Source organism: Panicum hallii, chromosome 8 (assembly GCF_002211085.1).
Source record: "Panicum hallii strain FIL2 chromosome 8, PHallii_v3.1, whole genome shotgun sequence".
NCBI lineage: Eukaryota > Viridiplantae > Streptophyta > Magnoliopsida > Poales > Poaceae > Panicum > Panicum hallii.
In genome coordinates, this window is record NC_038049.1 from 1,486,422 (window position 1) to 1,553,039 (window position 66,618).

A 66,618-nucleotide genomic window follows, 5' to 3' on the forward strand; every position below is an offset into this window, starting at 1 on the left:
GTTCAACTTATTTTTATTGGACAACTGACAAATTATTACTGCAATCATTGTGGTTGTGAGCTGTAACCTTCTAGCCTGCTACTGCTTGTTTTTTACTTTTATGGCTTATTTTTATGGCTACTGCAATCATTGTGGTTGTGGTTATGATCTCATATGGCTTATTTTTTACTTTTAGTAATTAAGGACTCCTTATTTCTGAATATTAGATGTGTTATCAGCCCATTGAATCTTTGCCTACAAAGTACGCTTTGATCTGAACTGTAGTCATCTGCTCCATCACACATGGGAATATTTGTGACAGGTTTTTATGGTTCACTCCATTTTAGAATGTCGCTAGATTTTTGCATCTATGCATGTCATTATTTGTGATGATCCAAGATAGGTTCCATATAGTTCTGTTTTCTATTCACATGTGACATTATCTGCGAAAATATTCTCATGTTATAGTGTTCCTATTGCAGGCGTCCGTGACTAAGACGAGCTCACAAGGAAACTACAAGAGTGAATGCATGAGATTAGATTGCAGCAAGCTCAGCATGATATGTCCCTGACCATGAGGATAAACACTGTATCATACATTCAGCATTTTGTTTTCCTAAAAACAACTTCAGTCAACAAATACCAATGTGTACGAGGTCAGAAGCTAGCTGAAAGAACGACTACAATGGACAAGATGGGCCTTGAGACAGACATAGAATAAATTAGATTCATTGTTCAATTTGTATTCCTTGACTCACCTAGCTGCTCAGTCGATAACAAGTTTATTTGCAAAATACGTATGACGTGATTGGAAATATTGTAGCGGCACTGCTCTATGGAATATGGATTGGGAATAAAATACTTAATTTGTTGAGCGAAGTACCAGCACACAAGTAATAAATAATTTACGAAAATGCACTTCAGTTCGTAAAAAAAAATGCCTCACGAATGCAAAACTCTTTAGCTTTCAGGGAATCAGGCATACAAATCAATTTTATATTCTTGAGCGCTTGCTTTCCTCCGTCACATGTCCCTACGGAACAAAATCTGCGCAGATCGTCTGCTGGACAAAAAAGCCAGAAAACCGAAAAAACCCAAGAAAACACACAAAAGGGGAGATCGCTGAGCAACAAAAAAAAACTAGGGAAAAAAGTGAGGCCGCTGGGCAAAAACCTAGGCTGTATGACGGGCGGGTGGAGGCAAACGGGCGCGTCGGAGGTGGCTCGGGTACGGAATAACTATGCCATATCCAGGTATATATGTTGACAGACTTTTCTGAGCATTGGAGTAAAATCTATTGCATTCATCCTTTTACGCTAGAAAAAGCTTGGAACATCTTTACCCGTGGAACTTTTTTTTAGACCGGAAAATTGCAAATACGACAGCATTTTTTAGAAAAATCACCCCTGAGTTTTGTAGAACATTATTGTAGGTCCATATGTGGGATATTTTTATTCTATTCCTATAACTCTTTTAACTGAGGCTAAAAATTGAAGATGGCGTTGTTGCATGTACCCCTATAGCCCGGTGCGGGTGCCTCACCTCCTCTCTTAAATGATGGGCCAGTGCTCCTGGCATCTTCCAAAAAAAAAAATCTGTGTGTTTGGTCATGCCTCGTGTGGACGTCATACTATACCGGATATCAAATGATCGATATAGCGGAGGACGTCATCACCACAGTACATCATTGCAGATCCTAAACAACTTCTGTCACAAGAGCGTGTGATGAGGTTCCACGATGCCGAGCCACAGTTCCAGTTCGTGCGTCGCAAGAACGTGTTGGTATCCATCAACTCGCGCCAAGGAGGCAATGGCGCGTGTTTCAAAAACTATGGCTCCCTTTGGCAGGGCTCCACGAGCGGCTCCAAAACCAGCTCTAGCCGGAGCCCTGCCAAACGAGGTGTTCACCATCGGCTCCAGCTCCAGAGCCCCGGAAAAGACGCTCTCTGGAGCACTTTGGGGGAGGCGGAGCCAAAAAATGTGGCTCCGCCTGGCTCCACCTCACCCTTTGCCAACCCTGCCCCCGGGTGCCCGCGGCACAGCAGCAAGAGGAGGGCGACGGCCAGGGTGGGGCGGAGGCGGCCGGCGGCGCGGGCCGGAGCACGCGGCCAGGGCGGGGCGGAGGCGCTGGCCGAAGCGCGTGGCCGGGGCAGGGCGGAGGCGGCCGGCGGCGCGGGCCGGAGCGCGTGGCCGGGACGGGGCGGAGGATGGGTGTGGAGGGCCGCAGCGCCGGGGCGGGGTGGGGCAGTGGCCACGGCAGCTCTCTCTCTCTCTCTCTCACCAAAACCTAGCAGCGGTGGCGGCATGAATCCTCTCCGGCGGCCGGTGGCTTCGGCGCGCAGGGAGGCCACTCCGAGCGGCGAAATCGACGGATCCACTCAGGAGGAGGCTGATGCAGGCGTTGGGGGCGCGGCCGCCGGGCTGGGCGCGGCTGTGGGGCTTGGCACGGCGGCCTGGCAGGGTGCGGCGCCGGGGCTGAGCACGACGGCGGGTCAGGGCGTGGCGGCGTGGCAGGGCGCGGCGCCAGGGCTGGGCGCGGCGCCGGGGCTGAGCGTGGTGGCGGGGCTGGGCGCGGCGGCGAGGCGTGGCGCGGTGGCGGGGCTGGGAGCGCCTGCCTAGCAGGGCGAGCCAGCGGGTCTGACGTGCCGGGGCAGGGCGTGGCTGCCGGGCTTGGCGCGCCGGCCTGGCTGGACGCGGCGGCCGGCCTGGGCGCACCGGCCTAGCAAGGCGCGGCAGCTTGGCATGGCATGGCGGCGGGGCTGGGCGCGACGGAGTGGCTCGCTGGCACGACATCCACCGGGAACCAGACTACAGTAGGAGAAGAACGGGCCGAAGAAACTGTTGCAGTTCAAGGAGCTGCTGCTCGCCGATGCGGGGGACGGGGTGGCCGTGCTCCTAGGCTGCAGGCGCTGGCTCGTGTTGCCCCTGCAAGCGTGGATGTTGACCTTACCGATCCAATGTAAGAATACTTCTCTTGCTACCAAATTCCTGGATAATATTGCAGTGTCTAGCATACTTGATTTAAAATCGAATGTCTAGCATAGTTGATTTAAAATGGAATGGGTAGTATACCTGAGTTGAAATAAAACGTGTAGCTACTCGATTTTGTACTTATGGTAATGATATTGTTGGAAATAGAGAAGTTGATTGGTGTGATGAGAATACTAGAATAGCCTGTGAGCTTTTTGCAGACGAAGTGCAAAAAGTAAATTGTTCAACCACTCATTTGAATAAGAAGATTTCAGGATAGGACTGGGCTTGTGTATACTAGAAAACAATTCAAGAATAAATGGGATAAGTTGAAAAGTGATTATGGTATTTGAAAGCAACTTACTAAGAAGACTGGTTTAGGGTGGAGTGCATTAGGGAAGGATATTGTCATGACAGAGACTTGGTGGAAGGAAACGACACAGGTATGAGACTTAAAATTAGTTGTTTGTCCACTGTCATGCTTTGTTAAGTGACTCAAAATTATTTGTTGCATTACAGAAAATAAAGGGCTGCACCAGATTCAAGAACAGAGGCATCCACAATGAGGAACAATTGAAAATTATATTTGAAGACCTTCGTAACACCGGTGATGATCATTGGTGTGCTTCTAGTGGTGTAGCACATTCCCAACCTAGCCCACCACAATCTCCCATTCCTGTTGATGGCAAAGATGAACCCTTCGATGAAGAAAATGATAGTGAGCCAGATGAGGTAACACCTATAAGTGGGAAGGGGAAGAGAGGTAGAGGGGCTGACAACACCAAAGGGAAGATGCCGAAGACAAGTACTGGTCTTTGGTTTCATGAACAGATGGGCAAGATTGTGGAGAGGAATGAGAGAACAACTGCATCTTGTGAGTCTATTGCAAGGAGGGAGGATAATTCTGGTTGCTCCATAAAGGATGTCATGCTTTTGGTGAAGGAATGTGGCGCTGTTCCATCGACTAATAAGCATTTCATAGCATCTCTTATTTTTACCAAAAGAGCAGAAAGAGAGATGTTTATGACTTTGGACACTTGGAGGAGAGATTTGAATGGTTGATAAAGAAGTATGAGTGGATGACAAGAAATGATGTGCCAAAGTAGAAAGCATCCCATTTGTCTTGGCAAGATGCTTGTAGCATCACCATTGTATCCTTGCAATTGGAACATTTTTTAATATGTTGTAATAATTTTGACTTTGTGAATATTTCATGAACATGTATTGTAAGGTTGTAATAATGATATTATTTTAATGAGTGTTGTTTATCTCATTTACAGATCTGATTCTTCTTCTCTTAAGACTGATGATAGTTGTTCTGATGAGGATTGGACTATGAAAACTATGGCATTGATGAAGACTGCTCAGAATAATCTGTTTAGTAATGCTCTTGTTGCCTCTAAATATTACATGACATATTATGACAAGAATGATCCTATAATTCCACGATAGAGTGGCTTTAGTTGCACACTAGAAAGTCTTAACACTGGGTGAAGCTACAAGTTGTTCAGGATGGATTTATAACTATTTTACCAGCTACATGATCTGCTCGTGAGTACCTATGGTCTCCAATCATCTTTGCGTATGAGTGCTATAGAATCCCTTGCTATGTTTCTTTTTATGCATGAGCATGGTATGTCCAACAGTGAAATATATGGTATTTTCAATTATTCTGGTGAGACCATTAGTAGAAAATTTGAGGAAGTCTTGAATAGTGTGGTTGGTATGTGTGAGAACTATATCAGGCCAATTGATCCTAATTTTCGTGCTACACATCCAAAGATTGCTAATGATCGTAGGATGATGCTATATTTTAAAGATTGCATTGGAGCACTGGACGGTACTCACATTGCGGCTACACCACCTCCACATGACCTTATCACATTGCTGCTGTTGATTTTGACTTGCGATTCACATATGCATCTATTGGGCAACCTGGATCTATGCATAACACTAATGTGTTGTTTCATGCACTAAGGCATGATGAAGACAAGTTTCTCCACCTCTCTACAGGTATGTTCATATATCCTTGCTTTTGCAAACAAGTCTGTATATGGAAAATTTTTGCTTGTAACTCATATAAGTTTGCATGTGATTTTAGGAAGATATTATGCTGTTGATGCTGGATATCCAAATAGACCTAGATACTTAGCACCATACAAGGGTGCAAGATATCATGTGCCAGATTGGAGGAGGGTTCCTGCTCCAAGTGGTGAGCATGAACACTTTAACCATTTGCATTCAAGTATTCAAAATGCCGTAGAGCGCGCCTTTGGTGTGTTAAAAATGAAATGGAGAATACTTCTCAAAATGCCGAGTTTCCCATTGGATAAGCAAAAGATGATTGTTGCCACAACCATGTGCCTTCATAACTTCATTCGTGAGAACAATGCACAAGATAAAGATTTTTACGGATGTGATTGGGTCCTGATTATGTGCCCACTATACCGGCAAGATATACAAGATATCTTCATTATGCAGGAGATACATCAACTCCGAAATCTAACAATCGGGCCATGGATAGATTTCGGGATGATCTTGCACGGTCAATCTTTCTTGCTAGATCATCATGAGCATGTATCAATGGTTATATGGTTTATGTGAGGATTGATTTTTTTTCAGAATTACTCTATTAGGATAACAAGACAATGATTATGATTATTAGGTAACCAATATTAGGCACATAGACATGTCAACTAGCCAAGGGCATATTGGACATTTGATATATTCAATCCATTTAGAAAAACAGGGTGAAGCCGTTTTGCCAAACGTTTTCCAAAACGGCTTCAGCTCCACCAGAGAAGCCGCTCCATCAGAGAAGCCGGAACCGGAGCCGTTTTTGGAGAAGCCAGAGCCCTGCCAAACAGGCTCTATACATGCAATAATCATTCGTAAGACTTGAGAGCCAAGCAACAACATAGGGTGATGTGGAGGTATAGGCACATCTACAGTAATGTGGAAGAAGGAATTGAAGTAATTAGTATACGATGAGCATGATGCAATTGAAAAACCTAAGTCTTTGCAAGCAAGTCCAAGACCAAATCCAACAGCTGATGGAAAGGGAAAAGAAAAGGTTACACCACGAAGTGAAGTGGTCGCGGAAACGGAGGCAGACAAACTCCGAGAAAGAGTTCACCAAGCTCATTGTAGTAGCGAATATGCAAAGAGAACTCGAAGATTTGCAGAATGGGTAGGTCTCATCAAGCCCCATTGAAGAGCGACAAACTACCAAATTACAAACACACAATTTAACAAAACGTTGCAGAAAACATGGTATATGTTTGGACAATGTATATCATGGCATCATCTGGTCATTCATCCGGCCATTTGCAGACTCGTAGTATCGCAGAGTTGGACAAATGTTTTTCTCTCCAGGTTACTTGGTCTTCTTGCTATTCAACAATAATAGTAAATACAGTCGATTCAGCAACGCCGCCATCATGATAACTATTTTTTATAGAAGTGAAACCAGCCTTTGAGTAAATTAAATTACCAGCAAACGGGAGGTACTCGGTGGTGGCGAATCACTCATATCAATCTCGCTATTCCCGTACTCCTGCGGAGAGATGGGAGGGGAATGAAGACGAACAAATCACTAATAGTGATGACATGCATGATGTGTGAAATGGAATGATAAATAACAGATAATGAACCTCGTCACTATCACCAGTCGTGTCCTCGTGGCTCTCCATGTCCCTCTCCTTGACATCCTTATAGATATAACTTGCACCTAGTCTACGGACATGAGCTTGAAGAGTACGGCGATTGGGATGCAAGGCGATGGCCTTTCCAATGGAAGCCTCGACAGCCAGCACTTCGCCCAAAGTTGCACAGCGACAGTTAGTTTCGACATGGAGTTGTGCAAGGCCTGCAAGATGCTCGATGCCAAGGTTAGCACCATTACAATGTCGGGACATAACATCCCTTGCAGTCCAGGAAAGATGGAGCGATCGGAGTGCTGGCAGAGCACCCGGAGCAAATGATATCCCTGTTCCTGGGCTTAACGCAATTTCATAGTGGAGCACCTTTAGAAGCTTGAATCCGTTACTACCAATAGTGTGCTTCTTCCTGACGCCAATCCGATGGTATAACGTTAGCTCAAGATGAGTCAGGGAAGGCATACCCATAAGAAGGCGCAGATCTTCCTCATCAAATAGTCTGACTTTTATGAGTAATCTGACGATGTTATTCAGGGAGGCCATTCCCTTTGGAATCCGTTCAATAAGTGTACATATTTCAAGATCTTGGAGATGAGGAAATGCACAACAAGTGTCCCTGAACATGTTCTCTCCTACACTTCCACTAATATGAAGATATTTAAGGTTGTATTTGCCCAACTCATTTAGAGAAGACACCAAAATTTCCACAAAAGCTTCTGCGTAACCACCATTTTTGGCCTGGAGGAGAGCAACAGAACAGGGCATATAGATTTTTCTCAAGTTTGTTAGATTCCCAAGCTCTTCCGCAAATTTCATTGGGTTGTCAACATTACTGACAGCCGACACTACCTCCAAGGCATCCATTCTTCGGAACATATCTGAGTGCAACATAAGCCTCTCATGGACTAACAGGCGTACCAGCTTCCGTAGCCTAACCATAGTTGATGGTCGTACTGTGAATGAGTGTGAGTTACAATGCCGCAAATCAAGAGTCTCCAAGTAACGTAGCATTCCAACTTCTTCAGGAAGCTCAGTGAGTTTTGAACTGTCAAGCCTTAAATATCTCAGCTGAGATAAACTTCCTATATTTTTTATTTGATTCTTTTCCAACCAGAAACAGCAACTATTAGAACTATAACCTTCACGTATATCCAACACCCGTAAAGAAAGGAAGTTCACGAGTGGGGTTATCTGCTTAAATTCCCCAAACACATGCAGTGAGCGAGCATGCAACTTACTTCTTGCGGTTGCATGAATTGCCACTTTATGTTGTTGTCCATTAGAGTGCATGGAGAGCCGACGAATCTTGCTTGGCAAAGAATTGCAGACGCGCCCATTCAACACAGTGGCGAAATTCTCTTCATCTGACAGAGATATTATAAGGTCAAGCACCATATCATGAACCTGGCAATATTTTATAGAGCTGTCATAGTTAGTATCAACCAGTTGGAGCATACTTCTATTAGCAAGCTCATTAAGATAGTTCTCTGCTTCTTGATCCAGATTTCCCCATTGTTTATCAATGAATCCTTCAGCTATCCACTTCCATTTTAATTCTTCGCACTCAATAGAGTGGTCCTCTGGATATATACACAAGTACAATAAACAAGTCTTCAAGTGCTGTGGAAGATCCCAATAACTAAGTAACAATATATCTCTCATAGCTTTTAAACTGTCATTTTGTGAAGAATCAATACCAATGGAATCTTGCAGTCTCTCCCATTCATCTTTGGTTGGTGGTTTATTGGCTAGCAAACTTGCAAGTGTAATTATAGCCAATGGCAGACCACCGCATTTTTTCAATATTTTAGCTGAAATATCTTTCAGATGAGGAGGGCATGCATTGTCAGGGCCGAAAATTCTCTTCAAAAGCAATCTTTCAGAATCGACACTATTCAGATGTGCCATTTGATATAGTTGGCCACCGGAATTAGAACAACATGACTTGGCTACATTGGTAATGCGTGTAGTAGCAATTATTCTGCTACCGTTATGATTCCCAGGAAAGGAAGCCTTGATAATTTTCCAGTCTTCTTCCCGCCATACGTCATCAATAACAATTAAGTACCTGTATGCAATTTTGCACTGGTAAGTTCGTAACCGCAAATATATGATGACTCAATATTATGTTCTCAAGTACATACATAGTTTTTTAAAATAGCAATTACTAGATATGTACTTTGGGCATGCAAAGTCAGCTACAGATTAAATCATAAATGCTTTATTTTTCCCAGGAGTTACTTGGGTAATGGATAACTCTGCTTTTCAACTCAAGGCATCATTTAAACTATTGTATCGTGTACTGTAGTACACCTATTTAATATTTATAGAGAAAAATGTCACATATTTCTCGAGTTGGCTTTGAGCGGCTCAAGAGAAGTGATGCGAGTTCTTTTGGTGTAATTCCGTGAAACAAAAGTTTTAAATGTAGGTGTGGCAGTATGGAAACATGATAAGTGGAGTTTTCTAGTATATATCCGAATTATGTTACACTAGTTTATTAATCCATGCTCCTATACGGTCTATAAATTTTGAGAGACATAAGTAGAGAAGTTTATAAAAAATTAGAGTCCATAGCTAATAATCACAATTGCTTAGCCTCGCTCCTCTCCCTCCCTCCCTCCCTCTCTCCCTCTCTCTCCCCCCTCCCTCCCTCTCTAAATACTCTAACACAACACTCATATGATTATATAAATATGTATTTATGCTTATCTAGTTGTGATAAAATATAGTTAGCCAAATTACCCGATACACTTTTTATCCATATTTTCATATATTTTTCATATTGCATCACGTCTCCATATGTGGTTGACATGTTTTTAATCAAATCTTTTATTTGAGCTATGTGTTACCCTAAAAATTAAGTTGTGTGTTCAACAATAGAGCCATAGAGGTGTGTATTTTCATCGCTTCCTGCATACATGTACACGTGGTGTATATGGAGATACACATCATGCATGTATACCTAAAGTTAGTATTTTTTTATATTAACAATGATAGAAATATGTGATTTAGAATCATATATCCGGTGGGTAATTTTCTAGAAAATAAAAATAGTAGATCTAATTGCTAATATTATGAATGATTGTACCAAATTGATGGTCGGATGCTCATGATCTTTAAGAGAACTTTTAGGATCTATCTTTTTTCTAGCGCAAATTTTTGTCTATGTTGGGATATTTTTTTGACAATGATAGGTATGGGCATTTTAGATGCAGATTTAGGGGGTTATACCTTAGGTTATTTTTAATAATACGGATCTGGGTAATTTGGATATAAAATTTGTGAGGTTCCTTTGGATTAATTATAATTGCATAGATGCATAATTTAGAGGAATATTAGGGGGTTACTTTATGCTATATTTTACAATGGCGAATGTGTGTAATGTTGATGTTGATTTAAGGGTTACTTCGGACTAGTTTTATAGTGGCAGAGATGAGTAATTCTTTAGATAATATAATAGATCCAATGGCTATTACTATTGATGATTATTAGAGTCTACCAGATTGATGACCGGATGTTTTAAATTTTTGAGAATTTATAGGATTTGTCTCGTGAGGAGTAACGTGGAGCCTCCGAATATTGATGGTAAGATTTTTCCTTTTCATAAACCTAGTAGTTCTATTTCTATTTTTTAAGAAATATTTCATCATTTTGATACAATTTGTTGACACTACTGTGGCTCGGGTCCACTTTAGATTTGTTATTTTATCTCATTTTTATGAAATTTTTTGTTTTTGAACATTGAATCAAATTATCAAACCCTGAGGAGCTCTCGCTCAAATGAAAAATCAAAATTTTCGGTAGATTTTTTTTCACAATTTCGGGTTTAGGGAATACTAGGTTAAAAAAACTTATTCCACCTAGAAATTGTTTAGCTAGATCGCAGGGTGAGATTGGAGTTTATGAGTTAATGCCACTTTCATGTACGGATGAAGAAATTAAAACCACATACCTCTTTCCTGTTAAGATCTGTGAGATTGCTCGGATTATTTGTTCCTTGCCCCACCTCTCCGTTTGGCATTTGCTGAACTCATCTTTGTGGATTTGAGAGAGGACGTCCTTCAAGAGCTTCTCGAGGTGAAGGATACGCGACACCGATACGGAAGCTCGGTACTGATAGTCGCCCCCAATCTTGCGATAGACTTCCATAGCAAGGGTCGTCTTCCCCAACCCCGCACACCCCACAATTGGCACCACTTTCAGCTCCATGCTCTCCTCCGCCAACCAGGCTATAACCTGATTCACTGGGCCGTTGATCGCCACCAAATTCTTGGCCTCATCATGGAACGTAGCCAGGCGAGGGTCTATTTCGACAACGGGTTTTCTTGGATTACGATTGTCAAACTCGTACCTAGCACGCCGCTTGCTCTCCTCCATGACGCGAGCCTTGAGTTCTTGGATCTCCGTTGCGATATCATGGCGCTTCCACAGCGTCTTGAGCCGGTGCACCGTCCTCTTCACGAACCCGCGCTTGGCATCTCCATTGCCAAGGCGGTGCGTGAAGCGGTCGATGCAGTCTTCTATGTCGTAGCTGAGCTCGCGCAAGTTGTCTTTCCAGTCCTTCTCCAAGGGGTCAAGCTTGTGCATCTCAGCCAGTGTCTCGAGCAGGGCATGCATGCTGCGGAGCTCGCGCTCGAGGAACGCGATCTCCTTGCGCACGCTCTTGAGCAGCGTGTACTCGTCGCTAAGCAAGGTGGTGAGCTTGCCGAGGAGGCTGCTCATCGCCCCCGTCCCAGCGCCTACCCCAGCCATCTCTCTCGAATAATCTCCCTCCGGAGGAAGAGAAGAAGCTAGTAGTAGCTGCTAAGCAAGAGCCGTGGCGCGGCGGAGACAGGTAGACTGAGAATCATGTTCCTCTTCCCTTCCCTTTTCTTATTTATTATTCTCTACTCCCCGTCCTAAAAAGAATACATCCCTTTATCTTATCTCAAGAGCATTGTCTTTTCTCACGAACATGTCTTGGTACTACTTTTCTCTCGTGCCTCGCGTAATCTCGAGAGCAGGTCTTGGTACTACTTTTCTCACGTGCCTCGCGTCTCATCAGGCCACTTGTTATGGGATATTCCTTCCACGCATAGAAGACTGCACACAACCGTTGCAGGTCAACTTTAATACTGACGCGCTAGTTTTAGGCTAATCATAGTAGAGTTTTATGATAAGTTTTATGGTATTAATTATCATAATATATCAGTATTTTTGATGATGTGACACTGATTTAACGAGGGAAGAGAAGGAACCAGTTTCGTCCTCGTAACACTCCGCTAACTCGTTTCCAAGATGTTAAAAATGGCGTGAAACGACCACTGTAACTGCTGCCGTTGTTTCGTGCAGATCCGGTGCGCCTCCCGCGCTCGCCTCCGGCGCGCTCTCTTCCGCGGCGAAATCCCCGCGCGCGCCCTTCCCTCGCGAAATCCGCGCCCTTTCTTCCCTCCCGCCTCTCACTGTGGAGCTCCAAATCTGTCGTTCCAGGTCGCCGAGCCGCGCCGATGCTCCCTGTCTGTCGCTACTGATCCGGCCCTGTACGCCGCTGCTGGTCCGACCCTGTACGCCGGTGTCTCGTTCTCTTGGCCCGTGCGCTCCCTACCCCTGTCCGTACGCAGCCGCCGCCATTTGCGCAGGTCCCTGTCCGCCAGCCGCAGGTCGTCTCTCTCCCAGAACCATCGCGATGGAGCCAAGGAAAGAGGTGGAGACAAGCTCATGACGGCGCCGCTCCTCCGCAGCTGCGAAGCCCCGTGCTTGCTTCCCGAGGCAAATCCATGTGCGAGGCATGAGATGAGGCAAGTTGGTTGTGGACCCACTTCACCCTCAGATTCTCTCCTTTTCCAGTTTCCCACCCCCGCAGATCTTGGTTAGGCCACCCTCTCTCTCTTCACATGCTAGCCATGGCGGCTAGGTCATCTTTCTAGATCCGCCAAACACTAGAGCTCCTTCATTCTGTTAATGGCACCAAGAAGAGGACATGGTGCAGTAGGAGAAAGCTCCGTCAGTCCGTCAATGGCAACGAGAAGGGAAAATCTGGGCGTGGAAAATGGTGCTGCAGGAGGGGAGTGGACACTTAGCTCCTTCCTTCCGTCAATGGCGATGAGTAGAGAAGGTCCAGCCGCCGAAGATGATGTAGTGGGAGGGAGTTCCAACCAGTGCATCAATGGAAGAGTTGATGGAGGAGTTGAGAAGGGAGATTGGCCTATAGTCACCTACACATAGGGGTGTATCTTTTTTGGGAACTAGCACGATATAAGATCCATTCAGCAAAACTGTCACGCAGTTCATAAAAGTCCTGTGAGATAATGGGCCAGCATTTCTTCAGAAATTCTCCATTGAATCCATCAGGGCCAAGGGACTTATGGTTTGGGAGTTCACCAATTATCTTGTCAATTTCTTCTCTTGTGAAAGGATGTCTAGAGCTTCCAGTCCTTCCTCATGGCTGAGCAGAGACTGAAGATCCAAATATATGTGGGTAAATTCTGAAGTACCCAACCTTTCTTTGAAAGCATTCCATAGCAACATGGCCTTTTCCTCATGATCAAAAAATTCCTGGCTATTCTCAGAGACTAAAGAGGTAATATTGTTGTTTCTGTTCTTTATTGAGGCATTAGCATGGAGGAATTCAGTACATTCTTTCCCAAATTTCACCCATTTGATGGTTCCTCTCTATTTCCAGTAAATCCTTTGCTCAGACAAGAAAGCTTCTAGCTGCCCCCTTAGTAGCTCACTAAGAATCCATTCCTAAAATGTAAGGTCTCTTGTTTCTTCCAAGAAATCAAGAAAAAGAATAGCATTTTGCAATTCTGAATAGTTTTTGCCAGGCTAGACAGAAGGTTCTTCCAAGCCTTGAGTACTCTCCTCAGATTTTTGAATTTGCCACCCAGTCTCTTTGCTTTGTCGGCCTCAGCAGAGGGTAAATTGCAACCATATTGCAGAGTATTTTGAAACTAGTCATGCTCCAACCTGTAATTTTCAAATCTGAAGACAGAGGCTTGGGGATTGAGGTAGACACAGTAATAAGACAAGGTGTGTGATCTGAGGTGTCTGTTGAAAGTGTTGAGACTGTTGTATTCGGGCAAAGGGTTGTCCACAAATTAGAAAAGAAGAACCAATCAAGTCTCTCAAGAAGGGGATTCTGCCATTTGTTTGTCCAAGTAAAAGTAAACTTACAGCTCTTGAGAGGTATTTCTGTCAAACTTAACCTGCTGATGGCCTCATTGAAGGCCAGCATCTCCTGAACACCTCCCCCCGGCTTGTTCCTATTGCCCGGGTTTCTGAGCAGATTGAAATCCCCTACTATAAGCCAAGGAAAATCATCTAGCATAGAGATGTTCCTAAACCATTCCAAAATAAAGCAACTTCTCTTCAGGTGTGCAGGTAGCATAGATGTTAGTTAAAATCCAACTAGCTCCGGTAACAGTGCAATGAAATTCCACGTTTTGGGCAAAATCATTCTGAAAAATTGCTTGCCCTGAAAACTTTCTGCCTTCCCAGATACTAATCAAAACAATCAAGTCTTGGGGGGCAGAATTTTCTAGTATACTGAGCATCAAAAGCGTTTTCGTCTTCCGCAAGCCGACCACGTCATAATTTGACTCCATGATTTTGCTCCTAATAGCGTCCCATTTCTCTTGAGAATTAATTCCTCTGATGCTCCAGCTGTGGATATTCCGGTTTCTTTTGGGGATAGAATTACTCATGGAGAATATAAAATAAAATAAAATAAAAAAGAGTAACTAGTTACATGCACAACATGCAACCACAATGACCAACATTGTTTTAGAAAGAAAACCAACAGTCAGATGGAACGCAGAACGACACAGGTATACCCCCTCGTTCCAGGTTTTCGAAGATCAGCGTACCACGTTCCTCGTCCCTGTCCCTCGTTTCCATCGTCCCGGGAACTTGGTGACTTAGGTGCGGCCTCTGCCGGCGCCGCGCCGTCCTGCGCATCGGCGCCCCGTTCGCCTCCGTGTCGTCCGCTTCCTCCAGCTCAACTGGGATCAGCTCGCCGCCGATATGAAGTCCGGCGAGCTCAACCCCTGCGTCACCGAACCGAGGCGGCGGCCGGCATCCTCCAGCCGGACTCCGAGCTCGCCGAGTTCATCCGCGCCGAGTGCTCCAAGGTGACTGGGTCGGCGTCGTCACGCGCATCTGGCCCAACACCAGGTACCTGGAAACCATCGTCACAGGCGCCATGGCACGAGTACGTCCCGACTCTAGATTACTTCAGCGGCGGCTTGCCGGTGGCCTCTTTCCTATACGCGTCCTCGGAGTGCTACTTCGGCCTCAACCTCCGGCCGATGTGCGACCCGTCGGACGTGTCCTACACCCTCATGCCCAACATGGCCTACTTCGAGTTCCTCCCCACGGACACGGACGGCGGCGATGGCGCCGACGCGAGCCAGCTCGTGGAGCTCGCCGGCGTGGAGGCCGGGCGCGAGTACAGTACGAGCTCGTGATCACCACCTACTCCGGGCTGAACCGGTACGGCGTGGGCGACGTCCTCCTCGCGACGGGGTTCCACAACGCCGCGCCGCGGTTCCGGTTCGTGCGCCGCAGGAGCGTGCTGCTGTCCGTCGACTCGGACAAGACCGACGAGGCGGAGCTGCAGCGCGCGTCGGCGGCGCTCGGGCCGCACGGCGCCGCCGTGCTGGACTACACCAGCCAGGCAAACACCAGGAGCATCCCGGGGCACTACGTCGTCTTCTGGGAGCTGGTGGCCACCAAGGGGGAGAAGCCACGGTGAACAAGGAGACGCTCGACGGGTGCTGCCTGGAGATGGAGGCGGCCCGTGTACAGGCAGTGCCGGGTCGCCGACGGCTCGATCGGGCCGCTTGAGATCCGGGTGGTCGAGCTCATGGACGACGCCGTCTCTCGCGGCTCGTCCGTTGGCCAGTCCATGGTCGAGCTGCTCGACTCGCGCGTCGCCTCGAACCATGTCAGCCCCAAGCTGCCGCATTGGTGTCTGGGTGAGCGGTTCCAGTTGGATCTGACCACCAGCAAGGAATCTTCACCTTCGACTTCGACTCATGCTGTTGCATAAATAAACAATCTACCGACGTATTGTAATAAGTCTGTTCGTCGTGAGCAGTGAGTGGATTGTTAGGACTAATAAACAAAAAGATCCAGGAATAAACTAAACGAACTAAACATGATGTGTGCCCACTTTCTGAAATCTCACTCGCATCGGCTGTAGCAAAAACCACATTACCATAACCAAAAGCCCCTATCAAGAGGTTTAACGAGCGTTCACATCACCATCGTTATAAATATGAAAAGAATCGACAAACACTTCATCCATAGATTCGAATTGTATAGGCAGTACAGACAACGATCAAGGTGACAGTACGAGCTAGCAGTACACTGATAAAGGAGAGGAGGCCACAGATAACCTGCCAAAATTTTCACTTAGGCAAAGACAAACCTACAATCCACTCTAAGACCGCAGAGCTCCCTTCTCTAAGCCTTCCTGGTCGCAATCTGAGACTCCGCCTGAAGAACAAACAGATCGGCCAAATTAGCACAACAGTATCAGATGTGTTGGATAGTTGGGCGCAAACAGTGTACAGAGCCACAAACCTCTTTCTTCACTGGCTCTTCCTTCTCCGACAAGATCAGCTCAATGTGGCACGGGGAGGACATGTAAGCTGCAACAGGTGGTTAAACAGGTTGTTAAGCTGCAACATGTGAAACATTCACGCAGTAGCAGAACACGATGAACGGAACAAACTTCAACTTCAGATAAACTTACGGTTGATGCGTCCGTGAGCACGGTAGGTCCTGCGCCGCTGCTTCTGAGCCTGGTTTACTTGAATGTGCGACACATACAGGGTATCGACATCAAGACCTTTGACCTGCAGCAGGGAAATTCACAATTAGCTAATTACATTAGTAACCAAAGATAGATATGACAGGGCAGGTATAATTGCAGACCTCAGCATTGCTCTCAGCATTCTTTAGAAGATCAAGAATGAATCTAGCAGACTTGGCGGGCCAGCGTCCCTGTCCATTTGAGTGGCGCGACTTAGCCTGAGCAGTACGCCCAACACCGCCACAGTACCTGCGGAAGGGGATGGCCTGCTTGTGGGCAATCACATCCTCAAGGTACCTTTTGGCCTTTGTGAGTGGCAACTTCCTGAGGGCAAAAGCTGTCTCACGGGTGTTCTGCAAGTATGACAGACAGCGTTAATAAACACTAAAATGTGTATTATTGTATTTACCTTCAAAGTATATAAGACATCAGAAACTGAACAATATTGTGCCTTCATATGGATGGGCACAACTAACGATGACTCGCACCGTATCTAACAATTTGGAAAAAGGAAATGTGCCATCATTTACTGAACCAATTGACATGGAATTGTCCAACACATGGACAGGACCAACAGTTCACCCAATAACGATGAACACAATGTTCCTAAAGTTTACGGGGATACTGCTATCAAATAACACAGCATCCTGCTTTTTTCTTTAGGGTACTAATTAAAGAAACTACAACTTTACATTATAAAGTCACAGATAACTGCAAAGCACTGCAGAACTGCCCTTATTGGAGTTACTAGAAATGGTGGACCTTGAAGAATTTTAATCCCTGAAACTTATCTAATTTTCCTCTAGCACACAGAAAATACCCATCTACTTCAACATCAGGTGTATCCATATGACACATTCATATAGACCACAGAACAGGGGAAATGCATGTCATACAAAAACTACACAGCAAATTGCAGGGCACCAACAGAGAATTCAAGGAATAAACAGCAGGATCAAATGGCAAATTTACTGAACCATCTGGCATCAGGCTGCAATCACGCTTAACCCAATAACAATGAAGTTGGCATTTTAAAGTTTAGAAAAACAAATTGTGTCTATTCTCTTTTAGTGCCTGCTAAATAAATCAAAGAAGCTGCAACAATTACAGCATGACCCACTAAAAGAAGAAACTCAAGTAGTTGAGAATTCCATGACGCTAAGACAACAACTCATTAGCAATGATAATTTGTCATACAGCCACCCATGATCCAAAAATCATCTACAGAGTTGTATCATACAAGGAAAGAAGCCAACTAGAAATGGTCTCCACAGATTCTATTCAGAACACGGAAAGGATCATGAACAAAACACAAGATATGAATGGTGACGCCACTGTGATCAACATGAACAGGCTACATGAAAACCAAAGGAGTAACGCTAATATGCACTATAAATAGGTTACAGCCGAACACCGCAAAACAATAACGCAAACAAATCATGAGATCTCTAGAAACGGGAGAGAGGAAGGGAGCTCTCACCTTGAAGTGAACACGGAGGTCCCGGCCCATGGCCTTGGCGGCTGCAACGCGTCACAGAGAATCACAATCGAATCAGATAAAGCCGCGGATGTACAAATCGAGGAGAAAATCAAGCGCGGCAGAGCTTACACTTGGTGGGGTTGGTCGGCTCCCTCGAGTACTTCACCTGGAACCAAAAGCAGGCGCCGCCGCATGGCAGGAGTCAGTAAGGGCGAAGCCAAATCCATGGCTGCAACCAGGATGCAACACGCGCGAGGAGAAGATGGGGGAGGGGGATCTCACCATGGCTGCAACCGGCGAGCGGGGGGCCTCGCGGCGGATGGGATGCGTCTGCGGCGGCGGCGAGAGGGGTGGAGAAGGAAGCGGCGGCGGCAGGAGCGAGAGAGGTTATGTAGGTGGCACGGAACTAGGGGCAAAAACCCTAATGGGCTCGTTACGGACCGAGCCGCCCGCGCGGCCTTTGTAGCTCAGGCCCATTTCGTGATTTTTCACGAGTATCAAGAGACTTTTTGTGGGCTGGATTCGTGCTGGCTCGCAATCTGCTAGCTGTGCCGTGGGCCGGGCCCGTTTCTCCTTAAAAAAGATTGTGCTGAAGCCCTCTCAAGCAAAGACTTTGCTGAAACTTTCCATCTGCACCCTCATAATTACACTTCCAAGTCAATTTCGCACTTTCCTAATCATGTGACAAACAATCACATACTATAGTAAGGTGTACAATACCGAAATTGGAAGACAAAACTGTTGTCGCTCTTGGAACTCTCATTATTATGGGCTAAAATTCGATCAGTGTCAGCTGAAAATTAAATAAGATGTCCCATATCTACCAAAAAAATGGGAAGGAAAACCAGCCGCGCACGTGCTTGCACGGTCCACCGCCACAAATGAGATTTTCGGTCATCATGGAGTCGAATTGTCAATCGTCCTTGTTTCACTTGAGAAATGTAGATCGTTTTGATAAATTTAGATATATATAGCTTTTGCTATGTACCTGCATAAATAATGTGCTTAGTAAAAATTATGCATCTAGAATTGTTAAAATGACCTACAGTTTGAAACGAAGGAGTACATTCTTTTTTTTAAACTGCAGTGGATACATTCTTGCAAACCGGGTCTCACGACTCTAAAGCCCAACACCACCAATGGCGCATCAGAAGCACCGAGACTGACATAGGAGTTCTGACTCAACCTCTCAAGAGATTTTCTCTAAAAATCTGCCAGGAGATGACCTCTCATCATCTTCAGTTCAACTGAATGATGAAGTCTTCTCCAGCGACCCGTTATCAATCCTACTGCAGGGCAAACGGGTTCGGATTAGAAGGTTCTAATGGAGTTGTATTTCCGAGGCAGACCCGTTAAGACGGGGTCGTGGAGAGGAGGAAGTAGGTTGGGCCTGTCGTGTGGCTGCTCACCCAACCAACTGAAAAGTCGTCCTTCACAAAAACAAAAAAAAAAACCAACTGAAAAGTACCCGCCGGCCGCCTACCGTTGCCACTTCCCCACGCGGCCCGCCGCGCCACCACTCACTGCACCGGGGCTCATAACTCCCCGCCCGCCGGCACCGTGGGCCCTCAGGGCGCTCGAGGCGTGGACCAGAACGGAGGGAGGGAGGGGGGAGCTGCAGGTGCAGGACCGAAGGAAGCAGCTGCGGCCTCTCCGTCTCCGTCTCCGTCCACCACCGCCCCCCGAGACCGACCCAACCCAACTCCACCAAACAAGCCAGTTTGGCCGCGGGTTGCGTCAAACACCGGCCAAGCGCCCCTGTTTCCTCTGCCGATTTAGCTCTGGTTCTCTGACTACTGACTTGCCTTGCGCGCGTCGGCCGGATTGAGCGAGCTTCGTGTTCATCAATTCATCGAGGTACGTCGTAGCCGTTCGTTGCTTGCTTGTGTGTTTGTTCTTTCTGCTTATCCTTCCCCTTTCAGTTGTTTGATTTTGTTGCCTTGAAAGAAAAATTGTTTGATTTTGTTTGGGAGTCGTGCGCGAGGATTTGGACCTCTTGACCGTCTGCAACTGATTATCGAAATGAAACCCAATTGACTTAGATGATCTGCTAGCGTACGAGCAACTTCCTCAATTGGAGGATGGGAGATGCAGAGACTCCATTTTAAATTCTCAGTCATGTCCTCGGTGCATAGATATTTCCATTTTCAAACTGAGTAGATCTTCGTGCAACACTCCTATCTATTGCTGGAATTGTTGGATAGCACTTCAATGCCTTTGAGAAAATCATTTGTGCAAAACTGTTGGACATTCAGCATTTGACAAAGGAAACATCCGATTTCTGGCATTGGTCCTTACGATTTTGTAGCACAATAACCTCAGTTACCTTCTAAACATAAAATTTGTTACTGGCGAAATAATCTCCGTCCAATTCGGGAACGATTGGTAGCTTTTGCTCCATAGTTGGTTGTTCATTAATTGCCAGATCTTAAATCCAGTCTGTGGTGCAAACGGCAGAACTAACAATTGTGATTTCTGTTTCTAGGATGTCAAGCCTTGAGGAGCCACTTGGTCTTGGAGACCTGCCAAAGTTGAGTATTAATAGACTTGGAAGGTTCTTGTCACCAAGCGCTCGCAGGGCACCAGCTGATGACCACAATACTGGCAGGTAAATCTTTTTTCTCGAACACGCAAGAGAGTTGCGTGTCGTTGTATTAATAGATAGAAAAAAGCGGTCCGAAGTACAATGCCGAATCCACGGCTGGGGTTAGTTTTTTGTTACATTCGCGCCTATTGAAAGGAAAAAACTACCACACATCCTGGCAGGTAAATCTACTATTTAGAGGCATATGACTAATGACATCCATTACTCAAGTATAAATGGATGATCAGTGTCATATTATAATTGCTTTTCTTCGAAAAAGTTCCTTCAGTGAAGGGATCACTTGAAAAATGCATATTGTTTGCTCGCTCTCAGATACAATAACTCCTGCAATGGTGGCACCCAGATGGTCTTCCATGACAATTCTTATCTGTGGCATCCGCAATGCCGTCAAGCCGATTCATCATGCGACACAGTGGAGCTTAGAGATCTTCCTCGGAAGGTAAGTTTGACTTTCATAGTTAGGACTGAACTGATAGTCAATTTTGTTCAACATCATTTGCTTTACCTAGTTATGATATTCCAATATATCATTATAGATTAAATAAAGTGTGGTTATAAATATCATAAAATTACAATTATGACAATGTTACCATCACGATGCTTTTCTTTAATCCAGCCGATTGACAATATGTCTTCAGGTTATGTGGGATCTACCAAGGTATGTGAAGATCGTTGAAGTTGGACCACGGGATGGCCTGCAAAACGAAAAAGGCAATGTACCAACATCTGTAAAGATCCAATTGATACACAAATTAGTGGCTGCAGGTTTATCAGTTGTTGAAGCTACAAGTTTTGTATCCCCAAAATGGGTGCCGCAGGTGACATACTTAAATCATATTAAGCAATTAGTGATTTTGGTGATTGCCATTTTCTCATAACAAAGCATGAATTTCTTATTTAGCTCAGTTTTTAAACTGCAGCTAGCTGATGCAAAGGATGTCCTCAAAGGGATCCAGCAGGTGCCAGGTGTGCGGTATCCAGTATTAACTCCTAACCTCAGAGTATGTTCTAGATAATATTTTTACAGAACTCTACTGCACACCACATCATTAACAATTCTATACATAATTGCCAGTACATGTTCTGATTTTTAGCAATGAATGAGTATGTACAGGGATTTGAGGCTGCTGTTGCAGCTGGTGCAAAGGAAATTGCAGTTTTTGCATCTGCCTCTGAATCCTTCTCTAAGTCGAACATTAACTGTACCATTGAGGAAAGCCTTGTTCGGTACCGTGATGTTACTGCTGCTGCCAAGAAACATGGACTCCTTATCCGTGGGTAAGTTAATGAGCTGTTTAAGCCTGAAACAAGCGTAGGTGAAGAATTGAGTTACTAGTGAAGCTGCTTGGCCTGCACTGTGGACTGAACCTTGCGCCCTCTGTTTGTGTTAGGTATATTTCCTGTGTGATTGGTTGCCCTGTTGAAGGTACAATCGATCCATCAAAGGTGGCATATATTGCTAAGGAACTTTATAACATGGGCTGCTCAGAGATTTCACTTGGCGACACGATTGGGGTTGGCACACCAGGTACTGAACTATTGTTTGCCCTTGCTAATGCTTACCCTTTGTCCTCGATTTATTTGATTGGTATGTTGAGGCTCATCCAAGCAGCAACTCATGGGAACATCCCTGCTCCTTGTTATGTTGTTTGTTTCAGGTAGTGTAGTTGCTATGCTTGAAGCTGTCATGTCCTTTGTTCCAGTGGACAAGATTGCCGTTCATTTCCATGATACATACGGCCAGGCCCTTGCCAATATCCTAGCCTCCCTTCAAGTAAGTAAACTTTCAAAAATTATTTGTTTTGTCACTAAAAGTACTTAACATTCACATGATGGTCACATTACCCTAAGATTTTCTTTGTTTCCTCAGATGGGGATCAGCATAGTGGACTCGTCAGTTTCAGGCCTTGGAGGCTGCCCATATGCAAAGGGCGCCACCGGCAATGTCGCCACTGAGGACGTCGTGTACATGCTCCATGGCCTGGGGATAGAGACCAACGTCGACCTCAACAAGCTTATGGAGGCTGGCGATTACATCTCCAAGCATCTAGGAAGGCCACTGGGCTCCAAGACTGCTGCTGCTTTGCGCAAGCTAACCACCTAAATCCCTGAAGATCGTTTCAGGCACTCCCAAAAGAATATGTATCAGCTGGTGTCATCACACGTATTTACTTATACAGGTCATATGAATGTCAGGAGGTCTCGTTTTAGTTTGCATTTTTGGGTAAAAGTCACAAAACATTGATCTACGTAAAGTTGTATTCTATCCTTAAGTGATCCTGCATAGCCAGGGCATCATGGAGAAAATTGTGCTCGCAGATATAAGTATATGTAACGGCAAATTTGAGGCACTTTACAGTTTTCCGAATGTCATTTGAAGCTCATTGTGTGCCTATAGAAAATACTACAATAATCTGATCATTGGTATTGGTACCTTACCGTGCTTCCATATCGGCTGAACACAAATGAAAAATGTGCCAGCAAAAGTTGCCTACTGCCTGACAACTACGAGAGTTTCCAACACACACATGTAACACAATGTCAAGGATAATGAAATGGGCAAATCAACAGAGGCGTGTGGGTTTTCCTACCCTCGTGACGTAAAGGGGAGGGAGAACTTGCCGTATTCTGTACTATATTGCATATAGAATGAATTTACAATCTGCACAGAATTCAGTAGGGTCATTTCGTCGGTAGTAGTTTCCTGGTATAGATTTACATGTCTCGCAGAGGTGTGTTTAATCAGTTGTCATGGTTACTCCAGGGAGAGTTTTAACGATGCCCAGGCATTCCTTCAACAATGCTTTTGCTTGTTCACTTTTTTCAGACTCGCAGAGCTCAACAAGTTCATCCTCAAACTTGGCCTCTGTTCTGTCTGTCAACGGAAAGTCTCTATACAGTTTGCTCAACTCAAGAAGGCACTCTGAAGCAGCAGTATGGACCTGCAAAGAGGAGAGGAGTCAACTTGTGAGGAATAAGGTTGTCTCTGGAGGCTAACTGCTAATCACAAACTAAACAGAATTTCCAGGAACCACCGGTTTTTAGAAATGGTAATGGGTCTATCTTAACATCTATACGGATGTAACCTGATATTATGGACTATCCCTGGCAATTCCACACAGGCATTGCACCATTCTTATATGTTAACGAATGGTACAAGTATTTGGGAAAGAAACACACAAGTTTTGTTGGCCATTTCTTACCCCCAGCAGTCACTGGGAGCTGCTCCTGGCCATGCCATGCAGGGAATAGTACCAGCACATTGCTGAAAATGTCACTTACTTAGCCTCCATGATTTGCTATGCGTCAGGTGTGTGTAATTAAGAACCATGGAAGGATATTAAAAGAAAAGCTGGGAATGTAATACAGCAGTTGTTTTTAACCTTAAAGAAACACAGTGGATCCTACGGTCACCTGAATGAATTATCTGCAACAACAATCTCGCTTTCTAAGAGGCTTCTCACATAAAGTACCTATACATTTTGCTAATTATTGGTTTCGACATGCTTTTTGACCCACGACAATCCATGACGAGTAGGACTGAACATAATATATTGAATGCCAATATTCATTAGCAGGAAGATGATATGTTATCTTCTAGTAAAAGTGCTATGAAAATATATCACAACATCAGGTAGTTAGGGCGAGATATATAGAAAATCACCTGAGCAATCTTAATTAAGCGTATTGAGTCTACTACTTTTGCCGACACCAAATGAAATAGCTGGAAAATAAATAAATAAATTAAAGGTTTGTCAGGAGTAATGGAAAAAGGACAGCAAATGCTAAAGCTGAATACAAAGCCATACAAACTATAGGAGTATTGGATATACCTCCTGAACCAAGGAAGCTGTGTCTTGAGGCCATGTGTCACTATCATCGGAACTCTGAAACTTGCGGCACAACTCTTTGACACATGAGAAGGACGACAATTTAACTGTTCATGAAAGAAATATAAGCATTAAAATGACAATTTTGAATCATCAAATATAAGTAATTTTTCGATAAACTAAAAGAAAAGTATTCAATGTTGTGTAGAATATATTACAGATCTTGCATTGAAAGTCATACCCTGCCAACTCTCCTCAGGTGAGAGAGAATTCAATATTACTTCTAAAACATTTTCCTTTTGACTGATAATATCATGTGGAAAAGCAACACTGATGCAAGCCATGGCACAATTGAGCACTTTATCTAGAGAAACGGAGGCACCTTCGCTTTCATCTTGTTCTGTAGAAAAGAAGCCATACACAAAAGCTAGAAAAGTGAAAGAAATACTTGGAGAAATAGCTGAGAATTATATAATATGATTGCATGCGTACTATAACATAAATTTAGAATAGAATTATCTAATCAAGTATTGCAGTTCTCTGTGTCTGCAACTTCCCAATTTATTAAGATAGATAGAACTATATATTTTGTAAAGTTGAGGCTTCACTTTTGATTCCGAAAGACAATTCAATCAGTGATAGTAAAGTTTACCTATTAGAGTAAAAATATTTCATAACGTGCATTTTAATAACACTGCCGTTGCCGGTCCCAAGCCCGCGATGAGAAAATGTGGAGGGTTGTGTTAGGTTTGGCGAACCAGCGTAAAAATCAGCCACTCTAATGGAAATGAAACCCATAAGAAATTCGTTGGGGCGTAACCCTCTTAGCGACGCGCTACATCGGAACCCGGGTGTGGTGTTAAATGGGCAAGGACCGGGTCGTCATCCCCTCAGGGGCGCGTCGTATCGTGATCCGGGTACGATGATAAGTGAGCAAGGGTCGGGTCGTCGCAGCCTCTGTGGCGCGCTACATCTGCGCCCGGGTGTAGTGAAAAATGAGCAAGGGTCTTCGCATTTCTCTCGACGGGTGCGAAGGGTAAGGAAGCTAGCCGAGCCAATTAGGATTTGTCTAGGTAGTTGGAACGTAGGATCTCTAACAGGTAAGTTAAGAGAACTAGTCGATGTAGCAATTAGGAGGCGTATAAATATACTATGTGTGCAGGAGACTAAATGGAAGGGCCAGAAGGCGAAGGAGGTGGAGGGTTCTGGCTTCAAGCTTTGGTACACGGGGACAACTTCGGATAGGAATGGTGTAGGCATCTTGATCGATAAGAGCCTTAAGGATGGAGTTGTAGATGTTAGGAGGCAAGGCGACCGGATTATCTTAGTGCGATTGGTCATTGGAGATTTGGTTCTGAATGTGATCAGTGCCTATGCACCTCAGGTAGGTCTTAGTGAGAGCTCCAAGAGTCAGTTCTAGGAAGATCTTGATAGCATAGTTAGTACCGTGCCTATCAGTGAGAAGCTCTTCATAGGAGGAGACCTCGATGGCCATGTGGGTGCGACTAATGTAGGATATGAGCGAGTACACGGGGGTTTCGGATATGGTAGTAGGAACGAGGGGGGAGGATGTTTTGAATTTTGCGTTGGCCTACGACCTGCTGTTAGTGAATACCCTCTTTAGAAAGAGGGAGTCCCATCTAGTGACCTTCCATAGTGGACAATACTCGAGCCAAATCGATTTTATCCTTGCTAGGAGAGAGGATAGACGTGCCTGCTTAGATTGTAAGGTGATACCTGGGGAGTGTGTTGTCCCCCAACACAAGCTTGTGGTGGCGGATTTTCGTTTTCGGGTACGTACCCACCGGGACAAACGTGCCAAGATTGCGAGAACAAAGTGGTGGAAGTTTAGAGAGGAAGAGGCACAAACGTTTAAGGAGAGGATGCTAGGCGAGGGGCCTTGGGAAGAAGGAGCAGATGTAAATGATATGTGGCTAAAGATGGCGACATATGTTCGGAAGGTGGCCTCAGAAGTGTTTGGTGTGAGTAGGGGAGGCAAGCAGGAAGTGAAAGAGACTTGGTGGTGGAATGACGGGGTGCAAAGGGCTATTAAGGAGAAGAAGGAGTGTTTCAAACGCCTTCACCTCGACAAGAGCGCAACCAACATCGAGGGCTATAAATTAGCGAAGAGGTCTAGCGAAAGGTCAGGCTTTTGATAACCTTTATCAACGGCTAGGTACGAAGGAAGGAGAGAAGGACATTTATAGGATAGCTAGGACCCGCGAGAGGAAGTCAAGGGACATAAACCAAATCAAATGCATCAAGGATGGGACAGATCGACTTCTGGTGAAGGATGAGGAGATCAAGGACAGATGGCGAGAATACTTCGACAAGTTGTTTAATGGAGAAAATGAGGGTCCTACCTTCGAGTTGGACGACTCATTTGACGATACCAACAGATGCTTTGTGAGGAGGATTCAGGAGGCAGAGATCGGGGAGGCTTTGAAGAGTTTGAAGAGGATGAAGGGAGGTAAAGCGATGGGCCCCGATGGCATCCCCATTGAGGTGTGGAGATGCCTGGGCGAGAGGGCGATAGTATGGTTAACTAAGCTTTTTAACCTAATTTTCCGGTCAAACAAGATGCAGGAGGAATGGAGGAGAAGTATATTAGTACCGATCTTCAAGAACAAGGGAGATGTTCAAAGTTGTACTAACTACCGGGGGGATTAAGCTGATGAGCCATACGATGAAGCTTTGGGAGAGGGTTATCGAGCATCGCCTAAGAAGATTGACAAGGGTGACCCAAAACCAGTTTGGGTTCATGCCTGAGAGGTCGACCATGGAGGCGATTTTCTTAGTATGACAGTTGATGGAGAGATATAGAGAGGAGAAGAAGGACTTACACATGGTCTTTATTGACCTAGAGAAGGCGTATGACAAAGTACCGAGAGACGTCATGTGGTGGGCCTTGGAAAAATAAAGTCCCAACTAAGTATATTACTCTCATCAAGGATATGTACAAGGATGCGATGACTTGTGTTCGAACATGTGATGGCGATACCAGTGACTTTCCAATTAAAATAGGGCTACATCAGGGGTCAGCATTGAGCCCTTATCTATTTGCTTTGGTGATGGATGAGGTCACAAGGGACATACAGGGTGATATCCCCTGGTGTATGCTCTTTGCTGATGATGTGGTGCTAGTTGACGAGAGTAGGGCAGGGGTTAATATGAAGTTAGAGCTGTGGAGACACACGCTAGAGTCGAGGGGGTTCAGACTGAGTAGGACCAAGACCGAGTATATGATGTGCGACTTTAGCCCGACTAGGCATGAGGATGGGGACGTTAGCCTCGAAGGTCAAGTGGTGGCCAAGAAGGATACTTTCCGGTATCTAGGATCAATGCTTCAGAAAGATGGAGACATTGATGAAGATGTTAGACATAGAATTTCAGCCGGTTGGTTGAAGTGGCGGCAGGCTTCGGGCATCCTCTGTGACAAGAAAGTGCCACAGAGGCTAAAAGGTAAGTTCTATAGGACGGCGATTCGCCCGGCGATGCTATACGGTGCTGAATGTTGGCCTACAAAACGACGACATGTCCAGCAACTGAGTGTAGCAGAGATGCGTATGCTACGTTGGTTCTGCGGGCATACAAAAAGGGATAGAGTCCGTAACAAAGAGATTCGAGATAGGGTAGGGGTGGCACCTATCGAGGAGAAGGTGATTCAACATCGGTTGAGATGGTTTGGACATGTACAACGGAGGCCTCCCGAGGCGCCGGTGCGTAGTGGAGTTTTAAAGCGGGGCGATAATGTAAAGAGAGGTAGAGGTAGACCTAGACTAACTTGGGACGAGACGGTTAAGAGAGACCTTAAGGAGTGGAATATCGCTAAGGAATTAGCTATGGATAGGAGCGCATAGCAATTAACGTACCTGAACCGTGATCTTTGTTACTTTTTGTTTAACCCCTAACTCTTCCTTTGGCTTATGCCCTTTTTGTGTTTCTTATTCTTGTTTTCTGTGGGTTTCATCTCTAGCCTACCCCAACTTGCTTGGGACAAAAGGCTAAGTTGTTGTTGTTGTTGTGAACGTGCATTTTAATCCTACGTCTCTCTTAGTAAATAAAGTCTCGCTACGTGCTACATGGAGGGTATCAATGTATTATTATGGAGGTGCCTTATCAAGCTATTCTTGAAAAGGTCCTTGGGACTCAAAATTGGTGTTGCCTACAAAACATCCATAATTGCGACAGAGCATCAGACAGAAGGGATATTCTTGCATGATTACAGGAATTTTAATTTAAGCATAGCCACTAGCTGAATGCATTAAAGGAGCTCAAAATGACAACTGACCAGCACCAGCAGATGAAGTAGTTGAAGATGAACCCTTTGCCTTACAAGTGACAGATTGGTTGCAAACCTTGTACAGCATAGGAAAAACACTATTGAAACATCCTGGATCTCTGAATGCTGTGATCACCTGAAAAGTGATGAAATAAAAGAAGCAAAACCTAAGTACATGGTACCAATTCTAAAATTCTCTTAAGAATTGCATAAAGGCCATCTAATTGCAAAACCTGTGCTTATAGAATGACACGATAAGAGAATGTCTCTTTTGGGATTCATTAGTGCATGTATATATCTACATCTACTGTCTAAAAATGTTAACAGAATGGATTAAATTCCCATATAGCATGGTTCACCAGAAGAATATATTGTGTATCTTCCTAGGATGCTTTGAGCGAAGGGTATAAAAGGATCTAATAGATGCTTCAGGGTACTTCATAATTGCTCAAAGCTTTTTCCCAGGACTCGCCTGTTGAGAATTATTGAAATACTTTCAACATTATTAAGTTACAACAACAACAACAACAACTTAACCTTTTGTCCCAAGCAAGTTGGGGTAGGCTAGAAATGAAACCCACAGAAAACAAGAATAAGAAACACAAAAAGGGCACAAGCCAAAGGAAGAGGTAGGTCAACACAAAGACTCAAAGTCATTCTATTAAAGAAAATGTTGTCTGCTAAAAACAAGAAAAGGTAGGTCAACACAAAGTAAGGGTCCAATAGTTAGATGAGAAATGAAGAAAAATACCTTCTGTAAACACAAGAAAGCTGCTTCCCGGTACAGTTTTGTTTTCTTATTGCATGCAGCACAAACAGCATCTAGTATAACACTTGGCAAGCTGGAGTCTTCTGCTATTATAGCAGCATGACAGCAGGAACACAATGAAGCCAGTGCATCCAGAATAGAATCTTTTCCCTGTTGAAAAATATAAGGAAACAAAATGAATGTAGCAAGAATCGATAAAGATTCAAAAAAATGTATAAGCAGGTCACCCAGTTATCATTCCATGAACAAATGAAGGATAGCGTGAGATACCTCCCAGAATCGACCTGGCAATTCTTTCAAAAGTGATTCGAGAATATTATGGTGGTGAGCCGAAAGGGATTCTCCAAGAACATCACATAGCTTCTTTGTAGCCTTGGCTGACTGCAAGGATAAGGCTGTACAATAAGCATATTACAAGCTACAGGACTGTTAACTGTTACTAATCTGATATGCATATGGACAGGAAATTATGAAACTTCAAGAACATCACATAGCTTCTTTGTAGCCTTGGCTGACTGCAAGGATAAGGCTGTACAATAAGCATATTACAAGCTACAGGACCGTTAACTGATACTAATCTGATATGCATATGGACAGGAAATTATGGAACAGAGACTGTACCTTTCTTTTACCAGCCCACGCTGACGATGACATGCAGTTACACAAAAGAGATACAATTTCTGGTAAATACAGTGTTAGGGTTACTCTTTCACTACTAGGAATATCCTCCCAAAGTTCTTCATATAAGGCACTGGTGTCTTTGTCATCATCAAATCTGAAAATAAGTTCTGTTAATACACACGGAAGGGCTTCCATATTTATACGATAATGAACTAAAAGCATTATAAATATCTGAAATATTAATGTCAAAATTAAAGAAAAATGTAAGGTTAATAAATGTGTCATTCACATACCTTGACACAAAAATTACAGGGACAACCACTGCATTATATCCACCAAGAATATCTGCTGCATTGCTCAAGTAGGCTTTAATAAGAATTGCACCAGATAACTGATCATTTTTCCCACCAGAATGCAGAGAGGTAGTGTCTTCAATAAGCTTTTGAGCCTGGGAGGGGCTAGCATATTTCAAAACAGTAGCACAAGAGGACGCAAAGGCCCTTTTTGCTGCTGAACTCCTTTCCTCCAGAGCAGCAGTATACAGTAACTTCAATAACAATGTTGAGTATGGTTTGATGTCAATCATGACCTTCTGTACCAACAAGGTGATGAAGCTAGCAACACCAACTCTGAAATCAGACAGAAAATGAACGAAACCATATGATTGACCTAGTGAGAAATGCAGCATTTGATGCTATCATGAATAAGATTTATGGTACAAGCAATCCTAACCTTGTATTTAAACCAACAGCTGATCTAACCATTTGGGCCAGGCGAGGAACCAATATATCAAGTGAATTCGTGTCAACAACTTTTATACATATATCAAGGGTTTCCCACATTGGAGAATCTTTAGCCACAGCTATACGCAAGCTTTCAAGCTTATCTGTTTTGATGCCAGCATTTCCTGCATGCATCTTGATCCAAATATAGGAGTGAGTAAATTATTGCATCTGTGAGATATACACATGAACATCATCACCACCAGTCCTTATAAAAGGGAAAGAAAATTAGCATACCTCGACGTAATTCAATCTTTGATCCTCCAGACTTGACAAACATTCAAGCATACAACAAACAAGTTCTGCCAGATGAGGCCGAAGGGCAGGACCAGCACCCTAAAGACATTAGAAAGTCATAAGCTAAGGATATCCCTTTAGCATATTAAATTGGTGATGGTAGCTACATAAGCATAGGATATTAACATATGAAATGAATAGAGAAAAAGTGCTATGATCTTTTGTTCACCAAGTATGTGAAGTTAAAACACAGATGTTGAGAAAACTACCAGAAAATTTAGTGACACACTAAATCTATTTCACAACATAACTCATTATGTATCTATTTCTGCCTCTTTCTTCCTCTCCTTTGTTTATTGTATTGTGGTTAGCGCTCCAGGACACTTCTGTATATATATAATTAAAATACCGTAGGGATTCTCCTACTGTATTTCATTCAAATATATATATAACTTATTAGGGCAAATATGCAGCTCAACTTGCTAAGTTTTACCATCAATATACCTTAGCAAGCTTCATCACCAAACTAATTGAGGCTTTTTGAATACTTGAAACTTTACTGAGTATGCCTTCAGAAAGCAAGTATGGCAGCGCAATGTTCATTGTCTCATTTGCATCAGAAGTAGAAGTTAGTGACACATCACAAAGCCTAATTGTCAATGAGCTCACGGCCCGGCACAAACTGTCACCAGCATTCCGCACAGTTTCCTTTATGTCATCCATTGCACGAAAGGCGGTTGTCCATATTTTTCTCAAATGCTTTGAAACCTTAAGAACAGTAAAGAAAAAGGTGAGTTATAATTTGTTCAGAAAGGAACTTTAAAGCCAGATTCATACAAACACTTTAATTAGGTTGTGTCAAACGAAATATTGAACTAACCAAAATTTCCATAACATCACGGATAAATGATAGCTTACCTGACTATATCTTCGACCTTGGATGATGTCTGCAAGTGCAAGACAGGATGCTTCACGGGAGCGCCAAAGCCTTGATCCAGATTGAACCAACAAATCCTCTACTATGACATCATAATGTTCATCTATTGCCTTTTTTGGATCTGAGACAATTAACTTCCAGATGTGTGCCATTGAATCCTAAAAAGTGCAACCGTAACTATCAGCTCAGAGGAAATGTTGTTCAAGAAAAAGCTCAGAGCCTCAGAGGAAATGCCCTATGAACTTATTAAGAAATATGTTATGGCATAATAAGATAATATATTAAAATAGTATTTATGGATATCAATGACAGCCAGAAGACTGTGTGAGAACTTAGTAGATTCTGTAAATAGTTAGTTTTTAAAAGAAAGTTAGCGGTAATTGGTTATATGTAGTTTCTTATATGAGATTACTTGGTTATATGCAGTTTCACAGAAGTATGTCACTCAACCAAGTAATTTAATTTCAGTTGAACAGATAAAGAAATAAGAAACATAGAAGATAACACATATGGTGATGGGAGTGCACACTTTGATACCTGGATGTTCTTGTCAGGATCGTATTGGTAACGGACAAGCCTAGGAATTAAGGCATTCAGATAAGGTTGAAGTGCCTCGCCAGCTTGTTTGGCTATCTTGGAAAATCCAAAAGCAGCGCCCCTCTTGGAATTGAGAGCAGCCTGATAATTAGCTAGATCCATGAACTTGTATATGAGGTCAGGTTGCCCCATCTCATTGGCAAGGCTACACAGCTCCTTGTAGGTGCTAAGTTTCCCTCCAGTAGGATTATTGCCAATTGCGCCTTCTTGAAAGACCTCAGAGTCCTCCATCAACTAAAGCGAGTACAATAAAACATAAATACCTTGGAATCAAAACATAATCACCTAGGGATAAAACATACATCGAGAAAATCATGCACCTTAATAGCTTTTTTCTTTTTGGCGGCGCCAGTCAGTGTGTTCACAAGAGCATGAACAAGCTGCTCTTTCATAGATGCATCACCAAGCTCATACAAAATGCTCATGCCTTGGGATGCCAAATCTTGTGTAAGCTCATTTGGATCACCAAGGAGATGTGAAAGAGCTTCCTGTGAAAGAAATTGCATCTACATTGGTCAACAAGGTGGAAGAACTCTGGTGGGAAGAAAGCGATCAAATGTAAGAGTATTATCACCCCTAAGCAAGAACTGTGCTAGCTGAAGAGAAGAGATACATTTCAACAGTATATGCATAAACAGTTCAGCTCACTTCAAACAAAAGATAATTTATTTTTTTGGCACCACACTACAGGGCAATTTTTATATTCAGGCACAGAGTGACATGTAAAACATAGTACGAACTTCCAATTAAATCAAAAGCTAGTGTAGGTTTTAAGTGGGCTGGCAGGTACATGCCCAATGTACTTACTAAAGTTAGCTTCCATGTCTACGACACTGTAGATTACTATCACTAACATATCATACAGGTCAATTGGTATGATATGGCGAACTACAGATTATGCATTGTGTTAGTTTAGATAAAAGTAAAAAATGTATAAGGAGCTTTGTAATAATCTATGTATCTTAATCTGATTGGCAGACCTGGATTTGCGGAAGTAGTTCTAGGATCTTTGGATGTCGACCGCAGTACATTGTTAGAGAGACCAACCAGACAGTACCAGCACAGCGTTCTTCTTTTCTACTACTAAAAATTAGTGTCTCAAACAACTTTTTGATAATTTCTTCTCGAGCCATTGCGTGTGCTTCTTCACAATCACTTCTTTCATAGGAGTTACTCGAGACTAGAGGCGCATCACTAGTAAGGTAGTTTGTTGCCTGGGAAAGGGAAACAAAGTTTGTCTCCAGTATCACATCTGCTGTCACAGGAACTTCTCCCCATATGAAAGATAGAGCCTCCCCGGCAGCAAAAAGCACATCTTCTACCTGAACAAGCATAATTTTAATATATTTCAAAGAATAGTATTATGTTAGCTGCAAAGTTCTATGTTTCATGACACAACCTTAGAACGCGAAAGACTGAAAATCAAGTCCAATGCATTATTAAGGTGCGGAAAGGACATCTCATTCCAAGATATGTGCCCCAATGATACCAGAATTTTCTGTATAGCCTTAGTATCATTTTCAGAAAGCAGCTTAGTCAGCTTCTCATGCAGAATGGTTAATAGAGCACCTGCAGGCGAACATAATTCAAATAAATAACGTTATAGATCGTGAACAGCATAGCTCATACTCCCTCCGTCCCATGAAAAGGGCAATTCTAGTTTTTTTCAGACAAATTAGTAGTGGCGTGAAAAGACTACTATGCCCCCATTTGTTTGCCATAAGCGGTTAGTTTTGGCATGCAAATCAAATCTGACCACTTAATTAGGCAGGTAGTTGAGATCCAATCTGTAGAATTGCACTCCTTGTGGGATTTTTTCCAAACGCAGGATTGCACTTTTCATGGGACGGAGGGAGTATCCAGTAGAGATTAGAATAGCAAGTTTAACCTGTAGAAGAGTTTTGGTTGATGGAAGGCAGCGTACAACGCAGACCAATATGACCAAGAGATGCCATTGCAACGGATGCTAATGCCGAACCTTCAGAGTCGACAACTTTTACAAGAATATCAACTGCATTTTTTACCATTTCTTCAGGTATCTGCACATGCACTCATCAGTACAACAAATCAAACTTAAACTGAAAATACAGAAAATTAGGTGTTCATAAAATGATGTGCTCAAACAAAGTGTCCACTCAAACTTGTGAAGTGCCCACAATTAACTCAAAAAACTTAGAAATTGGATATCTATGTCCACAAACTTGTACAAGTGGTTCAGACAGGTCCAATCTAGTTTGGCTCACTGAAAGTTGGGACTAGGGACTTGTGGGGCAATCGTGCAAATATTTCTGCTACAATTGTCCAGCTCCTGCTGCTGCGTGCGACACTGCTGGGCCACCTTTTTTACGTCACAAGCTGGTCAATAAAGTGATGATGACTTGAAAATGTGTTAGGTGTCCTAATAGTTAGCAAAGCTGTCCATTGACTTGCACGACCAAGAATAGATGCCTTATTTCAACAAAGTGTGAATGGAGAAAAAACTAAAATAGAGGGAAAACTAACTTACCTAGGAAAGAAAAACAACCGAAACAAAATAAGAAATGTGTTTCTCTGTTTTTTCTCAAACACGCAGGAGAGGTGCATGTCATTTGAAAAGAGAGAGAAAAAACTTGACCAGAGGGAGAGACATCCATCTGATTTCGTCTTAGAGAAGAGTGCCTCAGCTTGGAACCCTGACCAGAGGGAGAGACGTCCATCTGATTTTGTCTTAGAGAAGAGTACCTCGGCTTTGAACCCAGGCCAGCTACAGGGATTTCATTGACCCCTGAGTTCATCGCTCTACAGTTGTGCGCAAGAAGCTTTGGTAGCTGCGCGTCATTTGGAAGGTGAAGAAATGTATTTTTTTTCTTCAGACTTCCTTTTAGTCTCCCAATATAAAGTAAATTAATTTATGGTAAGGAAAGCGTTACTCTCTTCCTTCCCCGTATTATATTCTCCGTTCATATTTTCATTACATGGCAAATAAGATAACCATACATTCTTTTGTATGTTATTCGATTTCTCTCCTACTACCAGTACAGGTTTTCATGGACCATAGTTCTACAGTATCACTATCAAGTCAAGTCACTGTGGAAAAGGATCAGTATATTCAAGATGATGTTTCAAGGCAGAGCACCTTAAGAAACTGTGCTAAATTTCATATAAGGCAACAGCAAAGAAAAAAATCATTGCCAACAAGCTACAAGGTTAGGAGGATGAAAGCAATATGAACATACATAAGATTGCTTCAAACAGCCAGCAGTTAGATATCCGATCGCACATAACACTCCATGATAATTTTCAAATCTGGCACAATTCATCAAATAGCCACATGAATTAGAAGTTACATGGCAATACGAAGGACATGTCACCAGTGTTGAAATTTTCATTTTCATACCTTGTTGGGCGGTTTTGATTAAGTGTTGAAGTGAACTCAGACAGAAGAGTTAGTGCGGCAGAGCTTGAAAGAGCTGAAGAAGCAATACCAAGCAGACGCGCGGCAGCTTCACGAGCATCAGAATCAACATGAGCCAATAGACCTCTTAGCCATTGTATGCGGTCTGCATACCGCAATGACACCAACTGCAAGTTATGAAATAATAAATTTAGAAGTCTGAGGAAAACATGAAGTTTCTTTTAATAGATAACATCGGACAGAAACCTCTGGTTCACGAGAGGAAAGATCAACCAATGACTTCAAGGCCAATGCATGCAGTTCACTAGACCCTTCATATGACATGGCATTTTCTAAGATGATACACATTTTTGCTACCGGAGAATGAGATGGATCTTCTTTCACAAGATTAGGGCTATCACTAGACTCAAAGCACTTCATCAGAAACTTGATCATTGAAAGAAATGTTTTTGAAGGAAAAAGCAATTTTCCATTTCTCTGGTCATCAGAACATAACAACTGGGGTCTCTGGTGGCAGATATAATTTAGCATCTCTGTAACATCAGGATATTTGAAATCAACAGATCCCGCAGATGATTGCCTCAAATCATTTAGAAGATTCAGACCAGCTAGAGCCATTTCCCTGGTACAACAGAACCAAATAAGTGAAGGATATATAAATGGTTAAACATAAATAACTTATAAAATGCATGCCCCGAAGTGATGTGCTAATGTGTCAGAATCATAATCGAGAGTATGGTACCAAATGCCAAAGCAAGATCACCAACTGTTCTCAATTCATTTGACAAGGTCAGAACTGAAGGAAGTCGCTACTTTTATGCATCTAGAGGACATGAGAAGCACTTCTTGAGACCAGCAAAAGGAATTTTACAACATTGAGTCAGGTGAACAGTTATTGATCTAGCAGGTTTCACACTGAATTCAATCTAATGGTTTTACTGACTGACAAGTATGATAACAAGTCTACGATAATCTATAGCATCACCTCATACAATGAAAATAAACTCTTATTGCTGAATTTGCTATTGCAAGATTTTCTAAACAACAAATGCTAATTGCATGCATAGTTTAGGAAGAGAGATGAATGCCACCATGACCTGCCAGGATATAGAGTTGGGCATGCAATGCAAGCAACGGTCGGACACTAAAAAGTCAGAGCAGATACTAAAAGCACCAACCACATTATCACAATTGATGTTAGGAAATTTAAAAAGGGTGTACCTAGTGCTGAAAGCTCATACACCAAATGGGGTCTTGGGAAAGGAATTTACACTTGAAGTTAGGAAAGTTGTGAAAAAAATATATTTACAAAGTGATGTGGACTACAAATATTAAAATGGGTGACCCTAGTAGTATAATAGTGGAGAAAAGTAAATGTCAAAATAAATCTTCTGTAACCAACCTTATGTCCAGTTTCACATCTGAAGCCCCAATCATGCAAATGTACCGGCTTGGGCAGTGTTGTGTATCATATAATGTCGTTGCCCATCTTATAGCAGAAAACCGAACCTCACTTTGCTCCTTCAAGAAAAAGTCATAACAAGAATGTAAGATCAGACAACTACATAAAGTTCAAATTAAGAGCATAGCATCCCTTGGATTTATGCCTTTAGAGGTAAAAGATATTGCAATTTGGGAATGATTAGTCTATATATAATTAAAAAATGTGATGCTGGAGGCCCATGTTCCATAGGAGTTCCAACTATCACAAAAACCACAAGAATAAATAGCCACCCCGTGAAAACTCCCTCATAATATATACAGAGTATGACCAAAGGAGCAATCAGTGAAAGGTTCTCAGGCTTGACATGCTAAGAACACATCATTTGAAGAAAAATGTGGAGAAGAATTCAGATCTTTTGGCTACTCCAATGATGAGATCTAAATTGGGGTTTCAAGTCATGTTTGAAGGTTTAATATGTGACTTCTTGCAGAGGTGACGACAAGCACATCCTGAAAAGACAGATAGATATGAAACTAGTGGGGTCAACATGCTTGATTGCTTGTAGTATGGTGGTAAGTCCTCCAGTTGTGAGGCTACCAACATAAGCCCCCTCACTGTGTTTTCCCCCAAATGTATGGGTTGAGTCCCAGCCTGTGAATTTGTTCAAAAAAAAAGGAAGACCCAGCCTATGCCAGCAGTGTCCCCGTACAGGTAAGAGCCGGCTTTCGGGTACCATTTCTCCACCTTTCAGGCAATGCACTCATGATGTCTCTCCCCTTGGGTCGAGCTTTTGAACAAAAAACAAGAATCCAAAAACTTACCATCGACTGTTAAAGAGATGGTCAGAAATTTTTTGAGAGCGGTTCTTTGAATTTCTAACATGTTACATCAATTTTAATAGTAGTAGTTGCAGAATAAATATAAATCCAACTGTAAAATTCAGAAAATCAATCTGATTGGTGGAGCTGAGGTGCTTCTATATTTGTATGAACTTGGTTGTTTGGCATATCACTTGCATCCATTATATTATGTAATAGCTTGACAACTTGTTTTGGTTCATGATTTTTTTTCTATTATTAAACTAAATACAGCATGTAGTTTCCTAAAGCAAGGGCTCAGATTTTGATCTTGCAACCCTCACACTGAAGGTAATATCTGCATTCACAAGCTATCACCAATAGTGACATCATCTATATAATTGTGATAATAAAGGCTTAGCATGATAGTAATTTGAGAAGCTATGATGAAAAGAACAACTTTACCACTTCACAATTTTCCAGAAGAAGCACCTCAAGATTCTTCAGTACTATCATTGAAGCACCCTGATATCAAGGCCAAGAAAAAGAGAATGAAGATAACAGATAGTTCTCCAATTAAAGCTGGGGAGACATAAGATGCATGGAAATCATGGTAGAGTCATGATGCAGTAAACAGAATAAGAAACTATGCAAGAATGTTATAAAGTGAAACCCCAATATCCACTTGGTATTGGTTCTGTTCTGGATGGTGCCAAATCTGTGTTTTAGGTTGTCTATTCCTTATATTGTGCATGCTAGACTGTCCTGCTAGATGAACCAACTGCATTATGACGTATCAAAGCTCACGTATTACTTGCAAGCAATCGTATGAAGGGTTGACAGTACACAGTATGAAATGCCATTGGATTGTTGTATAATTGTGAATCCTAAGTATTGACAAAGCAATCATATTAATTAATCAAGTAAGGTTAAATATGAACTTCACATGCAAAAAATTTCCCCTTAATTGACCTGGATGTCAAAGGAAAACAAGTCCATACAAAACCTTTTGGAGGCAAGGACCAAAGCTTAAACGATCATTGCTGCCAACCCAGCACATAGCTTGATTGTAGCAAGTTTTTTACCATGAAGCATTACAATCTGTCCATGTACTGAATTGACAATAAGCTAGAATTTACAAGCTGTATCAACCATTAAACCAAAAAAATTGGCTGTACAGAATGATCAATTAATTAAATTTCAAAATCATCCCTGAAAAAATCTTCAGTAGGTCATGAAAGCACACTTTGGAGAAAGCAACATGCCCTTAAGAATTACCTTATATGCTGCAGCAAGGGACGTAGCCGCCTCCTGAATCGTCAGACGAAGAGATTGATCCTCCAGTCTCAAAGCAGTAAAGAGTCGTATAGCCATGTTGGTTTTATCGCTGCAGTGAAATAGAGTTGCAAAAAATCATTCATTAGAACACAACTGAAACGGGAGCCACGAAAGTTTAAGAAAATATCATGCCTGAATAAATTTGGCATTCGAGAAGCCAGCAAACCGATAGCCTGGTATGCAAATATTTTGGTGTCTCTAGCTGTAGAATCTGGAGAGAAAATCAGCAAACTGTTCAATATTTCTCCTTCAATATCAGAAAATTGGCCATCAAAAAGATCCAACTCCCAAGTAATTGATGCGGGGGGTGGGGGAATCAAAGATAAACCACATTTAGATGAATAGAGAAAGCAGATAAGTAGTTCAAAACCTGTCTCTGTAGTGGAAGAACCATCAAGGGAGCGCAATATTCCACTAAGGATAACTGGACCGATTAACTTTAGCTGGTCGGTTACTGCCTAAATTATTACATCATTCATATCAGTTTAAAATATGGCAAAAATAATTAGCATAGGTGGCAAAACTAAAAGCTTGAACAAAATAAGCCACTAATGCTAAGAGTTAAGATATTCGTTGTTAGAACATGCAAAGTGCACATACATGTTTGAAAACCCACACAGTGAACTCCATTCCCAACTGCTTCAGCCTTGAAGTAGTTCCGCTTCCTACAGGCATAGAAATACAATGAAAGATAAGATGAATTAACGAACAAACATAAATTGTGAAGTTAAGTTATTGCCCTGTTGTAACAGCAAAAAGGATGGTTCTAATAATAAATTAAATATAAGATGGGGAAATATAGTAATTGGTAATAGGTTCACAGGAATACGAGTTCAACATATCAGATAAATCTGTGCTTAATCACATTAATAATGAAGACCAATTAGTAACTCAACCAGGCCAATTAAACTGCTTTACGAAACAAGATGAGCATGATACTAGGGGAGACAAGCAAACAAAACAGGGTAGAAATGTTAACAAATGCGATGCAGTTTAATGATATATAAATATTAAGTATGGAAAAGCTACAGTTGCCACCAACAGAGTTTATTAAAATGCAAAAAATGGATACCACAAGGGATAAGACCAATTAGACACAAAAAAAAAGTAAATGGTAAAGAGATACAGAAGTGGATACCATAGATGCAGCCAAAGATACATTGAAGTGTGTGTGGAAATGCATTTGCTGCAGCGATTGATCGGCAGAAAACACTCATAAGCCGCATACGCAATGAAGCATGTGCTGGGGAAACTTTCAGCTCTGCAGCTATATTTTCTGCACCCACAGTACCTGCCTCACCAGAGAACACTATCAGAGAGCAAGGCTCAAAACAAAATATTTATACACAAATTGAGAGAGAGAGAGAGAGAGAGAGAGAGCCAAAGCAAAGGGGTTGAAATTCAGACCACATCGATCAGGATCCTAAAATAGAAAATGCATACCATTGAACAGCGTGAACAGTTTCTTGATGAGGTTGGGATCTTCTAAATTCACAGTTGATGCTTTGCGCTTTAACAACTCCTCTCCTTTCTTAGAAACTGATTCTTGACTACATGGAAACAGTGGTTAGCATCATTGTCGATCCACATAAAAACTTCGATATACTTTAGACAAAATTCTGAAATGGAATACCTATCTGAAGCAGCAGATAAATAAAGAGGGTAGACAATCTCAGGTGCAAAGTTCATAGCTTCAATGACATTCAAGATTCCTAGCTGAAGAGATTGAACAAGGAATTAAACCACGAGAAGGCCAGGTGCATTGTGCAGGCAGTACACTCAACAACTAAAATGTGTATGCGCTTGAGTAGTGCAGACATGATTACACATTTTTTGTATTACCTTTCTTGATGCAAGTATGTCGCCTTTTAGTGGTAGTTTTCCAGTAACACGATCTGATTGTGCAACTGAAAGTCCTGATGGACATCCAATACTGTAGAATTTGACAGCATTCAAATGTCCAAGTCTCAAAATTTGTTCTATACATTTTACCTAATTTAGCAAGGAATACATACTAACATACCCCTGAGGCGGTGTTTGATACAATAATGTGTGAAAGCAGAAGTCAGCAAATACTAGACCATCATTGGATTCAGTTATTGCTCGATATTTTGAAGCAATAGTGTCATCCACCTTATGTATGCTACATTCACCGATAGCCTGGCCAACAATAGAAGCAAATTTATTAGAGAAAAACGTTCCAAGTGCTATAGAATGTACACATACCAGGGCAGAAAGGCAGATAAAATACTTCACAACTTGTTAAAATGTGACCACTCCAGTAGGGACATGACAAACCTTTGTCACAAGTCTCAAGATGATCCCTTGATGCTGAGCTGGAACATTTGATATATTGGTCAAAAAATCAGGCGCGATGTTTCCTTTCTCCTGTTACAAAGCGGTAAAGCGGATAAAGTTAGCTGCAGAAATGGTGAGGCAGCTCTAGAGAAAATTAGAGATTAACAAAGGAAAAGAGAGTACCTCTGTTGGGAGGCGTTCAAACGCCATCTCAATATATACGACACAGAAGTTCCGGACAATTGTTGAGGAAGCAGATTCTGTATAAATTTTCCATAAATCCAGCATTGGCAGTGAAATCTCAGGCCTGTGCTTCACCCTTTTGTTAATGTGGCTGAGAATTTCCATAACCTGACCAAATCCAAAAAAGAATTGACATCACACTTATTAACACCAATCCATGAAGCATGCGTAAAACATTAAAAAAATAGCTATGCTCCTTTACCAGAGAGCAGCCACATGTAGTAAACCACTACTGAGTAACAGGGCAGAACCTGAACGGGTTTAGCATACTATAAATCAACGTTTAGGCACTCCTCAAATGCAGGATATTAGAAAGATCAGTGTAGAACACCACCATGGGTGTTCTAACTGTGTAAATAGTAGCTGAGGATATGCAACTCTTGCGAACCATAATAGACCCAATTTTGCACTTATAAAAAACTAATGGAAGCATTTGACGCAGGTAAAATTAAGTAGCAAACCCTCAGTCCTACCGCAGAAACTGAAATTTCATCACCGCGTGAGCAATATGTGACATCACGAAGGAACAAACTAATCTAACTGAAGAGGGAGAGCGTCACCCATGCCACACACTGGAATTCAGATCGGGTAAGCGGCTGGAAGAGGAGGACGAGGCGCGCTCTGGTGTGCTTACGAGCTTTCGGACGGCAGGCGCGGGGGAGGCGAGCGAGGTGATGGCGTAGGGGAGGACGCGGGCGAGCACCGCGGCGAGGCGGGCGTCGTCGGCGAGGGCCAGCCGCGTGAGCATCCGGTCCAGGGAGTCCAACCTCTCCGCGTCCGTCTGCTCCGTGGAGGCCGCCGCGGGCGCCGGCTGCTCCGCCATTTTCCGCCCGGAGTCGCCGGCGTTCCCTTCTTCCGGCGCAAGAAGGTGAGCAGGGGAGACTGGCCGAGTCGATGCTAGTCTGGTTCGAGTCTCAATTGGCAGAAATTGACACCCAATTCATTTCAGATGTTTTCCTCCTATTTTCTTTATTTTCCTTCTTTATTCTCTTTATTTATTTCCCTTCTCCAGGACTGTACGAGGATAAGAATAGGGACAAAATCTACTTCTCACGGGGGTTGAAAATTGAAAAGAAAAAAGAAAAGAAAGGATACAAAGAAAAGAGGAGGAAAACACCTGAAATGAAAGAATTCGCGTGCGTGGTGTCAAATTTTAAAAGGCACGTGAATTAGGCGTCAATTTCTGAAAGATGTGGGTATTAGGCTGTCTCCAATGGAAGACTCTAAATCATTCTCTACCCTATATATATAGAGAAGATTCTGTTCTCTATAAGTTCCAGCAGCGTTCTCTAAATGGTCTTCTAAAATAGAGAACGCTAAAGATTTCCTCTATATATAGAGATTCTCTCTCCTCTTCTCTATTTTTTCTTTACGTTTTAAACACTGGATTAAATAAAAATAAAATATGTCCATAGCATTTGAGGTATGATAAATACGTACGTATAAAAATTTGGAACAAAATACGTTTCGGTTCTAATATAGGGTTTAATGTATAGAGAACGTAATTGGAGAGAAATGAGATATAGAGGAGAGAATCTTGTAGAGAAATCTATAAATGATGGATATAAAAAAGATACAGAGAACGACGATTGGAGATATCCTTTTAATACCCGGCTACCGACTGTTTGTAAAAACAGAACCCGTGCGAGTCGGAACTCGTGCGTACCGGACCGCACCACCCGACCTGCTGGACGGGTGTTCGTGCTCTAGGACTGTCGATGATGTCATCAACCCCCACCCCCCAACACCCCTCACGGAAAGCTTTATCAAAGAAAAGAAAACTTTATTATTCTCATGATATAATTTCAGGCTGATTTCTCCATGTTCTCAGTAGAAATCTCTATTCGTGTTATGAAGCACGTGCAGCAATTTTGTTCGCCGCGTGCCTGTATGCTTCGAGTCTTGTTCAACCTGTCATGCCTCAGTCCATGGCGTACGCGATGTCCCTGAGAACTTCGGCGTGCTTGTGCCACAGCGACACGAACACGTCCACCCCTCCCGCCTTCCCCAAGCCGGGGATCAGCACCACCACCCCGTCCAGCGGGGAATGCGCCGGCAGGATCCCGGCGAGCCGCCCGCCGCACCCGAAGTCCAGCCGGTGGAGCTCCAGGTGCAACCAGCTGTCGGCCGCCACGTCCGGCAGCAGCACGTTGTCCTCGTCCCCGACCGCGGGCTCCAGCTCCTCGCCGCCGCGCAGCGCGCCGAAGTCGACGAACGACTGGAAGTACCGCCGGTCCCGCGCGCGGACGCCCGCCCGGACCAGCGCCGCCGCGTCGGCGAGGGAGCCGCGCGCCAGGGCCCGCGCGCCCGTCCCCGCGCTCGCCGTCAGCACGGCGTTGCCGAAGAAGCCCCTGGGCAGGGAGTCCGGCCCGAGCCGCGCGCGGCCGTTCACCGTGACGTTCAGCGCCGTGCGCGCGGGGTCGTCGGCGCGGCCGCGCGCCGCGGTGATCTTCCGCCAGAGGTGGGCCGACACGGTCTCGAAGGTGGTGTACTTGTTGTGCGCGCAGGCCTTGAGGTCGGCGACGAGCTCGCCCGTGAAGTGCAGCAGCAGGTTGGCGATCTCGGAAGGGTGGACGCGGGCGGGGGGCGGCCGCCGGGCGGCGGCGTCTCGGGGCAGGAACTCGGCGCCGCGGTGCTCGAACTCGCAGCGCGGCGGGCGGCGCGGGACGACGGCGCCAGGCCCGTACGGCACGGGCGGGCGGTCGACGACCGGCGGCGCGCCGCTGGCGCCGGCGCGGACGGCGTCGGCCCAGGCGTGGAAGAAGGTGGACATGGAGTAGCCGTCGGCGGCCTGGTGGTGCGCGGACGAGGCGACGAGGAGACCGCCGCACGCGAAGCGGTTGATCTGGAGCACCAGCACGTGCGGCGTGTCCCCGTCGACGGGCACGTGCAGGCGCTCGAGGTCCCGGGACGGCGCGAGCGGGAGGTGGTCCGCTAGCGGCGAGGAGACCGCGGCCTCCACGACGAGGGCGCCCGCGCCGCCCTTGCCCGTCAGGAAGAACGGGCGACGGTGGTCTGGCTGGCTCGGGCGGCGGGCGGTGAGGAGCGGGAAGCGCGGGAGCGTGGCGGTGAGCGCGTGGAGGAGCGCGGCGTTGGTGGGGTTGGGCGGGGCGTAGGCGAAGAGGACGGTGACGTGGTAGGCCGGCGCGACGAGGTCGAAGACGGTGAGCGGCACCTCCGCCGACGGCTCCGACGGCGGCGGCGGTATGACGAGCGTCCGCTGCACCTGCACGTCCATGGCGCTTTTACGCAGAGCTGATCGTGCACGTGACTCACTGCGAGCGTATGGATTGTGACTCCTCGTTAGCTAGTGCAGATGGAGGTGCCGATGGATGCTGGTGGTCTCTCTCTATATAGCCCGCGGTGTTGAAACTTGAAACCTTTTCCCCTTCCCGTGTACGAACATGCCTACACTTGCAACCGGTTTCGAGTGGCGTCGTGTCAAGGTCGCCGTGCGTCGATCTGCGGATCCTCGTAAATGCGCGTCTGGGCAGGGAGGTGCACTGCATGCAATGGTTGACAGGTAGCCGGATTGAATGAGAGGATGAGCATGGAAGCGTCACCTGAGGATGCGCAGCTGGGCAAAGCAGTCTCATCTGCACGGGGGGACAAAGGCAGGCACCAACCAACCGCGGCATGGCTACGCTCAGAGGTTGAGCAGCGTCAGACTTGCGTGCGACATGGCGTCGTCCGACGACGACCACAGCAGACCTGAGCTGGGACTGGGACGAAATGCTCAACAACTACCTGGAGGCAGGCAGCCTGAACTGCTGACTTGACTGACTCACTCTTCTCCGCCCATCGTGGGCCGCGTACTGCGTGCATGCTCTATTGGGCTGCAGCAAACTATCATCTCCTCCACCGTTGGTCGAATCGGGGCCCAACAGAAGGGCGCACCTCCATCTTGTTTTAGCCTCCTTCAGAAAAAAAAACTCTTGTTTTAGCCGAGAGAACGTCATCAACCATTTGGCGATCTTTTTTTTTTTTGCGAAAGGCATTTGGAGATCTTTTGATGAACAGTGGAACATTTCCTATCCTTATTCGGATTCATAAAGAAACACCAAGTTGGCCTTCCTTGCCCTCCAATGCAAGGTCCTATCTTGGTCAGCAAGCACAAACAACTTGCCATGTGACCATCCATGGACGTGGCAGGCACACTCTTCTGCATACTTTAGCATCATCTTCACTCCTTCAGCGTACAAGTCCGGGTTGGATGCTGCAACTTGCCCCTGCGAGATGCAGAGTATATAAGCCAGCAGGCACACTCCTCCCTCTCATCCACAGGTCAACACAACAAAAGATACAAAGTCAACGGCAATGGCCATCCCAGAAATGCAAAGCTCTGCTGCACTCTCCCTGCTGATCCTACTGCTTCCCATACTACTGTACATCTCCTACCACCTCGGAGGAACCCTAACCAAGAAGAAACCCACCACGCATGGCCTCAAATCCCACCCTCTCCTCGGCCACCTCCCGGCGTTCCTCAGGAACCGCCACCGCTTCCTCGACTGGTCCACCGAGCTCATCGTCGCCAGCCCGGACCAGCGGATGGGCTTCTGGATCCCCGGGATGCGGACTGGCATCGTCACCGCCAACCCCGCCGACGTCGACCACGTCCTGCGCGCCAACTTCGCCAACTACCCCAAGGGCGAGCACGCCACCTCCATGCTCCGGGACTTCCTCGGACGCGGCCTCTTCAACTCCGACGGCGACCAGTGGCTCTGGCAGCGCAAGAACGCCAGCCTCCAGTTCACCAGCCGCTCGCTCCGCAGGTTCGTCGTCGACGTCGTGCAGGCCGAGGTCGCCAACCGGCTACTCCCGCTACTGCGGCGGAATAACGCCGCCGGCGGCGGCGAGGCCGGCGTCGCCGTCCTCGACTTGCAGGACGTGCTCGAGCGGTTCGCGTTCGACACCATCTGCATGGTGGCGTTCGGGCACGACCCGGGCTGCCTCGCCGACGGCGGCACCCTGGACGAGGCGAGCTCCGATTTCATGCACACGTTCGGAGAGGCGCAGGACCTCATCGTCGGCCGGTTCCTGGAACCCATCGAGGTCTCATGGAAGGTCAAGAAGTGGCTAAACGTCGGCACAGAGCGCCGCCTGAAGAAGGCCATCGCCGACGTCCACGCGTTCGCCATGGACATCGTCCGCGCCCGGCGCCGGAGCGCGTCAGTGGACGCCAGGGACGACGTCCTGTCGCGGTTCGTGGCGAGCGACGACGCCCACAGCGACGACGAGGCGCTCCGGGACATCGTGCTCAGCTTCCTCATCGCCGGGCGCGAGACGACGTCCTCGGCGCTGACGTGGTTCTTCTGGCTCGTGTCGTCGCGGCCGGACGTGGTGGCGCGCATCGCCGACGAGGTCCGCGCGGCGCGCGAGTCCGCCGGCACGCGCGCCGGCGAGCCGTTCGGCTTCGACGCGCTGCGCGGCCTGCACTACCTGCACGCCGCGCTCACGGAGTCGATGAGGCTGTACCCGCCGGTGCCGATCGACTCGCAGTCGTGCGCCGCCGACGACACGCTGCCCGACGGCACGCACGTCGGCGCCGGCTGGTCCGTGACCTACAGCGCGTACGCCATGGGAAGGCTCGCGGCGATATGGGGCGAGGACTGCGCCGAGTACAGGCCGGAGCGGTGGCTCGGGGAGGACGGCGCGTTCCGGCCGGAGAGCCCGTTCCGGTACACCGTGTTCCATGCGGGGCCGAGGATGTGCCTGGGGAAGGAGATGGCGTACGTGCAGATGAAGTCGATCGTTGCGAGCGTGCTCGAAGAGTTTGTGGTCGACGTCAAGAAGAAGGATGCCGCCGGCGGTGTGCCCGAGCCCGAGCACGTGCTCTCCGTGACGCTCAGAATGAAAGGGGGCCTGCCTGTGCAAGTGAGGAGAAGGGTGGTCCATGGAGGTGCTGAATGATCAAGAACATCATCGGCTTCAAATTTCATACTTTCATGTCTCGTTGGGATTTGTAAATAGATTTTGTTATGTTTATTTTACTCTTCTTTTTTGAGTTTCATCTCTTGTGACTGTTAGGCTAAATTCAACCAATAAAATGAATGCTTGATTACTTCTCAGGAGAAGTTGCAAAGGAACATATTTCTCTCTTGCTGGGAAAGACAAAAAACAATGCACACATGTACAACTGAATAATGCCAGCAAAATTCCACTGCACTACAGACACAGCCGCAAATGTTGCACATATGGTTAGATCAGCAATAATTATTCAAGTTCTCAGAAACAGCCAGCACTTCCGAACAGGCCCAGAACTGCATAGATCAGTTTAACTGCCTTCTATCAGGTTCTTTTTGTCCCCAATAGACAGTTTTGTATCAAAAGAACTGGATTTGATCAATTGACATACATGTCTCCTACTTCTAGTTATGATAAGGTGAAGAATAGTCTGTGTAGTACCTCTCATATTAATATATTGTCAGTTACTCATCAACTATATACAGATTGTATTTAGGCTGATGTCCTACACTACATGGGTGAAGTATCAACTATCCTGCATGCCTAGTTCTGGGTGCTATGAGAAAGCAGACCGATTTTCTTACCTGCAAAACAATCCAAGAGTTACCAGTGAGTAGCTTCTAAAGAGAAAACTAAAAGCAGGAAGCAGATGGGTCCATACCAAGAGCATCATAGAATTGCTTGGAATTGGTTCATCAAGGCTCAACATTCTCGAGCTTCAACACTTGCATACCTCCTAATTACCTCTGGACCCATCAGTCTGTGACTTCACATTTCAATGCCTGTCACTATGGATGAAAGTTTCTTTAGAACAATCAAACCTATTTACCAATTATAAGAGAGAAAGGGGTTTTATTAATTGATCAGGAATCATAACTGAGAAACTAAGACAAGATTATTACCTTCAGTAGATAGAAGATCTCAACTGGATATCTTTTCATGCTAAATAACACTGCCAGTATTGAAATTCAGTGCTGGAGGAAATTCTCTGTCACCAATATTGATGTTGTGCTCAGTACCCAGTTGCTGAAGTCAAATTCCAAATAACGGCCACACCTTGTTTCCAAAAGCCAGGGAAACCATGACTCCATGAGTCAAGAACAAACAAATCTCCGATCCGGTTGTTGTATCAACTGAAACTCCTTAGCATATAACTGCAAGACCCTATAGACCTCAAGGCTAACTGACTTAACTACATGCTGATCAAATAATGTTTTGTACCTAAAGATTATCTCGAATTCATCCTGCTGAAATTCATTAGGAAGAACACCCCTCCAGTTGCTTGGTTTTCCAACAGAACAAAAGCCATAGAGTAGGGAAAGGAAGGTAACTGGGTCTGGCGTGTAGCCTTTGTTAGCCATCTCATCTTTCAAGTTCAGTGCTTTCTCAAGCATATTATGTCTACATAGGCTAAAGATGATAGCATTGAGTGCTGAAATCCTTGGGTCCAATCCATCAGAAGCCATTCCCTTGAATACATCTAAAAGGGCACTCTTGTTATGAACCTTAACAGTGCTACTATGGCTGGTTACGTTGATTATACAAGACATACTATTTGTGAGCCCATTAACTAGATAATGCAACGTAACTTCATTAGGAGAGCAATGGTTAAGAAGCATGTTTTCAAAGTATGCAGCAGCTTTGATCACTTCATCTTTTTTAAACAGACTACCAATTATAATCGTATAATGTATAACACTAGGAAATAGACCTTCAGACTGCATACTTTCAAACAAATCTTCTGCACTGTCCATATCACCTATCTTACAGTATCCACTTATTAGTGACGAGTATGTAACAACATTTGGGCTGCATCTCCGCTTCATCATATCACATAAGAACCTAAGAGCTGCACTTATGTTACCTTGTTTAGCATAGCCATCGATAAGTGTAGTATATGTAAACTCATCTGGAATACATCCAACCTTTCTCATGCTGCTCATGCACAGAATTGCCTCACTCATCATTCTGAACTTACAATATCCCTTTATCATAGCATTGTAGACAACTACATCAGGACAGACACCTTTTTCCTCCATGAATTCAAATATTTTCCTTGCGTCATTGAGATTCTCACTCCTAATGAAACCATCAATCAAAGTGGTATACACAAATTTATCAGGTTGGACATTTTGCTCAAGCATCTCTGCAAGAAGGTTCTTAGCTGCAGGAAGCATCCGTTTCTTGCATAGACCACTAATCAGTACATTATATATGTTAGCATCGGGCATCACCTGTCTCTCTGCCATCTTCTCCCGGACAACCAAGGCTGCATTGACCTGCCCAGCAACAACAAGGCCATGAATTAATGCCCCAAATGTAACCACGTCTGGAGTATGTCCTCTTCCCATCATTTCCACAAGCAAATCCGATGCAACCATCACTTCTCCACTGATGCTGAAGCCATGGATCAATGGAGTATAGCTTAACTGATTTGGTTCCAACTCCCTCCTAATGGCCTCCCTCAAAAGCTGCTCGGCCTGTCGAACATGGCCTTCCCAGCAAAATGCTGATATCAGAGTATTAAACGTGACCACATCCGGATCACACCCACTTGCCAACATTAGCTTCAGAACAGCCATTGCCTGTGATGCTGACAGCCATTTGCACAGTGCATCAGTCAGGGTGTTGTAAATCTGAACATTGGGGCACAACCCTTTCACCCTCATTTCCTCAAGTAAGCTCCCAATCTTGTCGAAATCACCTTTTCTCCCGAGCCAGTTGATAATAGCACCGTATGTCACCACGGCAGGCAGGAATCCCTTCGTCTCCATATCGCCCAACAGCAGCAACGCCCTCCCAATGTCCCCGCGCCGGCAGTACCCGTCGATCAACACATTGTAGAACACGACGTGAGGAACGCACCCAGCTCCCCACCTCGCCTCAATCAGCTTCCTCCCCTCCTCCACCCTCCCTTCCAAGCACAGCCCCCGGACCATCACGCAGGTGCTGTAGTTGTCCGCGCCGCCCTCCTCGGCGAGCATTTCGTCATACAGCCTCCGGGCATCCTCCCAGCGCCGGCGCTCCACGAGAAGCCTGAGCAGGCGGTTGGAGTGCCTCAGCTCCGGGAGCGCGCCGTGTAGCTCCCTGGCGCGCGCGCACGTCTCGGCGGCCTTCCCGTCCATCCCGGCGTCCGCGTACGCGGCGGCGAGCGCGCCGAGGCAGGCGCGCGTGGGCGGCGCGGCATGGGACATGGACTGAAGCGTGGCGTCCGCGGCGTCGAAGCGGCGGGCGCGGGCGAGGAGGCGGAGCAGCGCGGAGTGGGCGAGCGGGGTCGGCGCGTCATGGTGGTGGCGGTGGTGGGCCCGGGACCAGGAGAGGAGCGCGAGGGCGAGGTCGGGGTCGGCGAGGGAGGAGACGGCGGCGGCGAGGCGCGCGTCGGAGAGCGGGGGCGGGAGGAGCGCGGCGAGGGAGCGGGACCAGGTGGGGTCGGTGGCGCGGGAGGCGAGGACGCGCGCGAGCGAGGCCGCGAGGGCCGGGGTGACGGGTGGGTCCTGGCTGGGGCGGCGGCGCGGGAGCGGGGTGATGCGGGGCAGGAGCCTCGTTGACATCAAACGCTCCGGCGGCGGGCGGCGAGCACGGGGGCGGACGGCGGCGAACGCGGCGCGAATGGGAAGACCTCAGATAGCCGAGGCCAGCGGCATCCGGCCGTGGAACGCCGAGGTTGTAAGCCCTCAGGCCGCATCCAGCCGTCCACGGGATCTTGAAGGTCAAGAGAGTCCTTCCAGGACATAGCCGTCAGAGACTTGATCGAATTGAATTGCTAGTTCAGATGCTAGTTTCAGACTCCAAAGATTACAGCTTGATTCAGTGAACACACAAGTTCATTATTGCTGCACCGGCAAGTTAGAGCAATGGAAGAACGGAGTAGGCATGTTCAGCCGTGTCACCATAGCCGATCGTGTCGCCGTGGCGAATAAGAGAAGAACAGCGTGTTTTCTTAATTCTTTCCTCGCTGCAGACAGACCGCAAACGGTCACGCAGAGGCGCCATCGCCGCCAAATGCGCTCTGCAGAAAGCCATCTTTGTTGACGTTGAGGTGGGCGGCGTCCCCGACCTTCTCCAGGATCCAATGGCGGCTGTCAGCGGAGATGTGGATCACGCTGATCGAAGTGTTGGGGATTCCCCTGCGAGCCGAGCTAGTTGGATCGGCGTGCCTGCAGATCTCCTCTATGGTTGCGCCATGGGAGACTACGATCACCCGCTCCCCTGCCAATGCAATGCAACACGTCAGAGCTTCAGTTTGCAGTTGGGAGTTGCACGGAAAATTAGCAACCATAATTACACGTCAGGTGCAAGATTCGACAGAGATAGTAGTAATACTTTGCAATTGGAAACTGAGAAACTAAAGGCTAAAGAGTAATCTGAACCTCAATACGTGGATCGCTGCTTACCCTTGTGCTTCGCGGCTATTGCGTTCAAGCAGGAAACACAACGCTCCGAAAGTTGACCGAGACTCTCCCCACCGCCCTATCAAAAAAAAAAAGATGACTAGTGAATAGGAGCGAGCAACAGGAAAGGCCTTTCAGGCTTTCATTGGTTCAGAAAGGATCCAATTGCAGTAAGCATGTGGCTGTGGCTGAGCCGTAAATGCCAAACGTTTTGCTCCAACTGAGACTAGGTAGGATTTTGAGAGGACAATGGAAGTTAGTTACCGGGATTTCTTGGTTCCTGTCACCCGACGAGAAAGCCTTGTAAGCTTCAGGCTTGCTTTTGACGGCATCATCAAACTTCTGACCGTGGAGATCTCCCATGTGCCTTTCTCTCAGTGCCTGATCGAACACCAGCTGAAACAAGCAATAATAGTTCAGATAATAGAACAGCAATTCGTGGACTGAGAGAAATTAGCACAAAGCCGCAGACTAGTAATTCAGGTTGTTCCAGAATATTCATACATTGGATACGTCGCAAGCTGCTGCGATCGTTTTCGCAGTCTCAGCAGCGCGCTTCAGATCAGAGGAGTACACAGCAGCTGGCATGGCTTCTTTGGATAGCCGACGGGCAAGCTTCAGGTTTTTTTAATAACAAAATCAGAACCACATAAAACTGAAATTATAATTCCGAGTCAAGCTACACAAAGTATAGTTACCATGATAGTTTGCTTTCTACCAGTCTCATTCAGCTCCGGATCCATCTGTCCCTGTTAAAAGAGTTTACTTCTGAGCCTCTGTTAAGGAGGAGAAAACTAATGGAACAATGGTGAGAAGGGCGGCCTTCTGTACTGAATTATTGATACTGTTAACAACAAGCACCTGATTCAACTGGAGGAGGAGCCATTTCAAGTCATAACCATTGAAATCATAAAAGTTTTGAAAGAATGATCCGGAAAAAGGAGGATTTTGTTTCTCTTCTTTCTCGGTACAAAATTGCAGGTGGAGAAGGACAGGAAGAGAACATACCTGAATGACGCGGGAAGCGTTCCACGACGTCTCTCCATGGCGCACCACCACCACCTCTGCGAAGTGCTCGCCGTGCGGCGATGCAGGAGACATTGTTCACTCTTGTGTCAACCGCTGCAGGGAGGGAGGGGATGTGGGGAATAAGGATATGGGTTAGCAGCAAACGTGCAGCTGCCAGGAACCCACCCGCTGTCCTTGTTGGGAATCCATTGCCTTGCCTTCTTATTCTATTGTTAGTTGTCAGATTTTGACCCTAATCTCGTCTTGTCACATTGCTTTAAGATCGAAAGACGGTGACCTGCCAATTAACAAAGAAACACTCGTTTCTGCGCCAAGTCATCCATCCAAGTTTGTTCTACCAGCTCGCTGAAGATTGGCTACCCAAGGATTGAAAAGAAAGGCGCGATTGCAGGGCGACTACTGAGTACACACAATCTTTACTGGCTCGAATATAAAAGGGTGGGTCGTCTCTTTTCATCATGATCCTATACGTACTAGTACTACTAGAGTACACGCAGAGAAAAATAGCAATAGAACCACGGAAATCTCTCAGCCTTGCGTGCCTAAATCGCCGGCGACGATATCGTCGACTCCATCTCCATGAACTAACTGCAAGCGTTACGCAGAGGCCCCGTCTCCGCCAAATGAGTTCTCCAGAAAGCCATTTCAGTCGAGATGGCTGACGTCTCCACACCTCTCAAGGATCCACTGGCCTATGTGTTCCTGGGCAATCTTATTCAAATTTCAGTGTGGCAAATCATTAACAATCAGGTTTGCAGAATACCTATGTTTTCCGGGGCAATCTTATTCAAGTAGGAGACACATCGCTCAGTCAACTGATTCAGGCTCTCTCCATCACCCTGAACATCAATGCAAAGTGTTGATAAGCCCTTCAAAGTGAAGTACAGATTTGTGGTATGGGTTTATCATCGGGACAAGTAGCTAAGCAAAACTTGTGCTATTTTGAACATCTTCTTCAGTTGTAGCTAGCAATAGTATGTTGAAAACATTGGTACAGCTATTCACATGGCTTAAGTCAATTCAAGATCTGAATAAGTATGCACCGGCCATTGTAATTCGTAAGTGGAAAAAAAAGGAAGAGCAATGCGATCTATGCAAATCTATGCCAGATCTTCGGTACCATTTTCGCATTAAAACTTTAAAAGCTTGCAGATGATATATGCTAGTGGTTCCATGACATCCTAGCAGTACTTTACAAGTCACCAGTTACTATTTCAATCTAGACAAATTGACCTGCAAACTTAATTACCGGTATTTCTTGATTCCTGCTGTCAGGATCAGAGCCCTCAGTAATTTTAAAAATATCAAAGCCCCTGAAAACATCTGGATTTTTATTTACAGCATCATCCCACTTCAAGCCTTGGAGATATCTCATGTGCCTCATTCAGCACCAACTGAAACAAAATGTTTTTGACAAGGGGGACAAATACAATGCACTTATTCCATTTCCTTTCAGGAAAAAAAGAACAGAATGCCCTTACATTTGATACATCACAAACTTTTGCTATAATTTCTGCAGTCTCAGCAGCATGCTTCAAATCAGAAGAGTATATGGCAGCTGGTTTGGCTTCTTTTGACGCCGATGAGCCACCTTATAAGTTTCACCAGATTTTTTATAAAAAAGGTGCTAATTCTAGACATGGAACTGCAAACAATAGTCAGTTCTGAATTGTATTTTGAGCAAATGAACATACCACAACGGCTTGCTGCCTACCAATCTCATTAAGCTCTGGGTCCATTTGTCCCTGTTGAAGGATCTTGATTTCTGTCAGTACAATAATTTTGTTTTCCAGAAAATATGGCAGCTATTGGAAGAATGGCTACAGCCTACAAGGATCTCCAAAATCTAGCATTTTGAGTGTTTGATAGGAGCAGATTGCTGCAGCTTAATGAAAAAGGTTTGGCATCCATTTCCAGCTTCAAAAATTCAACCAGCCAATATTGAACATTCAAGAAACAAAAAATCTCACCAACTACACGCATGCCTGATTTTTAGGCCAAGGTAGTATCACTGGATCATCCATTGATCATCATGTATGTAAATATGGATGCTAGAGATATTGTTTTCTCCTGGACAGAAGGGTCGCCATTTTCTAGGTAGGTGCACATATATATGACAAAAGAGACATTGTGCTATGAGGTAGTTAAATATTGAAACTTTGGAGTGTCCTTTGATTGACGAGATGTTTGGCAGATCAAAACATGCATAAACAAAAGCGATTAACACTTGAAGGATGGAGAAATTGCCTGTAACCAATCCAGTTGAAGGACGGCTAAGAATCGGGAGGGGACGACCGACCTGGACGATGCGGGAGGCGTTCCAGGAGGTCTCCCCGTGCCGCACCACCACCACCTCCGTGAACTCATCGTCGCCGCTGGCGCTGGGCGCCGCCGCTGGGGTGGGCGACATGGTTCGGTTGGTTGTGGCGGCCCCTGGTAGCCGCCGCAGCCAAGAGGGAGGGTACCTACCTGATATGCCGCGGGGGTTCCCGGCAGCTTCCAGGAAGAAGCCGCCCCGCTGTCCGCTTCTACAACCTGATGCCGCCGGCCTTTTGGGATGCTGTGGAGGAACAGGAACAGATGGATAAACTACCAGTAGCCTATTTCCGCTCTTCTTCTCATCGTGCTTGCTGACCACCAAATTTGAAACGATTCTTGCTCCTATCATGGTGCAAAGAAATTGTGAAGAGCACGAGACCACGTTTTCAATCCATCACAGCAGCATTTCTTTTGTAATGGAAAAAGAAAGCTTCAGCAGCAATTCGCCACAGGCTTGGTGTAACCACCATCGTAACACGACAATGCTACGCTTTGTCCATGTCACACATGAAAGCGATCGAACAGGCCAGTGCCGACCCCCAGGCCCCAGCAAGTCACTTGTTGCTTAACTGAACATGTTGACACGGGAATGATCGTGACAGAGTTCCCGTGTTTTCTGCATCGATCTTCAGCACTTCAGCGTGGAGGAAAATGCCCAAATAACTTTTCATGTTTTTGTGGATGCCCTACCCAAAGCATTCATTCAGAGCTTTCTTTCGGTCGGTGACTAGAGCATCAGCCACCAACTTAACCACAATGCAAGCATAAAAATCCTATAAAAGAACAAACTTTTCCTCTGGCAGATCGGCTTATATGATTTACATGCCGAGAGAAAACGACTAAATGGAGATGCACACTGAAAATCGTCGCCTACCATAAACAACTCACTAGAATGCTGACTTTTTTTCTTCATAGCTCTTGTGTGTGATTGCGGGAATAACAAGTTTTCATGAACACTAGTTGTTGGACCTGCTCTAGGTTAGCATATGATCACCATTTTTGTTGGCATCTACTCCACCGAAGGAGGTTAGAGAGAGTTGAAGATCCTAAGCAGCTAGCTTCCACCAGCAAAACCAAAATCATTTCTCGCTCGTGCACACCTCTCTGCCAGTCGGCCCAAGCTCAAACTGATTCAAAATACATTGCAAACGACGCGCAATTTCTTCAAATTTCATATCAAACACGTCCATTTCCATTTTGATTTTTCAAACCACCGCGACCCGTCGCCTGTGGGTGTGGGGGCACCGGCGCTGTGCCCAACGGCTCGTCCCCCACCTCCCGCTGTCCTCCATGCCCAATCAGTCAACTGCAACCAAATCCAAACAAAAGCGCACGCAAAACCGAGCAGACCCACGCCCAAACTTGGAACCCGTGGACTTCCCCAAGAAGCAAGGCCGGCCGGCCAATGCAGCTGCGAGGACAGAGCGGCGGGCCGCAGTGAGCCAGGGAGTGAGCTGCGAGCTCCCTCCCGATCTGGCAGCCATGGCCGCGGAGAGCTGCCACCCCCGCGGCCTCTCGTGGCTCGCCAGGTCCTGCATCCCCGTCGATCCCGCCAGCCACATCGCCGTCCCCGTCCCAATCTCAGCTGCCTCCACCAGCAGCAACCCAGCCTCCGACTCTGAGGAGTCACCCATCTCCGCGCTCCCCGACGAGCTCCTCCTCGAGTGCCTCGCCCGCGTGCCCCGCGCCTCCCTCCCGCCGCTCCCCGTGGTGTGCCGCCGCTTCGCCGCGCTCATCGCCTCCCACGGCTTCCTCCACCTCCGCCGCGCCCACGGCCGCATCCGCCCCTGCCTCCTCGCCGTCTCCGTCTCCTCCGCCCACGGCGCCGCGGTCACCTTCGCCCGCGCGCTGCTCCAGCTCGGCGCCTCCTCCCGCCCCGAGCTCGAGGTCGCCGCGCTGCCCCTGCCTCCGCCGCTCCTGCATTGCGCCGGTTCATCCGCGTTCGCGCACGCGCGCGCCGTCGCGATGGGGCCGCGAGGTGTTCCTCATAGGCCGCGGCGCCACGCTGCGGGTGGACGCGCTCACGGGCGCGGCGCGCGCGTGCGCGCCCACGCTGTTCCCGCGGAAGAAGTTCGCCGCCGCGGCCGTGGGCGGCCGGATCTACGTCGCGGGCGGCACGGCGCTGACCGCGGCGGTGGAGGAGTACGACCCGGCCGCCGACGCGTGGCGCATCGTGGCGGAGGCGCCGCGGCGGAGATACGGGTGCGCGGGGGCGGCCGCGGGAGGCGTGTTCTACGTCGCCGGCGGGGTGGCCGTGTCCGGTCACCCCGGCGGGCACGGCTCCCCGCGCGCGCTCGAGGCGCACGCGTGCGCCGGGTCGGTGGACGCGCTGCACGTGGCGTCGGGCGCGTGGGCGTGGTCGGCGCGGCCGCGGGCGGTGCCCGGCGGCGGGTGCGTCGTGGGCGCGTGCGGCGCCGGGGACGGCCACCTCTACGTGGTGGCGAACCACGCGGTGGACCTCTCCTTCTAGCGGTGCGGCGGCGGCGGCGGCGCGAGCAGAGGAGGAGGAGGAGGCGCGTGCGGGTGGGTGGCGCTCGAGGCGCCGCCCGTGCCCCGTGGCTCGGTGGGTCTGGGCATGGCGGTGCGCGTGGCGATGGCCGGCGTGGGTGCCGGCAGGGTGGTGGCGGTGGTGAACGTGGCGGCCGTGAGGGGCCACAACGCGGCGGGCGTCGGCGTAGCACTGGAAGGGATGGTGCTGGTGTACGACATCGGTGGCGGCAAGTGGAGCCGCGCGCCCGACCTGCCGCCGGGGTTCCGGCGGGCCGCGTGCGCCGCCGTCGAGTGCTGACAATGACCTTGTTGGGGGGATGTGGGGTCCTACTCCTACAGTTTCAGTGAATTTTTTAGTTGGTTGGATTGATCATTGGTGCGATGGGAAGCAACATCGTCACCGTATTGAAGCTTGTGGATTACTCTTGAGAAATCAATTGAAGCTGCGATTTTTTTCATGCTGCTCCTGAGCACTAGTAATTCGCTTGTATTCTACATCACTCCATGACTCCGGCGCACTCAGGCAGCAGCCAACCGAGCAAGATCAAGCACTTGATCGTCGTCGTCCAGGTTCCCGTTCATGTCGATTCTCGATGGTAGGTAGAGCCTCAGCACTCAGCAGTGAAGCCAGCCGTGAAGCGGCGGCCTGGGGGAGATGGAGAAGGCAAGCCCATGGGTCCGTACACATGCCCACCTCAGTTTGAGGCTTGCAGAGCAGCTTAGAAAGGAGGGATGCATCGCATAGGATGCCAGCACACCACGTGGTTCATGGCGGCAGAACCGAGTCCTGCACCGGCAAGTAGCCGCACAATGCGATGATGCAAACACCCGTTCCGTGTCTCCATCCTTGCCTACATTCTGGAATTCTTTTTTTCTAGATTTCACAAAATTTAAAGTTTTTGTTCTCGATCCAACAAACGAAGCACGAAATGCAGTGCTGCAAACCCTTCTCTCGCTCTCCATTCAGACGTTCTACACCTTTGAGGCTCTAAATCCCTGCTTGGTTGTCGCCGTGCCATTTCAATTTCCAGGCGCGATCCTCCGCCATTGACCCTACTCCGTCACCTCTTCTTCCTCACTCTACCAGCTAGCTCTTCATCGCTCGCGCCATACCAGTTCACCTACGCCCAAATGCGCGCGTAACTACGCGCCTCGGCCATCGCCACCGCACCCGCGCTTCCTCCCGGCGCCGCCTCCACCGCCGTCGCAGCTGGCGGCGTGGGCCTCGGCTACGGCTACGGCATCGCCATCGTTGTCAGCGTCCTCGTCCTCGTCTCCACCGTCATGCTCATCTCCTACCTCTGCGTCCTCACCAAGGCCGGAGCCGCGCACGCCGCCACGCTCCTCGCTGCCCCCGCGGCCCCGTCACCCGCCGCCGCAGCCGCCGTGCCGGGCTCAACGTCGCCGCCATCGACGCGCTGTACCCCAAGTACCCGCACGTCGTCGGCCCCGGTGACGATGGCAGCGACGGCGGCGGCCCGTGCGCCATCTGCCTCGGCGAGTTCGCGCGCGGCGACGCGCTGCGGCGCGGTCCCGGGTGCGGGCACCGCTTCCACGCGTGCTGCGCCGAGCGGTGGCTCCAGGTGAGCGCCACCTGCCCCGTGTGCCGCGACTCGCCCGTCGCCACGCCGATCGCGGAGGCCGTGCCCCTCGCCGCGCATGCGCGGTGACGCCACATGCATGTGTGCTTCGATGATCCAAGCAGGGACTCGGCTGTTGCTTCGTTGCGAGTTCACGGCTGTGTCCGACTCTCGAACGGATTCCGATCGGCAGTCAGTCGGATTCCCATCTCACCAATCCGAGGCCGAGGCCGACTCTGCTCCGACATGTGGCCGCGCTGGAATCCAATCGACGATGCTCTTCACCTATAAATCAAACTGTTCCTCCCCTTCCTTGCTCCATCGATCCCATCCATCTCTTCTCCCTGTCCTTTCCGCGCCGCCGTCTCGTCTCGCCGATCGACATGGCGTCGCTGGGCCCGGAGATCTTCTCCCGCGGCTTCCGCCTCAACCCGACGCCGCTCGAGGCCGCCACCTACTACCTGCCGCAGCTCCTCGCCGGCGCGCCGCTGCACGAAGCCATCCGCCCCTTCATCCACCACGCCGACGTCTACGCCTGCGAGCCCGGCGAGCTCGCCCGCCAGTTCCGCCCGTTGCCCAGAACCGGGCACCGCTTCTTCTTCACCCACTGCAAGCTCCAGCAGCCGCACAAGGCGGGGAAGGCCGGCAGGGCCACGCGCGCCGCCGGCGCAGGATCGTGGCACTCGCAGGGCGTGACGGACGTCGTGGACCGCAAGAAGGTGAAGGTCGGCGAGATGAGGAAGCTGCGGTACAAGAAGGGCGGTGCGTACACGGACTGGCTCATGGACGAGTACTCGTGCTGCTTGCAGGACGCCGTCGTCGGCGACAGGCAGTACGTGTTCTGCAACATCTACGCCTCCCCGAGGGCCGCTCCAGGCTCCGAGACGCGCCAAGAATCCGCTGCCTTCTTCGCGACACCTGCGCCCGTCGTGATCGCGCAGGCGCCGCCGCCCAAGAGGCTAGCGCCGCAGATTGCCGAGCCGCCGTGCCCCAAGCGGACGCGGGGTGCCGTCGTCGCCCCGGTCCCTCCGGTCGTGCAGCCTGCGGCCAGTTGCACGGCGTACTTCGCGCCACCACGGCCGTGCGTGCCTAACAGTGCCGTGGCTCTGAGCCGTCTTGCAGCGCCGCGGCCGTGCGTGCCTAACGGTTCCGTGGCTCCGTCGTCGACGTCGACACCCTCGGTGATCAGATCGTCGCCGGCCTCAGCTCAGCCTCCAGCGCGAGCTCCGACCCGTCTTGCAGCGCCGCCGAGTCGCACACCGGCGCACGGACCACCGCAGCCAGTTGCGCAGCCAAAGCAGCAGATCTGTCTCGGTGGCGTGGCTCCTCCGTCGACTCCCTCGGTGTCAGGACCATCGCCGGCCTCAGCTCAGCCTCCGGCGTCAGCTCCGACCCGTCTTGCAGCGCTGCCGAGGCGCACACCGGCGCCCGCACCACCGCAGCCAGTTAGGCAGCCTAAGCAGCAGATGCCGCCGCCGATTCCTCCGGTGGTTCGTGCCTGCCACATGCCAGTGCAAGCACCGGCACAGCACTGCCGGCCTCAGCCGTCCGCGCAGACGAAGAAGAAGACACGTGATCCGTTTGAAGCCGCTGAACCGAGAGAGAGAGACGAAGCAGAGGAGGAAAGAGTCGCAGCATTTGATCTGCCGTCCGAGGAGTCCCCTGCGGCGCTTCAAGATGACGACTTCGACGAGGACGACTTGGCAAAGGCCATGGAAGAGGCCGTGAAGACAGCCGAAGCAGAGGAGGAAGCGGCTGGCAACTCAACGATGACTGACGACGAGATGGAGCAGCATATATTCTCGTTGTTGGGCAACGACACTGTCATCGTGCCCAAAGAAGAGAAGAAGTAGGCCTCACGATCATATCTTGTAGCTTGTAGTAGGAATAGTATGGTGACACTCGTAAATTTTACTGAGGGTGAGATTCTATACAATGCTTCTTGAATGTAACAACGCCGTTTGGTCATTCTTGTTGTAGTGCAGGAGAGATGACTGCTGTTTATATGTATTTGCAAGCTCTGATTTCAAATGTTTCAGCGGGTTAATGTCTTGCCAAGTTCTCTAATCCATATACGGTGTACAATAACTATCTACAAAGTGCCAACCAGTGACAAGCAAAAACCTGCAAAAAAAGGTGTAAACTCCAAGAACAATTCATAAAGCAGCCTTAAAGTGCTGCAAAATGAAACAATATATGGTTCAGATTCCAGAAAACACACACAAACTAACAGCAACAGAAACGGTTAGCAAGTTGAATTGACATCTCTTCTCATAAATGGATATCTCGTTAAGAAGATACAGATCTTTGCCATTTCTCGACCAAGAATGCGTTTCCGCAATTCTGCAGAACTGAACATTCGGCCTAAAGAAAGGCAGCATACATGCCAATAACAAATAAAAGACTATTTCAACTTTTAACACATGATTATTATGAGGGAAGCACAGTACAGCTGCAACAATCATCCACTCCCCGTGATACTAGGACCTGTTCACAAATACTAAATTCAGCAGAACCAATGTAGCATCTATAGATCAGGCATACCGATCCCAGCTTTCTCATCGTATGTCTTCTCCAGCACAAGTTCAATTGGTGTATCCTTTGGGCCAGCTGCATGATTGGAAGGAACAAATAAGAGCAAATTCTCATCACAAAATGTACATTTGACAAATACTCAAAATAGCCAAATAATGTATTGGAGACCCTAGAACAATGACAAAAGAGTATATGGCAAAATGTTTAGTGCGTTTTTTTACTACTGATGTGACCTACTTATTCGTTTACTTATGCAACCTATATCATCTTTGGAGTTAAATCATATTTAGTGCTCGAAACAAACAATATTCAGAGTCTATTTGCTCATTACTTTGTTGAACCACAATTCTCTTTCCTGCACTGAGATGGCACCTAACGTGCATGATGTGGATCACCATATAATGAGTGTTCAAAAATATATGAGACATACGTGATGTGGGCCTTGGTTTTCTTCTCTCCTTCAAAATTTCTGGCCTGGGTATCACAGCACCAGATGCATTCATGCCTCTAGCGAATCTGACTTTGGTCCCATCTTCCAAATACTTATATCCAACTTTACATGGTTTCCTGCATGAAACGTTGTATTGAATTTATAATGAGAAGTTAAGAAAGCAATATATCTATATGCACTAAAACATGATCAGGTATCATATCCATACCCAGTCACAGGATCAACCACCTGGACATTTGAAACATGAAGTGGTGCTTCAATCGAGAAAATACCACCTGTGTGCCCTTCCCCTTGCTTAATGTGCTTCTTAACCTGAAATGAAGAAGCACAACTATTTATGTAATTTCTAATGTTCAAGTGGACATGGCAAGGCACAAGACAATGGAAATGTTGTTTCTGTTTACTGGTTGTCATTAACAGTACCCAGAATAACGAACAAATGTGCAATATATTTCAAGTAAATAAAAAATGATTTCAGAAAATGAGAAAAATGATGTTTCGATGTTCCTGCTTGGTATCGCCACAGCATTTCTGCGACATAAATCAACTGGCTACCGCATTAGAAGCAATTGAATTATTGAGCATCTATTGGGTATGGCCTTAATACATGTGTTCATGCAGCTAGGAACTTAGATGGTCTTATGTCAGTATGTAAGCACTGATATGGTAGGCAGCCATGTCCCACATGAGACTAGTAAAGCATGTAAAAGGACACTGCAGAATGTAAACCAGAATAATGATTTGTTACACAGCAAGAAGCTATAGTTGTCCTGTGCTCCTCAACAAAAAAAAAAAATCAATAGATATTGGTGGGCTTGTTCCCCTCGAGTGTCATGGCACCTCTATTCTTTGAACTCTGACCAATTTGTCAAGGCCCGCATCATCTCACCACGAATGCACACTGTTATTCAGTTCCCACATCCTATTAATGTGTGCACTCTTCGTGCTTTGATATCTTTGTGCTATGATGGATGCGTGGTACTTTGGGAGGAAAAGCTACATTTATTCAGCATTCACAGTTCAAACTCATATGATTAGCTGAAAAGCAGTACAATGGGGATAAAGACTGGGCATCATCTAATCACTTATAACACCAGATTAAAACCATGAGCACAACACCAACAATGGTCCGAGCTCTGAAGAATTTACACAAATTTGTGAAGGTTCGTCTTTCAGTTGTAATGACTTGGGAATTTCAACAAACACTTATAGCACACTGTTACTGAGGGATAGGTTTAATTGAATTGATACAGCCAATTATGCAACTGAGTTGAGTCCAATTTAAACGACTGGATGGATGATGACACACACATCTTTTACACTGATTCAACACTCGGGTAGGTAACTGAGAAAGAGCAACGGACAACAAATTACCAAGTTCTTGCCCTCGACGATGACGCGATTCTGCGACCGAATCACCCGCTTGATGAGCCCTGTCTCCCCCTTGTCCTTGCCTCTGATGATCATCACCTGGCAGTGGAAAAAAGTGAGAATGGGAGATCTTGCAATGAGAAGAGAGTAGGACTGAAAAGACTAACTGGGCGGCGGGCGGGAGAACGAGAGATATTACATTGTCACCGCGGAGGATCTTCCAGTGCCTGATAAGCTTCTCCGCAGCCTTCCACCCCATCTTCCTTGGAGCCGCCGCCTCTCCCCCGCGGGTTTGGAGTGGCGGATCAGGAGGGCAGAAATATGGCGCGCTGCGGCGGTCCGTGAGGGAGGCGGCGGCCGGCGAAGGGTGGAGGAGGAAAGGAGCGAGCGGCGGCGCGGGGCGCTGGGGCTGACTGCTGAGAGCCCGATTGGGCCGGGGTACTGAAGGACTGATACGCGTGGGCCGTAAAGAAGATAGGCCTGGTTGGGCTGGCCCGGTACTCGGCCGAGTCCAAATTGACTTTGAATCCACATATTTGCCAAAAATTGCTCATGCTAAGTCGCGGATTTTTTTTTTTACTTAGAAAATAAGATTGCATGTCACAAGCTAGCAGTGCACAAAAAAAAGATTCTCTATTATCCCTCCCTCACTTCTTGATTGGATGGCATGCAGTTAGCAAGCAACAATTTATTTTATTAATTTACTAGCGGCCCATGTTACATGGTTATTGTAGATGATAAGTATTGTATAATTTGCCACAAAAAAATCTACTTGTTGCACTAGTTCCAACTTAAAGTCTAGTTAAGCATCATGCGCTTCCCTTGTCCTAATGGTAGAGCATATAAACGAACTCACATATGGTTTTCCATTACTGTATTGCATTGGTAAAGGAGCAGCACATACAGACACCCACAGGTGTGCACGATAATACACAGCTAAACAGAACAGTATACATAGACACTCACATGGTCATCCGTTCTTACACGGGTACGAGGATATATATCTATATATATATATATATATAATGGCCATTCATTGCTACACATGTAAATGTAATGGGTAGAGTATATATAGACACTCATATAGTCATCAGTTGCTACACGAGTAAGAAGGAAAGCATATATAGGGCCTGTTCGGATCCGATGGAAAGAGAAAGAGAAAGTGCAAAATTTTTGCTCTTTTGCATTTTTTTTTGCACTTTTGGATCCAAACACCCCAAAGTGCAAAAGAGCAAATGCTACCGTAATTTTGCTAATTATGGATTAATTAGGCTTAATAGATTCGTCTCGTCATTTAGTCCTCATCTATGTAATTAGTTTTTTAATTAAACTATATTTAATACTTCTAATTACCGTCCAAATATCTGATGTGACAGGAGCAAAAATTTTGCCATTTGCTCTTTTGCCATTTGCCCTTGGATCCGAACAGCACCATATAGACACTCACATGGTTATTCATTACTACACAGGTAAGAGGTAGAGCGTGTATAGACACTCACACAATCATCTGTTTTTTGTTTTTTGATGGGCACATGATCATCTAGTGGGTAAGGGGAAGAGCATATATATATATAGACACATATATTTATCCATTACGACACAAGTAAGAGGGAGGGGAAGCATATATACAGTGGCGGAAGGGGGCACCCCCCTCCACCCCCCCCCCCCCCGATCAAGTACAGCAGGTTCCCTCTGCCACCAAATTGACGGCCGGCTGGCCTTTCCACTGTTACTAGTTTTTTCGGCTTTTAATCTGTTTAATAATTAATGTAGAAGCATCACTTGCATTAAGTAGTCTAGATGATGTGGCGGTGGTTTCCCAGCAAATAATTCTGTACAATAAAGGTCTGTTTCTGCAAATTTTTCAAAAGAAAATATATAATTATATTAACAAAGGGTGAAAAATGGTTATCTTGAAACCCATATAACTAATTTGAAAGACTATATGCAACCAGTTTGGAGAAACCATACATTGGAAGATCACCCACACCACTGTGACAATGATCCTTATGGCATCAAGCACTGGCTGAGAGCAGAAACCTGGACAGATGCAATAATACATCATCGTTAATTATTAAGTAGGACATGTACCAGACAATTATAAAGGATATCATAGATAGGTACACTAAGCATGATTGCCCTGATGCTGCAGGTAGTACTTTTTCCAAGGGTACTTGTAGGATCAAGAACACCGACTAGAGGGGGGGTGAATAGGCGGTTTAAAAACTAAAACCAACAACACTAGAGAAATTTAATTAGTAACAAAAGAAAGCCCTATGTCATGCTACTACTATGTCTAGAAAGGTTTGCAATCTAGGGTGACAAAATACAATTCAAGCTCTAGTAAAGTAAATTTCTCAAAATAACAACAATTAGAGAGAGTTAGAGAAATAACCAAGCTTGACACACAAATTTATCCCGTGG

The 66,618-nt window shown here is 46.3% G+C and overlaps 10 protein-coding genes, 1 non-coding gene and 2 pseudogenes across 19 annotated transcripts; 5 read left to right on the plus strand and 8 right to left on the minus strand.

Moving 5' to 3' along the window:
* Positions 1-5,855: 5,855 nt before the first annotated feature.
* Positions 5,856-11,461, minus strand: LOC112902138 (disease resistance protein RPP13-like). 2 transcript variants are annotated; one of them, XM_025971067.1, is made up of 5 exons: positions 10,564-11,461; positions 8,066-8,676; positions 6,603-7,972; positions 6,443-6,505; positions 5,856-6,341 (listed from the first exon to the last, which is right to left on the minus strand). In XM_025971067.1, the coding sequence occupies exons 1-5, from the start codon at positions 11,361-11,363 to the stop codon at positions 6,261-6,263; spliced, it is 2,925 nt and encodes a 974-aa protein (XP_025826852.1). In that variant the 5' UTR covers positions 11,364-11,461; the 3' UTR covers positions 5,856-6,260. The 2 variants fall into 2 exon arrangements, with proteins under 2 accessions (XP_025826852.1, XP_025826851.1); XM_025971066.1 differs by having other exon boundaries at positions 6,603-8,676.
* A 2,899-nt stretch (positions 11,462-14,360) lies between these two features.
* Positions 14,361-15,739, plus strand: LOC112902560 (annotated as a pseudogene).
* Positions 15,740-15,842: 103 nt separating this feature from the next.
* LOC112903498 (60S ribosomal protein L17-like) lies at positions 15,843-18,286 on the minus strand. The gene is made up of 7 exons (XM_025972764.1): positions 18,173-18,286; positions 18,020-18,056; positions 17,891-17,931; positions 16,533-16,763; positions 16,351-16,453; positions 16,179-16,246; positions 15,843-16,091 (listed from the first exon to the last, which is right to left on the minus strand). The coding sequence occupies exons 1-7, from the start codon at positions 18,173-18,175 to the stop codon at positions 16,059-16,061; spliced, it is 516 nt and encodes a 171-aa protein (XP_025828549.1). The 5' UTR covers positions 18,176-18,286; the 3' UTR covers positions 15,843-16,058.
* On the minus strand, positions 16,923-17,067 carry LOC112872496. Its single transcript, XR_003224690.1, has one exon. It is a non-coding gene; the product is annotated as a small nucleolar RNA snoR74 (small nucleolar RNA).
* Positions 18,287-19,409: 1,123 nt separating the features above from the next.
* Positions 19,410-22,868, plus strand: LOC112902375 (hydroxymethylglutaryl-CoA lyase, mitochondrial-like). 2 transcript variants are annotated; one of them, XM_025971428.1, is made up of 9 exons: positions 19,410-19,747; positions 20,376-20,498; positions 20,808-20,934; positions 21,134-21,313; positions 21,416-21,496; positions 21,610-21,773; positions 21,887-22,023; positions 22,154-22,269; positions 22,366-22,868. In XM_025971428.1, exons 2-9 carry the CDS (start codon positions 20,377-20,379, stop codon positions 22,597-22,599), a joined length of 1,161 nt encoding a protein of 386 aa, XP_025827213.1. In that variant the 5' UTR covers positions 19,410-19,747; position 20,376; the 3' UTR covers positions 22,600-22,868. The 2 variants fall into 2 exon arrangements, with proteins under 2 accessions (XP_025827213.1, XP_025827214.1); XM_025971429.1 differs by lacking the exon at positions 19,410-19,747 and having other exon boundaries at positions 20,839-20,934; positions 22,366-22,631.
* Positions 22,869-23,041: 173 nt separating this feature from the next.
* LOC112902370 (proteasome adapter and scaffold protein ECM29-like) lies at positions 23,042-42,953 on the minus strand. 3 transcript variants are annotated; one of them, XM_025971419.1, is made up of 35 exons: positions 42,699-42,947; positions 42,005-42,172; positions 41,822-41,911; positions 41,547-41,683; positions 41,366-41,456; positions 41,157-41,239; positions 40,967-41,073; positions 40,662-40,814; positions 40,124-40,188; positions 39,894-39,981; positions 39,656-39,734; positions 39,464-39,572; positions 38,651-38,710; positions 37,347-37,465; positions 36,191-36,566; positions 35,927-36,111; positions 35,766-35,835; positions 34,439-34,589; positions 33,950-34,119; positions 33,531-33,872; positions 32,871-33,038; positions 32,491-32,784; positions 31,935-32,111; positions 31,521-31,784; positions 31,017-31,115; positions 30,730-30,914; positions 30,291-30,626; positions 29,998-30,151; positions 29,647-29,757; positions 29,359-29,526; positions 28,617-28,743; positions 24,567-24,725; positions 24,329-24,432; positions 24,160-24,219; positions 23,042-23,437 (listed from the first exon to the last, which is right to left on the minus strand). In XM_025971419.1, exons 1-35 carry the CDS (start codon positions 42,885-42,887, stop codon positions 23,234-23,236), a joined length of 5,442 nt encoding a protein of 1,813 aa, XP_025827204.1. In that variant the 5' UTR covers positions 42,888-42,947; the 3' UTR covers positions 23,042-23,233. The 3 variants fall into 3 exon arrangements, with proteins under 3 accessions (XP_025827204.1, XP_025827206.1, XP_025827205.1); XM_025971421.1 differs by lacking the exons at positions 41,157-41,239; positions 41,366-41,456; positions 41,547-41,683; ... (1 more) ...; positions 42,005-42,172; positions 42,699-42,947 and having other exon boundaries at positions 39,894-39,977; XM_025971420.1 differs by lacking the exons at positions 23,042-23,437; positions 24,160-24,219; positions 24,329-24,432; ... (2 more) ...; positions 29,359-29,526; positions 29,647-29,757 and adding an exon at positions 29,789-29,891 and having other exon boundaries at positions 42,699-42,953.
* Positions 42,954-43,900: 947 nt separating this feature from the next.
* LOC112902374 (tryptamine hydroxycinnamoyltransferase 1-like) lies at positions 43,901-45,366 on the minus strand. Its single transcript, XM_025971426.1, has one exon. The coding sequence runs from the start codon at positions 45,300-45,302 to the stop codon at positions 43,986-43,988; it is 1,317 nt and encodes a 438-aa protein (XP_025827211.1). The 5' UTR covers positions 45,303-45,366; the 3' UTR covers positions 43,901-43,985.
* Positions 45,367-46,358: 992 nt separating this feature from the next.
* LOC112902373 (cytochrome P450 94B3-like) lies at positions 46,359-48,047 on the plus strand. The gene has a single exon (XM_025971425.1). The coding sequence runs from the start codon at positions 46,382-46,384 to the stop codon at positions 47,972-47,974; it is 1,593 nt and encodes a 530-aa protein (XP_025827210.1). The 5' UTR covers positions 46,359-46,381; the 3' UTR covers positions 47,975-48,047.
* Positions 48,048-48,248: 201 nt separating this feature from the next.
* Positions 48,249-51,712, minus strand: LOC112902371 (pentatricopeptide repeat-containing protein At1g52620-like). Of its 3 annotated transcripts, none has more exons than XM_025971424.1 (3): positions 48,931-51,712; positions 48,690-48,810; positions 48,249-48,612 (listed from the first exon to the last, which is right to left on the minus strand). In XM_025971424.1, the coding sequence occupies exon 1, from the start codon at positions 51,577-51,579 to the stop codon at positions 49,123-49,125; it is 2,457 nt and encodes an 818-aa protein (XP_025827209.1). In that variant the 5' UTR covers positions 51,580-51,712; the 3' UTR covers positions 48,249-48,612; positions 48,690-48,810; positions 48,931-49,122. The 3 variants fall into 3 exon arrangements, with proteins under 3 accessions (XP_025827209.1, XP_025827207.1, XP_025827208.1); XM_025971422.1 differs by having other exon boundaries at positions 48,690-48,816; XM_025971423.1 differs by having other exon boundaries at positions 48,690-48,849.
* A 99-nt stretch (positions 51,713-51,811) lies between these two features.
* LOC112902376 (phosphoglycerate mutase-like protein 4) lies at positions 51,812-56,056 on the minus strand. Of its 3 annotated transcripts, XM_025971430.1 has the most exons (9): positions 55,748-56,056; positions 55,143-55,193; positions 54,698-55,039; positions 53,428-54,287; positions 53,118-53,168; positions 52,924-53,034; positions 52,684-52,815; positions 52,423-52,498; positions 51,812-52,237 (listed from the first exon to the last, which is right to left on the minus strand). In XM_025971430.1, the coding sequence occupies exons 4-9, from the start codon at positions 53,518-53,520 to the stop codon at positions 52,005-52,007; spliced, it is 696 nt and encodes a 231-aa protein (XP_025827215.1). In that variant the 5' UTR covers positions 53,521-54,287; positions 54,698-55,039; positions 55,143-55,193; positions 55,748-56,056; the 3' UTR covers positions 51,812-52,004. The 3 variants fall into 3 exon arrangements, with proteins under 3 accessions (XP_025827215.1, XP_025827216.1, XP_025827217.1); XM_025971431.1 differs by lacking the exon at positions 54,698-55,039; XM_025971432.1 differs by lacking the exons at positions 54,698-55,039; positions 55,143-55,193.
* Positions 56,057-56,986: 930 nt separating this feature from the next.
* LOC112903461 lies at positions 56,987-58,713 on the plus strand (annotated as a pseudogene).
* A 124-nt stretch (positions 58,714-58,837) lies between these two features.
* LOC112902561 (RING-H2 finger protein ATL67-like) lies at positions 58,838-59,927 on the plus strand. Its single transcript, XM_025971680.1, has 2 exons — positions 58,838-58,853; positions 59,575-59,927. The coding sequence occupies exons 1-2, from the start codon at positions 58,838-58,840 to the stop codon at positions 59,925-59,927; spliced, it is 369 nt and encodes a 122-aa protein (XP_025827465.1).
* A 2,155-nt stretch (positions 59,928-62,082) lies between these two features.
* LOC112902881 (50S ribosomal protein L24-like) lies at positions 62,083-64,617 on the minus strand. The gene is made up of 5 exons (XM_025972073.1): positions 64,394-64,617; positions 64,198-64,293; positions 63,032-63,135; positions 62,803-62,939; positions 62,083-62,447 (listed from the first exon to the last, which is right to left on the minus strand). Exons 1-5 carry the CDS (start codon positions 64,451-64,453, stop codon positions 62,365-62,367), a joined length of 480 nt encoding a protein of 159 aa, XP_025827858.1. The 5' UTR covers positions 64,454-64,617; the 3' UTR covers positions 62,083-62,364.
* Positions 64,618-66,618: the final 2,001 nt, after the last annotated feature.

Bases quoted from the DNA above. Each gene is read 5' to 3' on its own strand.
- LOC112902138 (XM_025971066.1), bottom strand. From the start codon at position 11,363: ATGGCTGGGGTAGGCGCTGGGACGGGGGCGATGAGCAGCCTCCTCGGC. The intron at 6,506-6,602 runs GTTCATTATCTG...ATCTCTCCGCAG, and splicing joins CGACTGGTGATAGTGACGAG to GAGTACGGGAATAGCGAGAT. The intron at 6,342-6,442 runs GTAATTTAATTT...ATTGTTGAATAG, and splicing joins CGAGTACCTCCCGTTTGCTG to CAAGAAGACCAAGTAACCTG.
- LOC112903498 (XM_025972764.1), bottom strand. The intron at 16,454-16,532 runs GTCTGCAATTAT...TCCCTGCTGCAG, and splicing joins ATGCTGAGAGCAATGCTGAG to GTCAAAGGTCTTGATGTCGA. The intron at 16,247-16,350 runs GTAAGTTTATCT...CACCTGTTGCAG, and splicing joins TGCTCACGGACGCATCAACC to CTTACATGTCCTCCCCGTGC.
- LOC112902375 (XM_025971428.1), top strand. From the start codon at position 20,377: ATGTCAAGCCTTGAGGAGCCACTTGGTCTTGGAGACCTGCCAAAGTTG. The intron at 21,314-21,415 runs GTGACATACTTA...TTTAAACTGCAG, and splicing joins CCCCAAAATGGGTGCCGCAG to CTAGCTGATGCAAAGGATGT. The intron at 22,270-22,365 runs GTAAGTAAACTT...TTGTTTCCTCAG, and splicing joins ATATCCTAGCCTCCCTTCAA to ATGGGGATCAGCATAGTGGA.
- LOC112902370 (XM_025971419.1), bottom strand. From the start codon at position 42,887: ATGGCGGAGCAGCCGGCGCCCGCGGCGGCCTCCACGGAGCAGACGGAC. The intron at 41,240-41,365 runs GTAATACAAAAA...CAATCTCTTCAG, and splicing joins ACATACTTGCATCAAGAAAG to CTAGGAATCTTGAATGTCAT. The intron at 32,785-32,870 runs GTGCATGATTTT...TACTCGCTTTAG, and splicing joins AAAAGAAAAAAGCTATTAAG to TTGATGGAGGACTCTGAGGT.
- LOC112902374 (XM_025971426.1), bottom strand. From the start codon at position 45,302: ATGGACGTGCAGGTGCAGCGGACGCTCGTCATACCGCCGCCGCCGTCG.
- LOC112902373 (XM_025971425.1), top strand. From the start codon at position 46,382: ATGGCCATCCCAGAAATGCAAAGCTCTGCTGCACTCTCCCTGCTGATC.
- LOC112902371 (XM_025971424.1), bottom strand. From the start codon at position 51,579: ATGTCAACGAGGCTCCTGCCCCGCATCACCCCGCTCCCGCGCCGCCGC.
- LOC112902376 (XM_025971432.1), bottom strand. From the start codon at position 53,520: ATGTCTCCTGCATCGCCGCACGGCGAGCACTTCGCAGAGGTGGTGGTG. The intron at 53,035-53,117 runs GTAACTATACTT...AAAAACCTGAAG, and splicing joins GTAGAAAGCAAACTATCATG to CTTGCCCGTCGGCTATCCAA. The intron at 52,238-52,422 runs GTAAGCAGCGAT...TTGCATTGGCAG, and splicing joins AATAGCCGCGAAGCACAAGG to GGGAGCGGGTGATCGTAGTC.
- LOC112902881 (XM_025972073.1), bottom strand. From the start codon at position 64,453: ATGGGGTGGAAGGCTGCGGAGAAGCTTATCAGGCACTGGAAGATCCTC. The intron at 63,136-64,197 runs GTAATTTGTTGT...TCTTCATTTCAG, and splicing joins TCGTCGAGGGCAAGAACTTG to GTTAAGAAGCACATTAAGCA. The intron at 62,940-63,031 runs GTATGGATATGA...CGTTTCATGCAG, and splicing joins GTGGTTGATCCTGTGACTGG to GAAACCATGTAAAGTTGGAT.